The sequence below is a fragment of the Artemia sp. Qi Xiang Cuo genome, chromosome 19, assembly GCF_049724085.1.
Source record: "Artemia sp. Qi Xiang Cuo chromosome 19, ASM4972408v1, whole genome shotgun sequence".
Classification (NCBI taxonomy): domain Eukaryota; kingdom Metazoa; phylum Arthropoda; class Branchiopoda; order Anostraca; family Artemiidae; genus Artemia; species Artemia sp. Qi Xiang Cuo.
Window position 1 is genome coordinate 37,403,388 of NC_142812.1, and position 72,089 is coordinate 37,475,476.

The following is a 72,089-nucleotide window of genomic DNA, read 5'->3' on the forward strand; positions in this document are numbered from 1 at the left end:
CTTTCAAGTTAGGTTCGTTTAGGTTGACTTAGCATGGCGGTCCACGCCTAGAAAGTTTTGCCCAACCAACACTAGTTTTTCACTAAAAAAGACGAAAATCTGATAGCCTGACAGAAAAAGCTTAATAAAATGGACTTCCTCCCGTCGGAAGTGACAGATCAAACTGTTTGACATCAGGTAAATTTAGACCATGTAAGTTTTACAGGCTGAAAACATAGTGACATTCACTAGTCTGACGGAGCTTAATGCCACCTGTCCAGAAGCTTAATAAGTAGGGTTGACAATCTCACAGTTACGTTCAGGCCTCTATCACAAAAACTGATTTAAGTCTTAATATGATTATTTCCTATCATCAAGAAAATTGTTTGTTTGGTAGTGCGTAAATAAACTGATGAAATTGAATCTGCGAAATCATGTTTTCCTAGAATTAGGAAAATATGTTGAAAATTATATGTATGTTTTTATATTAATTTTGTGTCCTTATTAGTTGACACATAGATGGGAAATGAAATACAGTTCTTCTTTTGTTATCTTTTATGTTAAGCTAATGTCCCATTTCAATCAAATAACTCTTTTACAAACAAAAATTATTGTATGATGCCATTCTATTACATATTTATTTTTATAAGGAGATGGAAATAATTTCCCTGGAAACAACTAGTTTTGTCTGATATCGGAAATGGAAAGACCCAAAAGTGTTCTTTTCTAAAGACAGAATGACACAAATTAAGTGCCGAGACTTTTAAAGATCGACAATTTTATAGGAAACCACTTCTTTCTCATAAAAAAGAAACAAAGAAAGATGTCTATTCAGCAAAATAGTCAATAAAGAAGCAATTATGGCATGAAACAGGCAAGTTTGTCTGGTATATACTAGATACTTTAGTTCTAGAAAATAGTTCCTGAAAGGCAGATTTATTTTCCAGAGCTACTAGTGATTTCAATTGGCAGGAGCTGTAACAGTCTTCAAAAAAGCGGTTTCACTCTTTATTTTTACCCGTAAAGGGTTAAAATCTTGTAAAATAAACATAAGCTGCAGTGGCAACAGAACATAAATTTCTGGGAGATTCCAAATTAATTCTAGTCCATTTTTTTGAACTCTAGGCCTTAAAAATAAAATTTTAATAATTTGAAATGGATCTTAAGCTTGTTTTTCAAATTCTTAACATATTTTATAGATTCCTTTAGCACTTATAACTCAGGGCTTTGGAGAGATACGAGCTTAAAATTGAGCTTTTAGCAAAGAATGATGATAGGTTGTAAACTATTACTACTACTAGAAACTCATCACAACCTTATTTCACCTGAGACTTACACACTGACAAATATACCTTTGTAGACATTTCAAACATTTCTTCAAATTCATATTGATTATAACTTATGGTAGTTGCCTCAGCTGTCTAGAATTTTGGTTTAAAATGAAAAAATAATGGTAATCCCGATAAAAGCAAAGGTCATTTCCCCGGTTATTGTTTTAGAAAAGTAAATGATGACTTTTTTCATCAATATCCAGAATCAGTGATTTCCCTTCAGTATTGGAGAATTAATTGCCTAATATATTTGACATGTGATTTAATGGTTATAGCTATTGCTGTAAAAAACTGCTTTGTAATGATCATAAAAACTAGAAAAAAGTGATCATACGCATATACTCCAAATAGGATTGAAAAAAGTGCTAGTTTATAAACAATGTGTGACACAAGAAACCTTTCAGTTCAATTTTTTCGCAATGACAGGGCATGTCAGGAACTGGCTGTTCTTTTACTCTTGATTTCAACATATCTAAATAGGAGAATTGTTTCCTTCTCGTGACAATTTAGCTGCCATCTATGCCAATATTAAGTTGCTTCTTCCAACGATTGATAAATTTAAAAACTTGTTTCTTATCAGGCGACTAAACAAACTTTGACACTTCTTCTAAGCAATAACAACCATAAAAATATGAGAATAGTTTCGCAATTGAAAATACAATCATGGCATTAAAACTAGGGCCCATAAAATCCTTTGTGAATATAACGGCAGCTAAAATCACTCTGATGCAATAAATAAATATTGCCCATCGCAGCTATATTGGTTTGAGGAAACCTAAGACCATACAAAAATAGCATAGGTGTACGGGTAAGAATTAGTTAAAGCTAACATTTACAATATATCTATGGGCTGTTTTAACAATTTACGACTGTTTTAACAATTTATTGTATCTTAGAACAAGTGCAACACACTGAATCAAATGTTTTCAATGTCATGAGGTGGCTGGAAATGAACTTTCAAAACTGATTTCATTGCAATGCATTTTCACCAGGCATGGTTATTTTGCTCTCAGGTTAGCATTTCGAAAATAATTCTAGTTTTGCAAAATATCTATCATCCTGGCAAATAAAATCTTTGCTTCAGTAAAGATCTTTACTTCAATCAATGAAAATAGGAAGTTTTTGAGGATATACGATGGTAGAAATTACAATAGAAATTACCAGTGCCACTCACATAGCCCACAAGAAGTAGCTTCGTCATAGATGCAGCAAAAAGATAACCATAAGATTTTGATAGCCACTACTAGATCTTGTAAACAGTATCTTTCTTTGTAGAGATGAGATTGAAATTCCACTCATAAGAGTTTTCCAAACCCCTCCCTTTAAATGTAAAGAGAGGAAAAAAACAGTGAAGGCAAGCTCCGAGCTTAGTTAAAACGATTCGTTGGGAGCTAAATCTTTATATTTTTGCAGCGTGCTTTTCTGGTACAAAGGTGTTCAGGAGTGGTGTAGGGTATGATTACTTTGGAATTAAGTCTAAGGAATTAGGCTTTTCGAGGATATTCCCGATGGTCAATAAGAGAAACGAGGTAATGGGAAGTAGAAGTGGATTTTAGGTTCCCTAATTGTCTCAAGTCAGCAAGAGGTAGGATTTTTTTTCTTTAGCCCATCTGGAAGGAATTTCTCATAAAGTTTCGATAAAGTAAGAGCATTAGGATGAATGCCTTAAAAATCAGGCTTTCAGTTTTCTTTTGATTTGTTTTTACATTCATTTGCCTCACTACTACAACTAGCAGACGAGTTTCAACAACTGTTATATTTCCTCGGAAGAAATTATAAACGGAAAGGGTATGGAGGGATTAACCTGGCTCTCTTTGGCTAGAATAATCATTGGCTTAAGCAAATTGATTCACCTAAATAATGCAAATATCAGCTGAGCTTTAACAACTGTTAAATTTCCTCGGAAGTGGCGCCTACCTTGGAGACATCTAATTACTAGAAAAATAATTGAGAGAATTCTAGGGAGAAAGAGGCAAAATAGGCTCTATTTTGCCCCCAATCTAACCTGAACAGAAAAACAAACATGCAAAATCACAAACTTTCTATAACGAGCAAACTTTTCAGACTATTCCAACCTATTATATACCATAAATAAACAATTGCTCATAAGAAAATAAAAATATTCAAAGCACTCTATTGTACACTACAAACTTTTAAGCGAAATGGACTACCCCTTCGTGGATCACTCATTTTATTGTCTGGTGATTCTTGATAAGATTTGCCGGTTATACTACATTCAACAATGAAGAAGAAAATGTGTTTCGAATAATCAGTTCTATGGCAAAAACTTTAAGCTATCTTTATTTGAAAACCTAAAAGCCCCCCTACTGCCATTTATTTTTTCCAAACATGTTTTTCAAGGTCCTTTTTCAATTCTGTTTGATATTTACCTGGCTGTTTTTTTTTATTTGAATTTATGTTTGAATTTTACTTTTTAAACTTTACTATCATAGCATTCCACTCATTTCTTTTTTTCTTTTAAACTCGTATTCAAAAACCAGAAGTATATCGAAAAAAAATTCGTGTTATTCTTAAAACTTGGTTTGTTACTATATGTAGCTCTATTACTCCAAGTCACTGAAAATAAATGACAAAGTCAACAACAATTTCAAACTACAAATTGCTTAATTGTTTTATAGTGTAGCCCTAAATCTGCCGAAGATTTCCACACAAAATGACGAACAGAACGAAATCTGCACTCGGGGAAAGTAACTGGTCATTACAATATTACCGAACTCGATCTTCAACATTTTCATTGTTTAATGCACTGTTAGCTCTTCCGCCAGCTTGACTTTCAGTTGGAGATTGTTTAGGGAATGAACTCTCATCCTAGGAAGCTACGATGCCCGCCATACGTGGTGAGTCACACTAAGTGAGCCTAAGCGAACCTAACTTGAAATCAGTTAACTCAATGTAACCTAGCTTAAAATTCAGTTATGCTGTCATCTATAATTAAAGCCGAAAAGATGTCAGCACTTGTAGCGATAAAAGAAAAATGACTGAGGCAATTGTGGTCATAAATATTGACCGCGTCAAATCTAATATCGTACTTTAAAGCTGTGAACTTACACCTTATAAGTTCTTCGATAGCGCCACTTATAGCGCTTAAGACTGTGCCGTTTAAGGCGTTAAAGGTCGCACCGTTTCCGCCGAGTGAATTTTTCTTAGGTCGAGTGATACGCTAAGCAAACTATAAAAATGATAAGAGAATCTATGGTTCCGCCGGGTAATTTTACAATCGCATCGTTTGGTTTAAAATCAGATTCCTTCTGGGAACGTACCTTGGAGACTTACGAACTAATTACCTGTCGTGTGACTAGATACGGACATATAAAATAAAATAAACACATAATAGAAAAGCAATGGTTTTATTGAGACTTACATGTTTAGGTGTACAGCAATATGTCACTTCAAAGGACGGCAAATAATAACCAAGTCTCTACAATAACTGCATAATAACTTGAATCGCAATGTCTGAATGCCAATATAATTCTGTCGACAATAATGAGAGCACGAAAAACACTTTTCTTCGCTATATATCCTAAGTCCTGATCATGTGCTGTGGGAGCTACCCACGATTGGCCTAAGTCCTGAGGCGGGCCAAACCCTCCGTCCAATAATCTGTCTTAAATATTTCTGATGATTCAAACGTTCACACGGCTCTTATAATTTAAACTTCCTTAGAAATATTGTGTGTAGCATCTTTTTTATTGCCCACTATCTTAGCGAAATCCAAAGCTGGATAGCGCCGTTCTTTGTCTGAGGCTAACTGCAATTTTTCTCTTTGCTGATTAAGGACTTTTATTTTTTTTGAAACTAGATTTAAACTTAATTAGAGGAATTCGGAATTATATTTAAGAAGAAGGGACTTTATTCTTTTCATTTTAAATATATAATTTTACTCCCGTTACATATTACCCGTCCCATTATATTATGACGTCCCGTCATTAGGACTTGCTTGCCTTTGGGCTTTTGAAATGTTTGCAATTTATTAACTATTTATTCTACATAATTTTGTTTTATATTATATTATTTTATTTATTTTTTTTTATTTTGGCTTAATCAGGAGTGCTAAAAGTTCTCTTTATTATTTTTCTTATTTTATTCTACATCCCTATCTAAAATTCATCTACCGGACTAAGTTTATTCATGGTTCTAGCCTAGTTACTATACTAAAGAGATTTTTTTTTCTACATCTAACACTGATTACTTTTACATTTCCAACAAGGTTGGGGCTATTCTACCTTTACATAAGATTTTTTTTGAAGTCACTTTTTACAAGACTTTTTTTTTTATTTTGCTGTCTATAGGGCACACTAATTTCTATCTACGCTACATTAAATAAATATCACGACAACACTACACATAACTCTATCTGGAAATCTAACACTATATACAAGAACGATTTAAAATGCACAATATTGTGTTTACCATGTTCACTGGTAATATTAGAACACTTTCACTGGGGATGCTTGCTACGCAACGTTATTGATAGGATATTGGAAGTAACATAGTTGAAATAAAGTTATTAAGAAGTGACATATGTAAGTTCACATCTATTTCATCACCATTCGAGTCTCTTTAGCGTAATCAATCCTTCAGTTGTAAATTATTGTCCTTCACTCTTTTCGTCTTGGCAAACTTTTTAAAGCACTTACGTTATGGTTTCTTCATGGGAGAGTTCAAGCACGATTGTGTTCACACGACGAGTTTTCTCTAATTGTCAACTGGGAAATGATGCTTCCAATTACAGGTGTGGGAATATGCTATCAGAGTTCATTCTCACCTGCTTTTTGATAGTTTATATGGTGCCTTGTCATTAAGGGGTCGAACACTGGGAGTGCGTTCATTTTCTTCTCAGCATATAATTTTTTGGGATATTTTAAGGCACATAGAGAATGCATTTCTCGTATAAAATTGTTCATTTGTGCTCTTAGGGATCACAGTTCTCTTATAAAATTGTTAGTTCATGGCTTGCGTCTATTAACCTTTGTGGTGATTCCTAGGTTAATCACAGGGGAATTGAAGTTTGGATTTGGAACAGGTCGACATCAAACTATAGTGACTCCTTCAACATATTGTCTTTAACTTGTGGGAGGGGTTGGTCACTGGGGTTAATTTTGGTTTCCAGGTCCGTTTTTCAGAAATTATCTCGTAACATTTATGGGATAACAGAGATATGAACTTTCCACACAGAGGGGATAGGATGGATTCCGAGAGATGGTCGAAAGGGATCCGAGTTGTGAGTTTGTGACACATAAATAGTTTTTTGGGTCATCAAATATCATAACTATACGTTCATATGGTATATGGGTCCATAATGATTATCAAAGGCGATATTTATGTACTTATATCTTGTGCTGGTCGATGGGGTTCTCAGAATTTATGTGATTATATAGTTCAATAATGCACTGGATACTGAGATTCAAATATAATGTTACCTGGTACGTAATATGGTTCATGGTCGAGGAAACAACGATTAAAAGGTAACTGTAATTTTCGTAGACGTAGCTTGGATGAAAATCGGCTGGAGTCTATGGTGAGTACTCTTCGTTGGTTGAGGTATGATGAAAATAGATGCTACTAGGTTGTATCTGCACTGGACAACTCATTGTAATGATCGATTTCCAATATGTCGATCCACTTCCTGTAATAAAAATAAAGAGGCAGAATCACACGTTCTTTAAAATCAAGTAGTCTTAATACATAATAAACAATATAATTGGTTATTTTTTGTGTGAATTTTACACTGCACTACAATATTAAATAAATACATTGATACAAATAATTTGATTCGGAGTAAACAACGTCATTATCGTGTCAGTTTCAAATAAAACTATTTTCGCTGAGAAATCTAAAACAGAGATTTCTTCTAATTTGTTTTGGGTGAGGAAACGACAATACAAGGCTTATTTAACTCTTCAATACTTATTTAATTCTCCCTTAAATTTAAAACAATCCTTTAAACATAAGTTACTCTAAATTATCAAATTTGAGGTATAATTTTATAACATATATCATGCCTGCATTGTTTACGCACATTCGTGCTGTTTAAGAAACGCATATTGGAGCGTCGTAACTGTACGTTTTTATGTAAACGACTCTACAATGAGGGAACAGGACAGCAAGGACGAGTGGAGACCTCTATACCCACTCGTTTTCCAATGTCTTCCCTTTTTTCTTGGCTTAGACGTTTTCATGGGGTTCCGGGTTTAACCTCTGCATTTCAGCCGTTTCCCCGTGTTCTTCTCTCGGTTTTTGCCTTCTTAGTCTAAGGATTTTTCCGTAATTATAAGTCAGTAAGAATCTCATGGTCAGGGAAATCGCGAACACGAAACATACGGTCAGTAGTATGTTCCACCAGAAATTGGTTGAGAACAATCCGTATCTATTATTCACATACGTAAATCTCTGGTCTTCATTTGTAAATAGGGGTACTGGGAATCTAATGCTTCTCTTATTTTTGTAAGCTTTACTGTCTCTTTATTTTTTTCTATTTCGGACAATTTCGAGGAGTTTGTTTCCTCATTTTCTAAACTGGGAATAGTGTACGACAGGTTAATTGCCTTGAAATTGATTATTTTGGGACTTATTATCTTTGTGCTCGTGGTAATTAACGGCGTTCGAACAGTTGACTCTCTATTTACAAGTCGGCATCCTTGTTTTATGGTCATCGTACCCAGATCTTGTAACAGTAATTCTGTTTTGTAACTTGGGTCTATTTTTTCTGTATTATTGTAACAAGACATAGTTCCAACAGTTTCTCTTGGAACGGAAAATAACCAAAGATCATTTCTAAGGTGTATGAATATTTCTCGCTTAGTACTTCCTATCACGGCTTCTTTCAATTGGACTGGATACATCGTACTGGAATGGTACGGTTAGACTTTTTTTATATTAAAGAAAATTATTCGAATTAATTATATGCAATGTTACTTTTTAATTAGAATTTGTTTTCGGGAATTGATATATATTGGGCAAAATTTTTCTACAACATTTTTATGATTATATGATTTTTACTCGTAAATTAAAAGTTTTTAAATTATTATTCCTTTATGACACCTATCCATTAAAATCTTTTTTTTTGTATTTTTATGGGTATTTTAATCCGTCCGGTTTCTTAACCGTTCTACCTGACTGTGTCGTTACTTTTTCTTCTGTTTCTTGCGGTTTTTTCTTTTTAGTTTTTGCTAGCGACATGAGATCAAATTTTTCGTATTGTTTTTTCAAAAATTCTTGCCCTTTTAATACTGTTTCTTTTGCGTGCGCAGCTGCTGAAATCGGTTTTGATTTTCCTATTTCTTTAACTACTATATGGTCTGATTCGCCGTCCGACTCTTCGGAACTGGTTTCCGATGATTCCGCATTAGAACTTTTAGAGGTTGCACCTCACGTTTTTGAGGTATCACCTCCCCTTCTTTGGTAAATTTCTACTCCTCTGGAAGTAGAAGGTTTATTCCCTAAGTCCTCGCCTTTAGTTTTCAACTCCGGAGATTTGAAAGATTCTTGAGAGCTTTGGGTGGAATCAAGAGTTTTTGCGGGGTTCCTCCACTGTTTGAATGCCATGTCTTCAGGGGGATGGGGCATTTTTTTACTAGTGTTTCCCTCCATGAAGTCCACTGTTTAGGTTTGACCTTGGACACAGTTATATCATGATATTGTCCTTGCTGGTCATCGTTGGGAGTTTTATTCTTAGACAATGTACTTTGACTCGTTTTTATGGGAAAGTTTATTAAATCCATAGCTTCTCGCAGATTTGTTTTAGTTGAATCTTTGGGAGGAGTTTTCTTTACAGTAATACCGGGGGTTTCTAGAGCTCTGTTTAATTCCTCCCTTTAATTCCTTTCTATTGGTGTTGCTGGGGAAACCATATCGTCTGGAAATCTTTTGGGGGGACATGGCGTCGAAATTCTATCAGGGAAAATTAGGTTTTTGGAGATATTGTATAATCTAATTCTTCCGCACTCTCTGATGATGAACTTTTTGGGTCTTTTGGCGTTTTTACTCTGTCTGGTATTAGGGATTTTCTCTTGGGAATAACTAGATTTTTCATAGCTAAAAATTCTTCAAAGTTTTTCTCGTCACTCTCATCCTCGAAATAGTCTTGCTTGAAATTAAAGGGTTTTAGCTCTGTCAATCTTGATTTAAGGGGCTCATTTTCGGCATCTGACGAATCAGTAGAGGAGGGATGTGATACCCACCTCTCTGGAAATTTGGATCTTTTTATTCGGCTAACATGTGCCTTGTAAGTTCTTCCGCTATCGGGGTTCGCCGTTTTAAAAGTATATTCGTTATCGTACTTTTTGACTATTCTGTATGGTCCAGAATATTTGTTGGAAAGTTTTTTGCCTTCCGTTTTTGCCTCATTCTTTAGGTAGACGCAGTCTCCTATTTTGAAATCTATGCTCCCCTTGACTTTGGGTTGGTTTCTTAGCTCTTGGTTTATTTTACATTTTTCCAACTCTTCCTTAACTATTTTATAAGTTTTTCTCATCCTATTTATGAATTCTTGTTTGTAATCCTCCGAGTTATTATAATACTGCCGAGATTCAAGAATCTCATTATATGGGATTCTAAAATCACGACCAAAAAGTAAATAAAATGGATTATCTTTGGTTGTTTCTGAATAAGCAGTATTGATCACGTTAGTTAAATAAGGTAAGAATTGATCCCAATCGTTCCTGTCGTCTTTTGTATAAATGCTTAATACTTTCGAAAATATTTTATACCTATTTTCTATTTTACCATTAGCTTGTGGGTGGTACGGAGATGTCACTATTTTCTCTATGTTAAGAAAACTCATTAAATCTTTTGTTACTTTTGAAACAAAATTGCTTCCATTGTCACTTAAAACCTTATTTGGAATGCCAAATTTTAAAAATAATTTTGCTAACGCCTTACTTGTGGCGTAAGCGCCTTGATTCTTTAATGCTTTTGCAAAAGTAAATCCAGGAAAATGGTCTATAACTGAAAGAATACAAGTATGGCCTCTGTTGGAAACAGGCAAGCCTCCGATTGTTCCATATAAGTCAAATGAGACAACATCGAAGGGGAATCTCGCTACCGGGACTCTTCCCATTGGAGAATTAGGATAAGCTTGGGGTTTTTTCTTAAGTTACACGCTTCGCATGTACTTACAAATTCTTTAAGTTTTGTTATTCTCTACGGCACGTAAAAACATTGTTTTAATTTATGGAAAGTTTTTGTTACTCCTAAGTGTCCACCTATATCTGAATGAAAATATTCAAATGCAGGTATTATTAAGTTTTGTGGTAATACAGGTATTATTGAGGTTTGGTTTCTATTTGTCTCAGCAGTCACGATTCAACATTGTATTTCTTCATCAAGATCATAGTAAAAATTATCTATCTCTTTTCTAAGAGTTTCGAATTTATCCGGTAACGCATCGTCATTCACAAAATAATTAATAAGTGCTGAACACATCTCGTCCTTTTTTTGCTTTCTTTTTATATTTTCTAAAGACAGTTTACAATGGTTAATCTTATTTTCCTTTACTGTGTCTTTGACGTTTTTTTCTTACATTTATGTTTACTCTTAGCACTGATAGTGTTAACTTCATTTTCCTCAGCTTCCGAAGGAATATTTTCTGGGCATCTACTCAAAAAGTCACAAGCTCCATTTTGTTTACCTTTTAAATATTCAAGTTCGTAATCTAGGTCTTGGATTTTCATAATCCATCTAGCTAGAATTCCCGTGGGGTTTTTAAATGTGCGCAGGTACTGCAAGCTTATATGGTCTGATCGTAGTATAAATTTTCTACCAATTAAATAGTGTCTAAATTTGTCCAAGTGGTGGATTATAGATAATAATTCTAAGTTTGTGGCGGGATAACTACTTTCGCCTTTTGATAAGGTTCTACTCGAATAGCATATAACTTTTTTTTATTTGTTTTTGTTTAGGCGTTCCCTCTAGAGGATTAGGGTTTTCTATGGGACTTATTTGCGAAAAAATAGCCCCAATGCCTTTTGAAACGGCATCGGTTGTGACCACAAATTGTCCGGTTTCGAAATCAGGAAGTGATAATATTGGTTCAGAAGTGAGTGCCTTTTTGAGACGGTCTAGTGAAGTTTGAGCTTCCTGGGACCAGGTAACATTTTGGGAGTTCCCTTTAGTTAATTCCCTGAGGGGTTTCGCAATCTGGGCGTAATTGCGCACAAATTTTCTGAAGTAACCAGTAAGACCTAAAATTCCTCTTTATTCTTTCATAGTTCTTGGGGGTTTGAGGTTTTCAACACATTTTATTTTATCAGGGTCTGGGGATATCTCTCCTTGCGTTACTACTTCTCCTAAAAATTTAATTTTAGGTTGAAATAAATTTACTTTTTCAGGCCGGCATTTTAAATTGCCTTGTCTGAACTTCTCGAACACCTTAGCTAGTGTTGCTAAGTGTTTTTCAGCGTTTTCTCCCACGCATATGACGTCATCAACAAAATGAATGATATTCTTTAATCCTCTTAACAGATGCAATAAAGGTCTACATAGTGCGCTTGAACTTGTCTTAAGTCCAAAAGGTACTCTTAAATATTCATATGAACCACATTCAGCCGTCGAAAATGCAGTATTGTGGACATCTTTTTCGGCTATTTTCACTTGGTGGTAGCCCTCTGTAAGGTCCAAAGAAGTAAAGATTTTATTTTTGCTTGAAATAGAGTCAAGAATTTCATCTATTCTAGGTAGAGGAAATTTATTACTAACTGTTTGTTTTTTAAGGGCTCAATTATATACTGCGAGTCTAAGATGACCATTCTTTTTTGATACTAAGATCACTGGTGCACTAAATGGACTTATGCTGGGGCGTATAGTTTAATTTTTTTCTAATTCGGGGATTTTATTTTTTAACCACTCTTTGTGCTTATACGGCACGCGATATGGCTGTTTCGCTACAAGATTACCAGTCGTTAAAACTGAATGTTCATAAAATGGTATCAGTCCGATGTCATCTTCAGATGCGGAAAATACATCTTTAAAATTCCATAATAATTCGCATAATTTTTTCTTAAGTTCCAAGTCCGTAATATGATTCATATTAAATTTGTTTAAAAATTGCGATTTAGTTAGAGGGTACTTGTTATTTGAGGTTTTAATGCCGTTAACTAGGTTTCCTTTGAAGTTCTCCTACCTATCTAAATTCCTCTCCGATAAAAGTGGGATTTGAACTTAACACGCCCCCTTTTTTATTGTAACTGTATCATTTTCGTAGTTATTAGTTACCCAAATAAAACCTTCTCCTTTGTCGTAAGATATAATCTGTTCCTCGCATAGCAGATTTTCAGGAATTTCATTTGATGGGGTCGCAAACCATATTTCGGATTTGTTAACCACTGGTTCAATCATCTGTGATATTTGAATTTTTTGCTTCGTTTTTGGAGGGACTTTTGTTTTCCTTATCGCGAATCCGTAATATTTCTCTTTATTTTCATTGTTTATTAGATTCATACTGGCACTATGCTGCGCTATTGCGGCATCTTGCGGCGTAACGTTTGGTTTTACTATGATTTTCCATAATTCCGCTATCTTTTTAATTTCGCTTGATCTATTACTTTTACATATCTCCTATTTTTATTTTTGCAGATTTAATCCATTTATCATTTAAATTTACATCTTCTCTACAATGTCTTCCATAATAATTGGACAAGTTCCTGATTATTCCTTTTCCTCCTTGCGGGACATGAGGTTCAAAAGATTTTGACATTATACCGTCAGAAATTTTATTTACTGTTACGTTGTCTTCGTAACCTCTGTTACGATTTCTTAAGGTAGAAATTTCTTCCCCTACCTTAGCCGGGTAGACAAGCCTTTCGTTCGCTACGTCTAATAGTACTCTATTAGACCTTATAAAATTTGCGCCTATAATGGCTTCGTACGGAAAGTTATCGCATATTATAAAATTTGTCGGAAAAATTCTATTGTCCCTTTTTACGTCCAGGCGAATTGAACCTCTTGCGTTCAATTTATGCCCTGTCACACTATTTCAATTAGGATTATTAAAATTTCTTTGTTGCCTAATGTGCAGAGGCAACATATTAAATACACCTGAGCTTATGATATTAACTGTAGCTCCACTGTCAACTAAAGCCTTAAAGTAAACGTTTGCTACACAAAAATCATTAAATATAGGTAACTTGTTAATACTATCACTACAAGATGGAACTACTAAGAGTTTGGACCTATTAAATATTCTTGGCACCCTTTGGGTCCAATTTATATTTCGGAGGTGTCTGAAACGTTTCCCTGAGGATTTTTTTCATGCGTCGGTGCCTGCAATAGATATTCAAACATGAGAATCTGTAGCCATATCTGACTGATTTACATTTATCTACCATTACCATGTATTATTATTGTACATTGGATGTCGTGGATCGGTTCTACTTGCTGGAACTGACTTCTAATGTCAATGACTTGCAAAATTTTTATTTGTCGTTGCTACATTTTTGTGATTTCTACATGCTTTTCCCGCATTATATTGTCTTTGGCGAGTATTTGGGTTTTCAAATCGGTAACTAATTTGTCTATCTGGGGGAGGGATATACAAAATTGGTTGGTACGCGTTGTAAGGTACTGATTGGCGCAATCTTCCCTGGCTATAGCCTAGTGCACCACCGGCGCTATAATTTGTTCTTCCGAACAAATGGTTGCCATAATTTTGCCTACTGCCGACAGCAGTTCTTGGTGTGTTATTGAGGACATAACGGCAATTCCTCGCGCTGTGTCCAGGTCGATTACAAATATAGCATCTTATTATTGTATGGTTATTTTCATAATTAGATTGTTTGACAGGCTGAAAACGTACTGTTTTCTGCCTAGCGAGTTCTTGCGTTTTATTTCTTTGTGGCACTGGGGAGCTATCCCCTGAAAAGAAATTGGGAGACGCCTGATCGCCCTTGAAGGTCATTTTTGCGTTTGATTGACCTAGGCTATTTATTTTTCCTTTACTGTGATTAGCTACCATCGTATCAACTTCGATCAATCGCTCTACCTCCTGAACTGCAAGATCCAACGTCTGAATATTTTTGGATATTACCATTCTATATAGTTTTGGGGGTACCCTTGCAAAAAGGTATTTAGTATGACTTTTTCATACAGTTGTCCTGAACCTCTGTATTTTGCCTCTACTGAAATGCGTATATTATCGAAATATTCTCTTATATTTTGTAAATAGTCAAAGCACACCATTCCGTGTTTTACTTTATTTATGGAACTGGTTTCGATAAATCTGTCTTTAAATGCTTTTAACAATTTGTCCACCGTATTCATTGGCAAGTTGGCGTCATCGTCTATAGTATGTTCAATCTGCTTTAGAAAGGTTAAGGTCTGACCTTTTAATCGTAATAGAAGCATGTCGACTAACGTTTCTAGCTCTGTTTTTGTTAGTTCTACAAACTTGGCCAATTGGATATTAAATTCGTCAATATCTAATTGACCATTGTACTGCGGGATAGACTTTGCTATTTCTATATTTTTCGCGACCAAATTTTGCGCCTTTAATTGTTCTTCTAAATCCTCTGACATTTTTTTTTGCGTTTGAATAACTCGAAATAAATTTATTTTTTCACTTAACCTATTTTGGGGGAGGCCATTATCTCCTATGAGATATTTTAAAGGGTTTCCTGTAGTAGCTTAGCGGTTATAGGCCTAATCGCTTTATTTATGTGTCTGTATCGTTCTAATGATGAAATTTAAATTGCAAGGTTTATAGCGTCCTTAGTTCGCATGATTTTCTCCAATTTCCGACGCGCCATTTGTAGCGATAAAAGAAAATGACTGAGGCAATTGTGGTCATAAATATTGACCGCGTCAAATCTAATATCGTAGTTTAAAGCTGTGAACTTACACCTTATAAGTTCTTCGATAGCGCCAGTTATAGCGCTTAAGACTGTGCCGTTTAAGGCGTTAAAGTCGCACCGTTTCCGCCGAGTGAATTTTTCTTAGGTCGAGTGATAGGCTAAGCAAACTATAAAAATGATAAGAAAATCTATGGTTCCACCGGGTAATTTTACAATCGCATCGTTTGGTTTGAAATCAGATTCCTTCTGGGAACGTACCTTGGAGACATACGAACTAATTACCTGTCGTGTGACTAGATAAGGATATATAAAATAAAATAAACACAAAATAGAAAAGCAATGGTTTTATTGAGACTTACATGTTTAGGTGTACAGCAATGGGTCACTTCAAATGACGGCAAATAATAACCAAGTCTCTACAATGACTGCATAATAACTTGAATCGCAATGTCTGAATGCCAAAATAATTCTGTCAACAATAATTAGAGCACGAAAAACACTTTTATTCACTATATATCCTAAGTCCTGATCATGTGCCGTGGGAGCTACCCACGATTGGCCTAAGTTCTGAGGCGGACTAAACCCTCCGTCCAATAATCTGTCTTAAATATTTCTGATGATTCAAACGTTCACACGGCTCCTATAATTTAAACTTCCTTAGAAATATTGTGTGTAGCATCTTTTTTATTGCCCACTATCTTAGCGAAATCCAAAGCTGGATAGTGCTGTTCTTTGTCTGATGCTAACTGAAATTTTTCTTTTTGCTGATTAAGAACTTTTCTTTTTTTTTGAAACTAGATTTAAACATAATTTAAGGAAGTCGGATTTATCTTTAGAAAGAAGGAAATTTATTCTTTGTATTTTAAATATATCATTTTACTCACGGTACAAACTGAGGTAGCTAAAACTTGTAGCCGTCTTGACTTTTAAATGTAAACATCACTGAAAATATCAAGTTCTCTGAATTTTTGACAAGATTTTTTTAATCTCGATAGTAGCAGATACAGTTTTGATAGCAATATCTTAAATTTTGTTAATAGTGGAAATGGTTTTAATAGCACCATATTGGATTTTGGTAATAGCACACATGTTTTGATTGTGGTTAAAAATATTTTGTTGGTGTCAGGTAATATTTTGATAATACAATACAAAATTTTTTTAATAACTTGCAAAAATTCAATAATATTATTTAAGGTTCTTATAATACCATTCTGAATTCTCATTGTGCCAGTCAATATTTTGATATTTAGTGCATGATGTTCAATAATATCAGACAGGATTTTGATAGTACCACATAGCATTTTGATAGTACTTGGCCAAATCTTGATAATCTTGTTTATATCAGACAAAATTTCATAGTGCTATGTTAAATTTTGGTAATAGTAGACATGATTTTGATGATATCATTTTAGGTTTTGAGAATATTAGACACGTTTTGACAGTGCCAGAAAATATTTTGTTATTGCATGATGAGATTTTGATAATACCATGTAAGATTTTGGTATTATCATAGGGGATTTTCATTATACCAGTCGAGATTTTGATAATGTAGTGCAATGTGTTTCATAATATCAGACAAGATTTTGAAAATATCATATAAGAGTTTGGTAAAACTTGGTAAGATTTTGATAAGCATGATCAACACATACACAATTTGATCGCATTATATTAAATTTGATAATAGCAGACATGATTTGGATAACATCATGTCAGATTTGACGATATAAGACCAGTTTTGATATTACAGGAAAAATATTTTTGTTAATATTAGGTAAAATTTTCACAATATTATACAAGATTTCGGTAAAGACATGAAATATTTTGATAATAATATGTAAAAACGTGATAGTACTATAGATGGCTCTCATTATATCATGTGCCACTTTGATAATGTAGTGAAAGATATTTGATAATTTCAGGTAAGATTTGATGATGTCATACAAGAGTTTGGTAATGTTTGATAATATTTTGATAGTATCAGACACGATTTTGCTAGCATTTTTCTAGATTTTAATAATAACTTGCAAGATTTAGATAATGCCTGAAATGATTCTCATAATATCTCAGAAGACTTTGAAAATGTAAGATAGGATTTTGTAATATTTAACAGGATTGGATAATGCCATGCAAAACTTTGATAATACCCTATAAGGTATCGATAATATTTGACCAGATTTTTGATAATCTTGATAATAGCAGACACGATTTTGATATCTACGTTAAGTTTCGTTAAAAGGTAACATGATTTTGATAGCACCATATTAGATTCGGGTAATAACGGACACATTTTGATTGTAGCTGAAAATATTATGTTAATAACTCGCAAGATTAAATTATAATACCATGCAAGATCTTCTTAATACCCTGCATGATTTTGAAAATACCATGTGTGGTTTTGATTCTGTCATAGAGGATTCTTATTATATCTGTTGGGAGTTTGATAATGTAGTGGGAGATATGTCAAAATATCAGACAAGATCTTGATACTAACATTCAAGAGTATGGTAATACTAGGCAAGGGTTTGGAAACATTTTGAAACATTTCGATAACTTTGATAATGACAGACACGATTTGATTGCACTACATTAAATTTGGTAACAGTAGAAACGATTTAAATAACATTATGTCAGGTTTGACAGTATCAGACATGTTTTGATTGTACCAGAAAAATATTTTTCTTAATATCAGGTAAGATCTTCATAATATATAATGTAATTCATAATGTAAAGGTTTGAGAATAAATAGAGGACTCTCATTATACCATGTAGGAATTTGATAATGTAGTGCAAGTTGCTTGATAATTTCAGACATGATTTTTATAACACCATTTCAGATTTTGATAATATCAGGCACGTTTTGATAGTATCAGGAAATGTTTTTGTTAATGCCAGATGGAAAATTCTTATGGTGTCTTATAAGATTTGCTAAAAAATGACGAGATTTTGATAATGTTGGACAAGATTAAGATAATACTTGTTTTAACTTTGATATTAACAGCCTCGTAAATGATATAATCATCCTAGATTTAGATAATATCAGATAGTAACAGAAAAATTTTTGTTAATATCGGGTAAGATTTTGATAATACCACGTATAATTTTGTTAATATCTTTCAAGACTTAGGTAATACCAGAAAGGACACTCATAATATCTGGCAAGATTTTAATAATGCAAGACAAGATTTTGTAATACCTAGCAAAATTTGGTAATATCATGGAAGACATTAATACTGCAAGTAAGATTTTTGATAATATCAGAGGAATTTTGAAAATATTTGACAAGATTTTGATAATCTTGCTGATAACAGGCACGCTTTAGATAGCACTCAGTTATTTTTTTTTAACAGTGGAATTATTTTGATAGCACTATATTAGATTTTGGTACAAATTTTGACTGTAGCTGAAAATATTTTGTTAAAGTCATTTAAAATTGTGTTATACCATGTAAGATTTTGTCAATAACTTGCAAGATTTTGATATTATTACGTGTGGTTTTGATAGTATCATAGAGAATTCTCATTAAATTGGTCGAGATTTTGATATTGTTCTGCAAGATGTTTGATAATATCATACAGGATTTTGATAGTACTACACAACATTTTGGTAGTACTTGGCATTATTTGAATAATCTTGATAATAGCAGAGACGATTTTGTATTAGTACGTTAAATTTGGGTAATAGCAGATATGACTTAGACAACATCATTTTAAATTTTGTTAATGGTAGACACGTTTTGATTGTAGATGAAAATATTTTGTTAATCTCATTTAAGATTTTTATAGTACCATCAAAATTGTACTAATAGCTTGTGAGATTTTGATGTTTATAACGTATGGTTTTGATTGTACCATAGAGAATATGATTTTGGCTATATATTTGCACAATGGGGAGGTTGGGGGTAAAGTATAAGAGAACTGCGTGTTTTTAAACGGGGTATTTTGACTAAGTGGATGGTCATTTGTACCTGATGCTGTCCCCACTGTTTTAAGTTGAATGGAAAAAAATCCAAGGAAAGTTTCCATTGAAAAGAAAGAACCCAAAAGCGAGATTGATATTGTCAAAGCCTGGAGGTTTGTCCCTTTTGTTTGTTTAAGGAACACAGATACATAATTGAAGCTTTGTTCATTTCTATCTTAAGGGTGCCCTACATATGTGACCTTATGTTTGATGGGTGAAAAAAGGTACTTTTCTTTATTTATTTCTCTTGTTTGTTTTCTACAAGAGTTTTTTTTATTTTTAAATTTATACACTTTTTTTTACAAATAACTCATTCATATCAGAGGTTCATTTACAAAGTGATGACCCACTTTAGAGTCACTGGTCACAAAATAACATTTGAATTTGTTGATGCTAGGAGGCAAAGATCTTCTGTCTGTTTAAATAAAATGGATAAACATAAGTAAATTTTATTGCACTAGCGCCCTAGGGCCATCGCAATAAAAAGCAAAGAAAGAAAAATAACTTTTAATTACTTTACATTGCATAAACATAAAAGAAACAAAGAATAAAATGGAAAAAAATTATTCTTCTCTACTCCATTGCCAACCTGAGCAATTGCCCGAAGTTTTAAATCTTGCAAAACATTCATCCCTAAATACATTCACAAGCCATCTCCCATCAAACATCTTCTTTCACTACACTTCATTTCTCAATTCACTCAATTATACATACACATCCATCACATGACTCTATAGTTCCATGGATCAGACTAAGGTAAGGACCATCTTACTTACAATTCAATCTTACGTTTAATGGGTGTAATAGAAGGCTTCTGTGGCTTAAGTCAGTGCTTAAATGTTTTGTTTAATCTTTGAGCAGCCTAAAGGTGGTAAAATAGGGACGCCTGAGATTAAGGAGCCAAGCTTATTAGGCTTAGGCCATTTGTACCCCTGTAAGTCCAAACAAATTCTGTCCAGCATTTTTCTTACAAGTCCAGTAGATATTGTTTGTCTTGAGTCATCCTAAAAATCTTGATCATCCCTTAGTTCTATGACTTTTTACTTTAGTTCTGCCCTAGGACGGGTGGATGAATGATAGGATATCTGTCAGTAACGGGAAATGACATCATTTGGATAAAATCCTGAAAAATGATCATGTCAGATTTGACCTCTAATTAGCTATGATGTGACGACAACTTTATTTTGATTCAAGTTGGTATTTGAGTATCTGAAAAATCATTTTTTAACAGCAATATTCCCATGGTTGGCTTATACTCATTCTAAAATGCTTTAAAATAATAAAGATTTTATAAATAAGTTCACGGAATCAGCATTAACAAAATTTACATAGTTTTCTAAAACTTAGCACTGTTTAAAGGCAAATTTTCAGCAAATGTGATGCTTATTTTTTTTCTGTGTTAGCTCCAAGAAATTCCCCAGTAGCAAGTGCAAAACATAGCTGTGAGGTTCCTAATATGACACGGTCTGCTACAGTTTCTAGCTAGATTTCACTTTCAGAATCCCTTTTTTCCTCTGGCAACTCTAATGCTTGTCTTGCTGCGTCCAGTACTGTCCCTTTCATTTTCGTTGCGGTTGAAATGCTATCTGGCTGATTGAAATACTATCTGTGGTTTAAAATTTAATCTGGCTAAGGAAACTTGCTATTCACAGAGAGCACGGATCTGCTGAAAACCGCTGCGGATCGCTTTTTGCGGAGGAACACATGCGTCTCTAATCGCTTATTCTCGTGGTGTCCGTAAAATGCATGCGTTGAAAAAAACAATGCAGGCACTGAAAATATCCAACGTATGCGATTAAAAAACTTGCGGATTGTGGAAGAAAACAACATGGAGGCAGTTGAAAGGGAAATTTCAGCTTTTAAATTTCATCAAATATTAAGCATGAAATATGCAATTTAACTCAGAAGGCTTGGGTGAACAGTATACTGGACTGCTTTAGAAGCAAGCTATCCCCCAAAGGGAGAACAAAGCTCACAATTCACCAAAAAAATTCGGAAGATATCTCTTTTATTATTTTGTGCTCCCACTCTTTACTTAAAAATTCAAATGTTGATTTGGTAATTTCACTCTAATAGCCTTAGGCTGTGAAGATCTGAACTATGAATTTTAGCTGGGTGACAGTCATGAGGAAAATGCAATATCCTATGTCAGGAATCACGCAGGGATAAATGGTTTAAAAAATTGAATTTTATTGACTCAGATGCAGAAAAAGTGACCAACTCCAAAGATCTTGGTAAATTTGGAATACAAGACCTATTGAGATGGCTAGGAAGTGCAACTTTTGAAGTGAACAGAGTCTCCTGTTTCACCGCTGTGGCGATGCGGTGCAGAAAACCCACAGTATCGCGTTTTTCGCAACGCCCCTGTCTGTCTGAACAGTAGTAAAGCTTATAAAAGCCAGTCTCCATTTGGCAGATTCTGCCATTCTACCATATTGCAGAAAAAGCAACGTCAAAGGCTGCAGTATCTGTAAACTGCCAATACGGAGCCGGAAAAGAAGTCTCCATTGAAATAAAATTTACAAATTGGCGGTAAAGATTTGCAGAATCTGCCAAATGGAGTTTGGCTTTAAGCCATTGTTTTCAGCTAGAACGATGTTTTTAGAACGGCAAAATAAAACGCCCTATAAACAACTTCTTGGAACTACAACGACGAACAGCGAAAATGAGCGCAGTACTTAAGGGCTGGGCACACGTAGATGATTTCGGAAACCAATTTCAGCATCAGTGGAAAAACGATAGCGGTAAGAAAAATTGGCTGAAAGAAAAATTTATTGCACAAGATTTTCAAAACAAAAAATCATGGACATAAATAGTCGGCTGGAGTTTATTAATAGTTGCATAATTTATCTCAGCTTAATTATCAGTTTAGTTCTCAGCACAGTAGCGGGGTCTTTCACCACAGACATCTCTGGCTGACTCTTTATTTGTATACCTATAGGCCCGTTTTTTAGCACTATGATCTTACATCTAAGATCTTACATCTTTCTGCAAAGATTATCGTTTTTTAACTCATCTTTCTTCTAAGATCTTACAGCTCACAAATGTTAGCAAAAAGTGTGAAGACCGCCACTGTTTTACCAAATAGAATAATGATGAGAGAACTTTGATGATCTACTCATCATTGTTCTCAGACCGCTGATCAGAGCAGACTGATGAAAGACGTTTGCACAAAAACGGCCAAAGATGTAAGATCTTTGTTCAAAGATTTCACTTTTAAACGTTTTCTGACAAAAGATGTAAGATCTTAGCACATTGATGAGTGAAAAAACAGGCCTTATTTTTAATGTGATGATCATGATGAATCGGCACTGTAAATCGGCGCCGAAAACTAGAAAATTTTTCAAGCTCAAATCGGCGCTGATTTGGAAATCAGTTCCCGAAATCAGCTACGTGTGCCCAGCCCTTTATAGAAGAAAGAAGTAAAAATATTATAGCCTAGTTTAGCCAAAATTGTGTTCCAAGATGACAAGCACAAAAAAGCAAGTTGAAGTTAAGGACAAAATAGAAGGAGGCATGATGGACCTTAGTTTTTTACAGCTAACTGAAGTTCCAATGAAAGATACGGTAGGTTATACATCAGAGATAGGATGAAAGTGAATAGGCCTACATCACTTTAGGCTAGGCCTGTCTTTTTTTATGATCTTTCATAATTCAATTATTACTTTTGGAGGAAATTAGGGGAATTTCTAGGTGGCACTATGATTTAGCTAAGATGAAAGACAAATGGCATTTGATGCCTTTTGTATGCTCTTTTGTAGCCTAAGTCAATAATTGCTGCTGGGGCTAGCTGTATCTTGAGCCCTTAAAGGGGCCCCAAAGGTATTTCATTTTTATAACCACACAAAGAAGTTATCAACACTACCCTAGTTAAGTTAGACCTACTGAAAAGTGGTTAAAAACATAAACCTATCCCTAGTTTATAAATAGGGCTAAGTTTTTGAATAGGTGTAGGCCTAGAAATATATTCCAAAAATAGCCTAATTATTTATAACAATTCAAACCTCATTTATTAGGCAACTCAAATATAAACCATTTTCCTATTGTTTCAAGTTCAAATGATGTTGACAAAAATAATGCTGGATTTTGTGATTCAAAACTTTGCTGTCAACAATGCAGGCTATATTAAAATTCTGGGTATATATTTGCAGGTACTTGTGCATTTTATGGTGCACAATGCTATATACTTTACAAGGAACTACTAATGGAAACCCATCAAACAGGTATTTGCAAGAGATAAATGGATGGCAATGAGTGGTTTGTCTTTGCATTCACAATATTTAAAACACTCTTACACCTTTACCTACCTAGCTGAATATTTGACTGCCTATGCAATATACAGAATAGCCTATCTACCTAGTTAGATAATAATGTAGCTTAGTGTTTTGGTATATATCTAAATAGGCAGATAAGAAGATTCTCTAAGCAGTTTTAGGTTAATGTCCAACTAGCCAGATAAATTGTTTCTCTTAGGCACAGCAAGAATATCTACCTTGTTGGATAATAATGTAGCTTAGTGTTTCTGATATATATCCAACTAGGCATATAAGAAGATTCTCTAACCAGTTTGAGGTTAATATCCAACTAGCCAGATAATTTGTTTTTCTTAGGCACAGAGAGAATTTCTACCTAGTTGGATAATAATGTAGCTTAGTGTTTCTGATATATATCCAACTAGGCAGATAAGAAGATTCTCTAAGCAGCTTTGGGTTAATATCCAACTAGCCAGATAAATTGTTTCTCTTAGGCATAACAAGAATATCTACCTAGTTGGATAATAATGTAGCTTAGTGTTTTGGATATATATCCAAATGTGCAGATAAGAAGATTCTCTAAGCAGTTTGGGGTTTATTTCTAACAAGCCAGATAAATTGTTTCTCTTAGGCACAGCAAGAATATCTACCTAGTTGGATAATAATGTAGCTTAGCAGTAAAATGCTATTTTAGCTTTCCTTTTGCTATCTTGGAAAGGGGTTCAGTTAAGAAATTGAAACTTTCAGAGACAGGTCTACATACTAAAGTATGTCCCGGGATGGCATTTTGAAGTAACTACTTCTACTCCTCCCTCTAGAGGGAAGTGACCTTTGATGACCTTTAAAAATCTTTGTGGTATAAAAGTGAATCCTGCAAATTAGATCTTCTGCTTCAATGAAGTAAAAGAAAAAACATTTTCAGCTTCACAACTTTGGTCAATCCCAATTTATGAGGTTTCAAAGATCAAAAAATGACATACTTGACTTGACTTACTGACTTAAGTCCCATCCATCCTAGAAGGTTGTTTTGGGGCCTCTTTATTCACTTTGTTATTGATGTGGTGTCTGTATGAGCATCCATCTTCAGACAGGGATAGAAGTTGCAGCAGGTTGAGTGTAGAGAAATTTTCTTTCCATCTCTTTGGGGGCTGAACTCTGGGGCAAGAACCATGCACGCAACCATGGAAGGACTATTTTTGGAAGACAGGAATTTTCCATATGCTGGATGTGGCCTAGCCACCTAAGTTTTGGCAGTTTTATTCTGTCAAGTATGGTGTGTTTGATCTCAAGGTTTTCAAAGAGCCTAATATTAGAGACCCTGTCCAGGTATGTAATGCCTGCAATATGACAAAGTGACTTTGTTTCAAATGCAGCTAGGCAACATTGGTCATCTGTTTTGAGGGTCCATGATTTACAAGCATAAATGGCAATGGGGATAATCAGTGTATTGAAGAGTCTTGTTTTAAGCAGTGTTGACAAATTTTTGTTCCTCCAGATTGGCATCAAGGCCTTAAAGCTAGAGTTGGCAAGCACAAGGCACTATAAAAAGTCTTAAAAAATGAAAAGATTTAAAGTGTTATTTTCTTTTTCCCTGAAAAGACTATGTCAATATAAAACAAACAGAAATGTATTAAAAAAACTTTTTCCACAAAATACATTTTTCAAAGAAAAGTAAAGAAAAGTCATTTCAAAGAAAAGTCATTAAACAAAAATTAGCAAAAATAAAATCAAATAATCTACCAAGCTCAAAACTACCACAAATCAGCATCAATAAATAAATGAAACCCAAAACAAACAGAAATTACAATAATTAGCTGAGTCAAACTCAAAACAAGCAGAAATTAACATAAGTTGGGCATAAAACTCCTATGCCTTCCCAAGGCCAGAACAAAATTTGCACTTTACTGAAAAAATACAGATGAATGTGCATTGTCAGTTTAATATACATATACTGATATTTAGTAATTAAAATGTTAAAATTATTTGATTTATTAAAGTTATTAAAACTTTTTTATTTTTTTCAGTAAAGTGCAAATTTTGTTCAGGCCTTGGGAAGGCATAGGGGTTTTGCGCCCAACTTATGTTAATTTCTGCTTGTTTTGAGTTTTACTTGGTTATTTATTGAAATTTCTGTTCATTTTGGGTTTCATTTATTTATTGATGCTGATTTTTGGTAGTTTCAAGCTTGGTAGATTATTTGATTTTATTTTTGCTCATTTATTGTTTAATGGAGTTCTTTACTTTTCTTTGAAAAACTTATTTTGTGGAAAAAGTTTTTTTAATTAATAACTTACAACACCGTCCCTGGGCCCTGGGAGGTTGTGTTGACCCTGGAGTTTTAATTTCTGATGATTGAACTATTTTTAACAAAATGATCACCTTAAATTTTTATCGGATGGGTTTGTCAATCTAATACACCTTAAGGTATTGAGGGTGGGTGACGTTAGCTGCCCTCCGATCTTTTTCACTCTGTGATGAAATGAACTACAGCTTTTAATTTCCATTCAAATGAAACCCGTCTAAAGTTTATACGAGCATACCTTCCATAATAATCATATAAGCCCCCAGAGCAATATTTACAACGCCTGCCCTGGGGGGGGGGGGTGTCAACACAGGAGTTTTTCTTATCTGACCTTTGAACTATTTTTAACGAAATGACCATACGTAAAGGATTTTTGTTATAAGATCTTTTAACTATTTTTAAAAAAATGGCTACCTACGTTTTTTATCACATATATTTTAGAAGAAAATGCTTGGGGGCCAGCTACCCTCTGATTCCTTTTGACCCTTAAAAAAAGCCTTATTTCAATATCCAATCAAATGAGCTCTCTCAGTAGCTTATGCAAGCATTCCTTCCATACGATTCATATATTCCCTAGAATACAACTTACAATAGTTTCCCCCGTGCCCTGGGACGTTATAACGACACCTTAATTTTTGTTATCTGACCTTTGAGAAATTTTAAACATAATAGTTATCTAAATATTTTTATTCGATACATTTGGGGAAAAGGGGCGTGGGGGGCTAGTTGCCCTCCAATATGTCTCCCTTTGCTTAATTAGAACTTTCAATTTCCAATCAAATGAGCCATATCTGAATTTTTTAACAGCACCCCTTCAATAAGAACCATATATTCCTCAAGGGCATAACTTACAACACCTGCCCTTGGGCCCTGGGGGGCTGTGTTGATCCCTGAGTTTTTGTTATATGGTCTTTGAACCATTTTAAAAAAAGCTATCTCAAAGTTCTTATCAGATGTGTTTGAGGAAAAAGGGCATGGAGGGGGGGCTAGGTGCCCTCCAATCTCTTTTGACTCTTAAAAAGTGAACTAGAACTTTCAATTTCCAATCAAATGAGCCCTCTCTGAAGTTTATATAACAATGTTGTCTATACAAAACCTTATATGCCCCCAGGGCATAACTTACAACCCTTGCCCTGAGGGCTGTGGGGGAGTTGTCATCCTCAAAGACCTAATTTCCAGAACTTAAAACTTTGTTTAATAAAATGGCTGTCTCAAAATTTGATTGGATGTGTGTAGGGAAAAGGTGGGTGTGAGAGGGGGGCTAGTTGCCCTCAAATCACTTTCAACTATTAAAAAGGGACTAGCCCTTTGAATTTCCAATCAAATGAGCCTTTTTGAAGTTTCTGCAATATGGCCTTAAATAAAAACCTTATATGCCCCCAGGGTATAAGTTAAAACCCTTGCCTTGAGGGTTGTGGGGGAGTGTTATCCTCAAAAACATATTTTCTATTTGAAAATCAACTGTGCTGAACAAAATGGCTATCTCAAAATTTTGATTGGATGTGTTTGGGGGAAAGATGGGCGTGGGGAGGGGGCTAGTTGTCCTCTGATCCCTTTTGACTATTAAAAAGGGCACTAGCCCTATGAATTTCCAATCGAATGAGCCTTTTTTGAAGTTTCTACAACAATGCCTTCTATAAAAAAACCTTATATGCCCCCAGGACATAAATTAAAACCCTTGACCTAAGGGTTGTGGTGGAGTATTATCCTCAAAAAGATATTTTATATCTGGAAATCAACTTTGCTGAACAAAATGACTTTCTCAAAATTTTGATTGGTTGTCTTTGGGGGAATGATGGGCAGGGGAGGGGCGCTAGTTGCCCTCCAATCACTTTTGACTATTAAAAGGGGCACTAGCCCTTTGAATTTCTAATCAAAGTTTCTGAAGTTTCCTTTTTAAAGTTTTCTACAACAACACCTTCTATAAAAACCTTATATGCCCCCAGGGCATAACTTAAAACCCTTGCCCTGAGGGTTATGGGGGAGTGTCCTCCTCAAGAACATATTTTTTCTCTGGAAATCAACTATGCTCAACAAAATGGTTATCTCAAAATTTTGATTGGATGTGTTTGGGGGAATGCGGGGCGTGGGGGAGGGGGCTAGTTGCCCTCCAATCACTTTCGACTATGAAAAGGGGCACTATCCCTTTGAATTTCCAATCAAATAAGCCTTTTTTGAAGTTTCTACAACAATGCCTTCTATAAAAATCTTATATGCCCCCAGGGCATAACTTGAAACTCTTGCCCTGGGGGTTGTGGGGGAGTGTCCTCCTCAAAAATATATTTTCTATCTGCAAATCAATTACGCTGAACAAAATGGCTGTCTCGAAATTTTGATTGGATCTGTTTGGGGGAATGATGGGTGCGGGGGGGGGGCTATTTGCCCTCCAATCATTTTGACTATTAAAAAGGGCACTAGAACTCTCAATTTCCAATCGAATGAGCCCCCTTTGAAGTTTCTATGACGACCCCTTCTGTATGAAGTGCCTCTGTGAAAAAAAATAATAAATAATAAAACATTGGAGCTGTATGGCCTTTACTATAGGCAACGCTACAGCGTTGCCTCTGATAAACATCATAGATTTTTGTACTACAGTAACATGATACAGTTTCTCATCATGATAATTGAAGTCAGCAAGAATATCCTTAAGGTCAGTATATAGCTTTTAAACTAAGCATTCAAGCATCTGATGTGGCCTTTACTGGTCTCACGTTTGGCAAATAGCAAGCAGTATTTATAGAATGCACCTTTTTTTGAAGACCTGAACATCAATACATCAATGAACATCAATGGTATAGTTTTGTCACTATACCATTAATATTTCAGTTAACTATTTTAGGAAATTCATAGTCCTTTCCTGGTTTCCATTGCCTACATATTAAGTCCAACTTTCTAGCATCAGAAATCTGGTCAAGGTTATTAAAGGACTCCAACCCGATTTCAAGCAAGGTGATTATGGGTGCAGTGACTGAGGTTTCTTCTGAATGTTGGTCTATTTCATAAAAGGGATTATTAATGCTTTGGCTTAGAAGTTATTCTAAGGTCTTAAGCAAATTAATTTGAAAAGTTGGTTTAATTCACAAATTTTGAACTAAAGCATTTACATATTTTTCAAGACTGAAAATTGAAATAGAAGATTTTTCAGTCTAATGACCAATACGTGCTTTGCGTGGGTTTGTTAATCCACATAATCCTTATTTTGTTCTAAGTGGCCACAGGCCTTCCTCCTAAGTCCTCTTCCCTTTTTGCTTATTTGACTCTTTTCGTTTGTTTTTCTAACACAGGAGTTCTGGCACCTTTTTCCTTAGACCATGGCCAAAAAAACGAGTTAATTCATATTCTTTCGTTTTATTAAAATTTAACTGTATTTCAAAACCTTAAATTCCAAAATGGATTTTCAATTCTTATAGTCTTCTTGGCTGCATAATTTTCCACCATGTTTCATATTTTATTAGATTCTTATGCTAATTCCAAGAGGAGATAGGAGAACTTACCTCAGAGTCGCTGTTCTCCTTTCTTTGCAGCCCTTGGGAGAAAGGGCTGGGTTTAAAAAATGGGAAGGAAGGAAGGTTATGGGGAAGGTAAACAGTAAGGGTGTGCGAAAGCACATGATCGCTGGCCCTTAACCTTCCCCCCCCTCATTGCACTTCCTGACTGAAGGCCAAGAAACAGAGATCAGCACTGCTGGTGGGGACTGTAAAGTCCAATGCCATATTCTTTACCTTTTGTTTTTTTTTACCTTATAGAAAACTGATCAGGAGGATTAGCATTAATGCAATGCTTTTATAGGGCTAATCTGTTTAATTCTTAATATTCTATCTTTCTCCAGCATTCAAATACATGAAAAAAGGAGATTGTTGCATAAAGCTGCAATTAAAAAGGGCCATTCATTAGTAATCCCTTTAACCTGGATGGTTTTGCCAGGAATAGGATTAGCCAAGTATCTTCTACCCATGCATCAACAACTGGAACAGTAGGAATCAAAGCACCATTTTCATTAACCACATGCAATGTCAGAGGCAACGCTATAGCGTTTTGTATAGTAAAGGCCATTCAATTCCAATGTTTTATTATTTGTTTATTTTTTCTTTTTTTCCCAGAAGCACTTCATATGGAAAGAATCGTCATATAAACTTGAAAGGGGGCTCATTCAATTGGAATCGAGAGTTCTAATGCCCTTTTTAAGGGTCAAATGTGATTGGAAGGCAACTAACACCCCTTCCCCACCCACCATTTCCCCAAACACATCCAATCAAAATTTTGAGATAGCCATTTTGATATACGTAGTTGATTTCCAAATAGAAATTATGTTTTTATGGAGGACAATCTCCCCACAGCCCTCAGGACACAGGTTGTAAGTTATGCCCTGGGGTGTATAAGGTTTTTATAGAAAGTTTGGTCATAGAAACTTCAAAAAGGACTCATTTGATTGAAAATTCAAAGGGTTTTGTCCTTTTTAATAGTCAAAAGTGGTTGGAGGGCAACTAACCCCCCTCTCACGCCCACCTTTTCCCCACACGTCCAATCAAAATTTTGAGATAGCCATTTTGTTCAACGTAGTTGAAAATTTGGGAAATTATGTCTTTGAGGATAACAACCCCCTCCCAGCCCTCAGGACACAGGTTGTAAGTTATGCCCTGGGGGTATAAGGTTTTTATAGAAAGCGTTGTCATAGAAACTTCAAAAAGGGCTCATTTGATTGGAAATTTAAATGGCTAGTGCCCTTTTTAATAGTTGAAAGTGATTGGAAGGCAACTAATACCCATTCTACACCCACCATTTCCCCAAACACTTCCAATCAAAATTTTGAGGTAGGCATTTCAACGTAGTTGAAAGTTCTGGAAATTATGTCTTTGAGCAGGACACTCCCTTCACAGTATTCAGGGCAAGGGTTATAAGTTATGCCCTGGGGGCATATATGGTTTCTATGGAAGGAATGCTTGTATAAACTTCACAGAGGGCTCATTTGATTGGAAATTGAAAGCTCTAGTTCACTTTTCAGGCTCAAAAGATTTTAGAGGGTAACACCCCCCCCCCCCACGCCGTTTTTCCCAAATGCATTCGATAAAATTTTTTGACATTGCTATTTTGTTGAAAATAGTTCAAAGATCATATAACAAAAATTCTGATGTTGACACAACACCCCAGGGCCCGGGTTCAGGTGTTGTAAGTTATGCCCTGGGGGCATATATGGTTTTATTGAAGGGATGCTTGTATAAACTTCAAAGAGGGCTCATTTGATTGGAAATTGAAAGTTCTAGTTCACTTTTTAAGAGTCAAAAGAGATTGGAGGGCACCTAGCCCCCCCCTCCACGCCTTTTCCTCAAACCCATCCCATAGGAACTTTGAGTTAGCCATTTTTTTTTTAATAGCTCAAAGACCATGTAGCAAAAACTCCAGGGTGAATACAGCCCCCGAGGCCCAGGGCAGGCATTGTAAATTATGTTCTGGGAGAATATATGGTTCTTATGGAAGGGATGTTTGTAAAAACTTCAGAGAGGGCTCATTTGATTGGAAATTGAAAGTTCTAGTTCAGTTTTTGAGAGTCATTAGAGATTGGAGGGCAACTAGACCTCCCCCATGCCTCTTTTTCCCCAAATGCATCCGGTAAAAATTTTGAGATAGCCATTAACTTAAAAATTGTTCAAAAGTCAGATAACAAAACTCAGGTGTCAACAAAACCCCCCAGGGGCCGGGGGCATGCGTTGCAAGTTATGCCCTGGGGCATATATGGTTTTAAAAAAAGAATGCTCGTATAAACTTCAGAGAGGGGCCATTTGATTGGAAATTGAAATTTCGAGCTCACTTTATAATAGTCAAAAGAGATCTTAGGGCAACTGCCCCCCGCCATGCCTTCTTTTTCCAAAGCCATCTGACGAAAATTTTGAGATAGACATTTTGTTAAAAATAGTTCAAAGGTTGGATAAGGAAAACTCTGGTGTCAACACAACCCCCCTGGGCCCGGCGGAAGGCGTTCTAGGTTATGCCCTTAAGGCATGTATGGTTCTTATAAAAGGGATGCTTGTATAAACTTCATACAGGGCTCATTTGATCAGAAATTTAAAGTTCTAGCTCACTTTTTAAGAGTCTAGAGATTTAAGGGCAACTAGCCCCCCCCACGCCCTTTTTCCCCAAACCCATCTGCTACAAATTTTTAGATAGCCAGTTTTTTGAAAATTGTTCAAAAATTAGATAGCAAAGATTTGGGTGTCAACAGAACCCCCCAGGGACCAGGGGGTAGGCGTTGTAAGTGTTGTCCTGGGGGTGTATATATTTTTAAATTTTCTATCATTGCTCTGTTTTTATTTTTAAAATTGTTTTCCTTTATTTCCTAGCTTTTCTTAGTTATTTTCTTCTTTATAAGTCTTGATTGTCTTCCAAATTTAGCTTCTTTTTGTGTGTGTTGAATTCTTCCTTGCTTACAATAAGCACACCTTGCTGTTTTCACTGATTAAAGTATCCACATTTTCCTAATTTTCTATTTTTTGGCTGTTGTTTCCTTCTCTCATTTTTTGAAGTTTAAAAACATTCATTATTAAAAGTACTTTTATATTTATAATACTCATAAAGTGTTAACTTTTTTTTCTTTTCAGGCTTCATACAAAAAAGTGAGGGAACTTGACATTTCTACCAACAGATTAGTTCGTCTACCAGTAAGTTCTTTTTCTTGGTTGTCAACAATATCTTGTGAAATCCATCAGTATTATACATTTCTTTACCAATTTTCTTCTTTTATTTCAAATACACGTTTTTGTATTTAAATAAATGAAAGTTATGAGATTTTTTTTTTTTTTTTTTTTTTTTTTTTAAGAAATAAAAGTTGTATGCCATCCTGTCTTAAAATTATGTCATGGTTGTCTTGGAAATAAATAGCCTTTTAAGGAGTAGCCCAGTATTATATAGTGAGAGGCGACTGAACCTAAAACTTAAGGAATTTAAGTGGATGCTTGGCTATTCACTTTTCTGAACATATTTGAAAAGGGTAATTTTAAAGTTATGAATTGGAGCTATGAATACTTGCTATTCTGAGAAGGTAGAATTATTCTAAAATTTGGTTGATGAAAGTTGATCTAAAACCACCCCAAGGGTTGAATTGTGAAATAGTTCCTTTTTAAGCTACTGTTTGTTACCATCTTAATTTCAAAGAAACGTGAAATTTCTAATAACAGATGATATTAATCATTAACATCAGACTACTGATTCTACCTCAGGGGCGAATCTAAAGCGAAATCTTTGGGGGGGGGGCAATGTGAAAAATGTGCCAATAATTGACCAAATTGACAAATTTATTCTAAAAAAAGAGTGAAAAAAGAAAGAAAAACCAGGGAAAGAGCGCGCCAGAAAAAATGTTTGGTGGGGGAGGCCCCCTCCTGGATCCACCGGTGTTCTGCCTTGTTTAACTTGTAAAATATCTTGTAGTTTGACATTCTTAGTTGAAGTTTGCCTGAAAGGTGTCAGCAATGAATGCAATTACTATTTTATTTGATTAGGAATCCCATTTTTGACAACGTTAAATGAGAAAACATTGACCTGCATTTGCTTAGAGGTATGGAACCTTATCAGCTTCTTTATATGTTCATAGATGTGAAAAATAGGCTTAGATAATGGAAGGATGGCCAAGATTAAATTGATGATGTTTAAATTATAGCTTAAACATTCAATTCAACACAGCTGTTGCAAGCAGCAACTGCTGAATGGTGTGTATTGTCAAATTGGCAATTAAAAAGATTAAAATATAAAAACAAATAAGGAAAAATTAGGTAATAGAGCAAAAATTGATAAACATTGAATAGATGAAAATAAAAAAAAAGTTGTTCAATTTGTACAAAAAAAAAACCTAAAGGTTTAAAAGATAATACAATCTAATATATAATAAGATAAAAATACAAAACAATAATAATATCAAAAGAAATGAAAAACCAATCAGACAAACGAAAAATCAAACCAATTTAGATTTATCAAATTTAAAAACTAGATAAAAATGTTAAAAATTAAAAATGACTTAATTATATATTGGTTTGAAAACCATTAATTAAATGAAATCCTGAATATACCTGTCAGCAGGTATGCAAAAAGTTCCAAAGCGGCCAGTAGTAGAACTTGACAAAATTCCAAAAGCCGCCAAGAAATTCGGGGATAGTGGAAGCCATAGCATATTCTGACAAAATCTGCCGACAAATTTCACTAGGCCATGAAAACAGCCAAGTAGTATGGCTACCATGCTACCCCATGTTTTGCACACCAGCCTGTCAGATGGGTAGTTTACTGGGTTAAATTTGGAGATGGATCTTGTTCATTTGGAGGGCATCTTTTTGTTTCGTTGTAAGGGATGAAAAGATTCCTGGGATTTGGTGATTAATTAAAGCATAACCCTGCCCCATCACAAAACAATTGTGACCTAAAAATTGTCTTGATAATCTTTTTATATGTTTATCTTTTTAGCTTGTACTGCAGAGTAATTCTTTAACAAGACAATTGAAAATTTTCAGCAAAATTTTGAAAAAGGTTCTTTTCTGTACCAAAGCACTTTTTGAAACTGTTATTGAATCTAAGGGTTCCTTGGAGATCATAATAAGCTAATTGGTTGGGTAGAAGATTTAGTTCTTCCTATTACTATAAACTCCTTTTGGGATCAAGTTGCTTCAGACCAATGCTGTACAAAGGTTCCTCCTCTAAGCCATCTTTTGCAAAAGTACTTTGGCCACCTCCCTATAAATCCTTTGATTTAAGGCACTTTCTGTTTTGTCCTGTGGTGGCACAGTGGGTTTGATATCAGCTTGGTAATATGGAACCCAGCGGTAGCAACACACTGCAGGGCCGACACAAGTAGCTAAGGAGCGTTGTTAATTCGATATAATACAATACTTTACGTATTTTTTCCTGGACTACTCTTGGGTGTCTAACTAGCCTGTCTTAAGGGCTCTTTAAAAAAATTATTCTAGTGACGGGTCATCTGTTATCCTGACCATGTCTCAGCTCTCTTCTTTTCTATGCTTTACCTCGCTCCTCTAGGATCAGATACTCATAATCCTTTACAATGATTGTAGCCTATCTGTAATGAAGAGAAAAAAGACATTTGTGGAGTATGACAATATAGCAGTGTAAATGTAATTAAAATTATGTACATTATATCCTAAATTGGTCACGTGCATTATTGGGAAACTATTTTGTAGCATGAATGAGCTAAATAGCATTGGAGCATCAATGTAAATTTCTCTGCTAGAAAATTCAAAACAACTTTTAATTTGTGTCAAGAGTAAGTTGTTCCTTCATTAAGGTTATGGAAAAACTACCTTTAGTTGTGTTTTAAGGAGGCCCTAGACAGTGAATCATTTTGATCAAAAGTTTCCGTCAATCGATTGACGTGTGCTTTAATCAGCCTTTAATATTGACTAAAGCTAATCTAACAGACTGCTTTTGATCAAAATGATCAAGTCATTCAAAATTTCTATCAATCACCATCAACGCTTGACTCAAACGTCAAACAGGTTCATAGACGGTCAATCATGCTTGAGCCAATTGATTGACGGAAGCTTTTGACCAAAATGATTGACCGTCTAGGGCCTCCTTTATAAAGACCAACCACTCTTTTGTAAACCCCTAGAAAAATGGCATCAATGCTGGATCAAGACTAAAGTCCATAGGCTAATAACATTTTGAGGTTTTGAATAAACTTTACTAATGACAAATTATTGTATTAAAAAGAAATATGAGTTGATCTCTCAAGCCTAGGTTTTCCTAGATTACAGTCTTACTCATCATTGAAATCTTGACTTACTGCAGGACCAGGTGTTTTCTACCTCGCGTTTCTGTAAGAATTGACAGAAGAAAATTTTTTCAGAGTAAAGCATATGAAGTTAATTTTTCTATATAAAAAAAAAACAGATAAGAGCTATGCTAGCAGGATTTAATAGTTATGTAAAACTGAATTTCAGTTGTCTCTTATTTTTAAAAGCAAGAAGGAAACATGGGCAGGATAGCCTAATAAATAATCAGTGTCAAAGACAAGGATAAGATTTCTTTAGTGTTTTTTTTTTTTTCAGTCTAAAAATAGAATTGACAATTATTTTTCCTTTTAATCGTATTTTGGTGACCTACTTCTTGAACTGGAGTTTTTTTGTATACAAAGCCAGTTTTGAGGGTCAGCCCCCTATCCCTTTCCTGTGGTGGGATATTTTAATGATAATATGCTTTGTTGTTGTATAACAGCCATAAAATTGTCATTTCCTTAGTTGGCCCCCCTCTCTTCGTTGAATTGATTTTGGGATATCTTCATAAATTTGAGGATGTCATCTGATTGACGCCAAACATTAACTTAACCAAACTGTAATTAAACATTTATTTTTATTTTCACATTACTTTTTTTTTTCTCCGATAGTTTATTTGAATAAAGCCTTCTTGACTTCTTCTTAAGATAAGATTTATTGCTGAAAAATGGCATCACAAGCCCAAAAGGGCCGAATTCGCACTTTAGCGTCAAATACAGCAAAAAAAGAACAACAAAAACAAACAATCAAACAACAACAGAAAATTATAAAAGGGTCAATGTCAAATACGTAAAGACGTTAATAACAAAAACAAATTAAACTCATAAAATTAGAAGGCCAATGTCAAGTCAGCAAAAATGCCCCCCCCCCCAAAAAAAAAAAATAATTGTAAAATTAAAAAGGGGATAAAGTAAAATTAAAACAAAAACATAATTTATTTGGTGACTAAAAAACATAAAAATAAAACCTCCAAATTTGCAAAATGGGCATTAAAATTAATAACTATGAGGTAAAGAGTGAGTGAGGGGGGGTGGCAGCGGAGATTCAGTGGTTGAAAATGTCAACTATGTAAGGGATAATAGTTCTTCTATATCTTTTAGTGCAAACTCTTATTGGGGCAAGAAGGGAGATTTTTGTTGACACAGAACGTTGGAGGCGGGGTCAAAGGGGTGAATATTGACCAAGGAAAATTGGAGTTGTTCGAGAGTTATGAAGGACAGTTTTGGCAAAACACAAGGTAATTTATGCTCTCCTTTTCTTAAGGGTGACAAGATTAGCTCTCCTAAGAAGGGAAATATAAGGTACTTTACCCTTATTGAAGATAATTCTTAGGCACCTTTTTTGGACTGCCTCTATTCTGTCCGACAATTCAATGGAAATGCCAAGATGCCAAACAGGACAGGCGTACTCAAGGGTTGGGCGTAAAAATGACCGGAAAAATCCTCAAACAGTGCGCTTTAGGGCATTTAAATTTTTTAAGGAGGGAAAATGTGGCATTTGCACGTTTTAAGATGTCATTAATATGGCAATCCCATTTTAAGTCGCTTGAGATAGTAACACCCAGTAATTTCATAGTGGTTACCGACATTTCAGGGGGGATAGGACAGGAGAAAGAAGGAGGAGTTTTAAGGAAATTAATAGTAAGAACAGTTGACTTTCATATCATCAGTAAGAACTTCGGCTGATATCGATTCCAAGATGTACATTGGGTTGCTTTTGGAATTTTTGGAACATGTCTCTAAGACAGTTAGATCATCAACGAATTTCCATCAACACCAAGGTTGTTTATCATTGTAAGAAATAAAATTGGACCTAAGAGGGTTCCTTGGGGTACACCATTATAAATTGGGAGGGGATCAGAATATACATTCAGGTATTTCACGACTTGCGTTCTGTTAGAGAGGAAATACGCAATTATTCTAATTAAATAAGGGTCAACTTGAAAGTCATTAGATAGCTTTTCTAATAGTATATTGTGGTTGATTAAATCAAAAGCTTTTTGCAAGTCAACAGCAATAACATTGAGCTAGGTATTGGGTTTTTCGAGTTTGTTACATATTATGTCCATAAGGTGAACAAGATAGTGGGTAGTAGATGTAGAGTGTAGGTTTCCGAATTTTCTTTCGTCAACATTTGTTATTATCTGTACTTTTAACACCTTAGCTAAAATGCTTTCATATAACTTGGAAAAAACCGGCTTAAGAACAATGCGACGGATACCATTAACATCGGGCTTATTAACTTCCTTTTTTACTGGAGTAATAAAACCTTATTTACAACAATTTAGAAATTTACCAGTAGGCTAGAGGTAATTTAATTAAAAAGTAAGGACAGAGGCTCTGAGAGATTGTCGGCAAAGGCTTTAATTAGTACAATCGGAATGTCTAATGGACATGTACTACACTTTTTAATGTTCTTAATTTTTGCCTCCACATCCGAGGGCGAAATAACGGGAAAATTGAGAGAGCACAAATCATAAGGAGTGTCAAAGAAAGGGGAGGGAGATTCTGAACTATGGAACAAAGAAACCTGTTCAGATCATTGGCTGTAACTGAAGGGTCTTTTTGGAAATGGAAATCTATATTATTTTATGTTTTCCCACAAATTTTCTTTATTCTATTATACCATTGTTTTGGCTTTGTAGAAAATAAATCCTGGACTTTGCATTTGTAATATGAAGAAGCAGATTTACGTATTTCTTTTTTTATATGTTTACGCAGTGAGTTCGCTTCGGATGTTTTACCACTTTTTAGTAGATTCAATTTAATTCTAATTAGTTTTTTAAATTGGCTAGTAATGTATGCTATGTCATTAGAACATGTTTTTACTTTTTTCACAGGGAAGGAATTTATGTATTTCGTTTTAATCAGATTTTGGAATTCGGAGACTTTAAAATTAATGTAATTTTTTCCTTTGAAGGCCAGCCAGTTTTCATTGGTAATCCAAGATCCAAATGTGTAATGGCCATCATTGGAAATTGGGCGATAAGAGAACTCAGTAACAGAAAAAGTATGATTAAAGCTATTGAGAGGCTTCGTTAATAAACAAAAATGGTAAATTCCTCCTAACGGGGGCAAGGGGACAGGAGGGGCATAGAAAGCCTGCATATTGGTGCAAATCAAATCAAGGGTGGAATTTCCTTTTGTTGTTGGTATTTTTACTATTTGTTTTAAGTTTAGGGAACTACAAAGGTGATTTAACTTTAGATCATTAGCATCACCTACTAAGAAAATACCGGTGTTCGGGAATTTGCATAGGACAAAGTCGGCACTACTATGCAGTTGTTGGTAGAAACGCTGTCTTTGTACAGCGTTTTGATTTGGGGAATAATAGAAGCAGCAAAACACAATCAAATAAAAGGGGCGTGGTAAAACTTTGGGTCTTACACTTAACCAAATGATTTCATCGTAATCTGAAAGGTTGGGAGTATGAATTAATTTAGGAAAGAGATAATTATTTACAAATAATAGTATTCCACCTCCCTTTTTACCTAGGGGGTGATCATGGGGACGAAGTTTTATGAATTGGGAGTAGTTATTAATTTTCAATAAATCAGGGTTCTGTGCTTGTACCTCAGTTATGGCATTTACATCAATTTTGTGTTCGTGACAGAGGCCTTCTAGCTTGATCAATTTTTTGAAATTCAGGCTTTCAGCGTTTGTAACTAACTACTTTGGGAAGGTTAATTGATTACTAAAGAGGGCAATTTTTTGTTTGTTAATTATGGGAGACAGGGGGGGGGGGGAGGAACGTGGATCTGGGAGAGGAGAGGTATCTTTTTCGGGATGAAGGCTGGGATTTGTTTGAGAAGCAGGATTAAAAGGCGGGGCTGGACCGGGCTTGAGAGAAAAAGAGGACAGCGGAAAAATTATGGGGATATTATTAAGTAGGGATTTGGGGGGACATAAGTTAGAACTAAAACACTGGTTTACACTCGAGTCACGTAATTCGATGCTTCCATAACCCGAATGGATAGAAGTAGTGTCTTCTTCGTGGTTATAGATTACAATGAGGGTCTTAAGTTCCACGGACTTAGCTTGAGGTGGTGTTTCAATGGACCCTGGTGTGTTACATGGCCGGCTTGGTGACTCTAGTTTTTTGACAGAGTTTTCTTGGCACTGTTGGAGGGGGGAGAATTTGTTTTCGTTGAGCTGAACTGCTTGCGGTATCTCACTGACCTTTGATGTAGGCTAATGGTGGGAAGGTTTGATGTAAATCGTTTTTTGACAGGTCCAAACTGATGAGAGAAGGAATTGGAGGGGGTGCTGACTGTGGGTTTAAAATTTTTTCGGCACTATTTAAGGGCTTTTTAAAATATTTGTATCCATATTTCAAATGGAATTGACTACATTCACTAAAGCAAAGCCCACTTCTAAAGCTGTCTCACACCCTGTAATAAAAGAGTTTGCACCCTGGGCCACTACATTTATCATTTCAATATAATTCAGGCACAAATGACGGTATTTACACGATTCTTCATTCTTGCTAACCCCTCTCCAGGCATATACCTTTATTAGCATTAACTTGTTTCCTGGATAGTTCATCACTAGTATTGAACTCACACCTAGTTTTACATGCATAATTAAGGTCAATTTCAGAATGAACTTGACATTGAACACTTGTGCCTGAGAGGGGATTAAAACCAAGACATTTTAATCCCTGAAATACATAAAGTTTTCTTTTTATCTTGGCTGAACGGGAAACCACTAGATTAGTGTGTAGAATTTTGTTGTTGGCCTTCTCAGCCGTTAAATTTTAATTTTTGATGATGTTATCAGGAGCCACATTAGCGTCAATAAGTCTTGTTTTAATATTGGTTTTAACAGAAATTGGGATTTCTCCTTTTCCTGGATTGGAAAAGACTGGGAGTTACCAACTCTAACACTTTTCGAAGTGGTTAGGGTGGACATTTCTATAATAACTTTTTCAAGTTCACTCATAAATGATAATAACCGCTGCATTGGAGGGAGGAGGTTTCTTGTTTTAGGTGCAGTAGGGACGTTGTTTAACAAGTTGGACTGGCAGGAAACACAGGTCTTAAATACTGTAGCCTGGTCAGGGGTTGGGCAATTGAAATCAGTTGTTTTTGAAACGAAATTGGTTTGGCAGGAAGTATCGAATATGGTTGAGGGGAGACTTTCCTGGGGCATGAAATTAGTTTGGCCAGAAATTGATTAGAGAGACGATAAGGGTGATTACCTCACTTCTTTCATATTGTTGACTATTACATTTCCTAATGGGTGACGTGGAGGCGTCATAAGGATAGACGGGGTCTGGGCGGGACAACGCAAAGAGTCATCAAAGGGTACTACCTTTTCATTAGTATCTTTCTTTTGTAGTACAATCTAGGCAAAGCCAATGTTTTGACCACTTAGAACGTTCTATACCGGAGCAATGTTCATGGAAGTAAAACTCACTGCTACTGCACTGAGTTTCTTCTTTTCTAGCACTGCAACTAAAATTGTTCCATTCCACTGTTAAGAATCCATATGCCTGTCTCAATAATCTTTTTGATTTTTAGCCTGCAATGATGACTTTGACCCACCTTGTGAAAATTGATCTGAGTAAAAATCAGTTGAAAGAGCTGCCCGAAAATTTTGGTGATCTGAAAAAACTGAAACATTTGGATTTATTTAGCAATCAGGTACTTATTTCCTTACCTAGGTTTGATTTGAATCACTCTTCATTATAACAAATCATACTTGCTACTTTAATTATCATCTATTTGCGCTTGGCAACTTCTTGTGCAGTAATGAAGATCTCTTCCAATGTTTGATATGCTCTTTTACAACAAATGTTTGGTAGCTAGTCTTAAAAAGCAGATTCTAGACATAAGAAGATATAAACATTACCCCAAACGAACATGAGCTACTGACAAGTCAAGTCAAGTTTTCGTTTTTAGATATAGTGTCAAAGCACCACTTGCAGTCTTAACCTTGTGCCTTTATAACAAAAAATAATAATTCTAATGATCAGAAAAGGGAAATGGCCATAAAATACTAAATATTTCTTTTAGATGCTAGTTGACTATCTTCAGTGTGCTTAAGCACTTTGTCCATAGTTGAGTGCGAAAAAACTGTTCAATGAAGATCAAACAAATATCCTTCCAGGTTGCTGGTGTTTTAAGAACAAACCAAGGGATCTTTCTGCATTTTCTTCTTGTTTCTCTCAGCTTGGCAGCATGGACGCTCGTATTTTAGAAGAATAAAGTTTTTAGCATGTATTATTCCAAGCTGACTAGTAACTACTTCTTTATAAAGATAATGCGGTTTTTGTAGACATTACTAATGTTAGCCTGTGGGAACAAATGATTTGCCAAGTAAAAATATAAGTTAAATTGAAAATGCTATAAATACTTTCGTAAATATCTACCATTTTCAATAAATTATTAGATTCCGAGGTAGGACGTTTCTTATGCTTAATTCTTGTGGGAGATCTGGATCTAAACTAAGTATAACACATTTAAAATATGTTGTTTGTCATCACGTTTTGTTTTTGTTGGGCTCATCCCTTCCAATCCAAATAGGTTCCTCCAAATTAAGGGATATTATGTGGTAAGGTTTCCCCTCTCGATATGACCTGAAGGCCCTCTTCAGAAAAGATAGAAAATCTAGGTCTAAAAACGCACTTTTTTGGTGCTTAAGCCAACCCCGTCTTAAAAGTATGGGCAACTATCTAACACCGTGAAAAAATAATGAAGCCTCGCCATCATCAACTGTGTCAAAAAAAAGTTGAAACAATTTTCTGTACTGACAGTCCATTTTTTAATGGACTGCTTATACAGTTAAGGACAGATGCGCCACTGTGCGGCAGTATCATGTTGTTTTTTAATAACCAATTTTATCCCTTTATGGTATACCAGACAAATGCATTAAAGTGATTAGTGCTATATACGAGAATAACACTGCTGCGGTTAAGGAAGGAATTGAGGTTAGCAGCTGGTTTTGTATTAAATCAGGGTTAAGCAGGGCTGTGTTCTATCCCCCTTTTTATTCTCATTAAAAATGAGAATCTGTAAACAATGTCTTACTATATCGTGTTGTCCTAATTAGGCCAAAACTGTTGTTTTGGAGCCCAAAAGGGCAGAAATCCGTGATTTGCTTTAGCAAGATATCTAATCTTTCTTAATAAGAGCAGTACCACTTCAATTTTTGTTCAAATACTCATTCAATGTTTATCATTATCAGAAAAAATACGGAATTTCGTAAGAGGCTAAAACCCTTGCTCAAGACTTTTCAGACATATTGAATTTAGTCATATAATTCTCATCAAATACCTTCCGTTTTTATAGTGTATGTTGCCATTGCCATAGGTTGCTCTTTAATTATTATTCATTGCCTTGAACCGCCTGATAATCTCATGCTCTTAAATTTGAAGGAATCAAGTATTGGAGCTGAAAAGCTACAAAATACCATGTAACATAGCCTAAGAGCTTAATTTTTTCAGCCTGAGTGATAAAACACAAGATAATTTTTTTTATTTGCAAAATAGCATGTGCAGCTCAATTTTTGTATCATAATTACACTGAAAGAAACTAATCTTTTTCGTATTACTTATCTCTCTATGTAGTATGGATGATTGGTTATTGCTCTTAAACCAAAAAAAATATGCACAAAAACTTTTTAAAGTTTTTATTACCGTGGAACCACTGAGGACTGACGAGAAAGTGTTGTTTGTCAAATAGCAGAATTGTTTCATATACCGTCAATATGACTTTCTTTTCTGTCTGCAACTAGTTATAGAAGCCAGAACATGCTCATTAGACTCAATTGGCTCGTCAGCATCACTGGTTTTACAACTGATTTCGGTTAATCTGTAACAAGAGATAATTTTGAAATCAATAAAACAGGATTTTTATGTCCATCTTTTGCCATGAGTTGCAAAATTGGGGTTCTAAAACCTTGCAATTACTGATGTCTGTAAATAAATAGTCCAAGCTAATCTGCAAGTGGTGCTTATTTCATCTGGGGTCAATAAGCTGAATCAAAATGGTATGTGCTAGAAGCCTCTTTCGCAATTGTTACGAAAAAATTACATTTCGGCATTAGAAAAAAAATCGACATTTTCGTAAATCAGTGTCTTACAATATCAAATCAATACCGCAGCGTGTGCTCAATAATCGAAAGATAAAAAACATTGGATAGGATATCAAACGACAAACAGATTGTGAAAGTGAATCGAAACTTAACAATACAAAAATTGTGAATAATATTCACAAACTCAAGAGGTAAGTCTTAAATTCAATCAGAAAATAAGAAAAAAAGACAAAAACTACGAAATATCTAAAAAACTCAAGAAATTTAAGAGGTCAGTCAAATAAAAGCAATTCTCAAAAATAAGAACAACTTCCTCCTCTTGTTCCCTCCTCTATTTGATTTATGGTTTTAATCCATTCTGACAGACTCATGTCTTTCTTTTGAAGATGTATATCTAATTTGAGATACCATTTCAGTTGAAGCAGTTACCCCTGTCCTTTTGTGAACTGCGCGAACTGAAGTTTTTGGACTTGAAAGATAATCCTCTTGTGCCAGTACTGGAAGAAGCTGCTGGGGATTGCGTGGATGCCAAGTCCTGTCAAATAGCGGCTAAGAGGGTTGTAAATCTGATGTCGACACTGAAAGAAGAAGTAGAGAAGCGATTGAGAAAGGAAAAGGAAAAACTGGAAAGTAAGTTTAAATTATCGTCGGTATACTTGTAGGCCTAAGAAAAATTTAACAGGCCCAGTGCTATATAATGAGAGCTATTTTGACTGTCCACATATCGAAGACGTCATGCACGTTCTACCAATTTTAAGTTTTGATCTAATCCCTTCCATTCTGATAGATCAATGCCCCCCCCCCTCTAACTTGTCATTTTTTTCATTGGAATTTATATACTGACCAACATTCTCCAAATACCCAAGTAACGTGAGGCTGCGTTGCTCATACCCCTCTTTTTTTCTTTAATGAATTTGTTTTGAGTTTAGCTAAGATTTGTGGTTAGGTTATGTTAAATAAAAAATTCTTTGGGTTGTCCCAGCATGGAAATGCTATTATTTAGGCCAACTTTCAATTGGTAGGACTGGAAATTACGTAACGCTCCTCTTCAATTAGCTTTCTTTCAAAACTTCAATCTTTTGGTTAAAAATTACATTTGATGCTTGAATAGTAACATGCATTGAGTAATGGAAAAGGCTAGGATGACATAGAAATTTTACATAATTTATAAGTTCTGAAGTCTATTTAGACTTCTGAACTAATTTACTAAAATTAACCACAAACATTATATTCGTTTTTGGGAGGAAGGGGTGTGGATTCGCTACACGTCATTTAAGGATCAACTTATAATAATGAGACGTGGATTCCCGTCAGAAGAACTAAATCGTTTCTGGATTTCTCGAATGCAACTATATTAGTTGTTATAGCTTGGTTCCAAATCAAACTTTAATTTTCCGTAAAGCAAGCAGTTCATGGTAACGAATTGTAAGCAAGGAGCAACTCATGCTAATAGTAACCAAAACTTAAAGAAATAGGATTTTTGATAAAAATTTATAAATCAAAGGATCAGCTTTTCAATGTAACTCTAAATATGTAAAATCCAGAATTTAAAGTTAGGTACCAAAAGCTAAGAGTGAGAAAGTTAGCCGAATTTTCAAAAAAAGAGGAAAATGCACTCAAAAGAGGAAATGATCTTGATGATTACGCCGTCAAATTCAGAATTTCGGGGAGCCCTGTTACAGACCTTTCAAGCCTTTATCTACAAATGTGAAATTTGCTTTTTTTTTTGTTTTTTTTTTTTTCTTTTTTTTTTTTTTTTTTTTTATTTTTTTATTTTTTTTGAAAGGATGATCACAGTAGTGTTTATTTGTTTGCCTTTTGTCAGAAGTGATCATGTCGAATCAGTGGTCCTAGAAAGTCGGAAGACAGATCCTTGGAACGGGAATTAAATGTTCTAGTGGCTTTTTCAGGTAGCAAAAGAGATTTTGCCAGAGAAAAGTAATATTTTCGGTCATTTTATGGCACGAAACAACAGTTTTGGCCCACAGAGGGCAAAAAAGCTATCGACAAAAAATCCTGAGATAACCAATCACTTTAAAACTATCGAAAAACTATGTTGTTTTAGAGGCAGTAATATTGCGTGGTTGTGCATTGGCTCCTAAATATGCACATAGTACATACGAAATTACCGGTTAATATGATATAGCAATAATATAAATAGCTATAAGAGCTAGCTATAGCTATAATATGGTGTAGTTTTACAATATGTATATTGTAAAGATACATTTAACTAAGTTGATTCACTTGATACTTGGTAAAATTATAATAATAATAATAATATATTGCGAAAACAGGCTTGCGCCTCTATCATAATATAAAATTATGTACGGTGGTGTGTAATTGCGCATCAGCTATTATGGAGGAGGGCTGGTGGATTTCTGTGTAGTTGGGGGGAGGGCCGAAGCCCAAAAAAAAATTTACTATGTCTTCTTGTTTCCCGGTGGGTATTGCCCCCTGGCCCCCTTGCCGGTGTCCAGGGAAAAAAGGTTTCTTAGAAGAAATAGCCTTGAAAACTGTGATAACCGTGTAATTCATTTTTGAGTAGGGGTGATATTTGAAGGGGTGAACTTTTTCAGAAATGATTATAATTATCAGAGCATTATTTTACGAATATTATACTTGATCGTAGGAAGCAAGGGTTGACAGAGGGAGTGGTAACCTCTAGTATTTTTGCAGGCGTTTGACCAAACAATTCGTAGCGACAAACTGCAAGTAAAGAGCGACCGTACAGGCTGTTGTTCACTCTTTACTAGGTTGCAGCTAGCTATCTAGCTGCAAACTGCTGCTTCCTATTACATCAATTGCAGCAACAAAATCTACTATTCATCCTGATTTTAAATATGCAGAATTTATCCATTTTTAAAGTTGCAGATGAAAAACCATTATCAAATAAAAACATAATTTTAGTAATAGGGGTTAAACTTCCACAAAAAAAGGGGTACAATCGTGATGAAAATTACACGATGAGATTCAACATTTATGAGACTCCTATGAAACCACTATGAAACCTCTATCGAAAAAACGAAAAATTTCTTATTTTCCCAGAGAAGAATAGTCAAGGAAGGATGCATGTTTGTTTTTCCCCAGGGGTGGTCATATTGAACCGATAGTCGCAGACTACTGAGAGAAGTTTCAATTGAATAAACATTTAAAGATATGGTGCCCTTTTTAGGTAGCAAAAAACATCACACCACAGGAAATTGTCGCATTCTAATTATTTTGGCCCGATTAGGGCCAAATGATTTCGAGCAAAAACCTCAAAACTAATGGATGGGCAATTATGTAGCCTCTTTGTATCAGAGGCCACACTGGTGTGTGGCATATCACTGGTCCCTAAACATATATATAATCCATAAGAAATGAAATGTTGTTATAGACCGTTCATCCGGCTTTAAAGTATTGTTAAGTTGCTCACCATCTATCATTACTTTAGACTTTAGATCCGCCTATACCTCCAGAGGCACCTAGGGCATCAAGAAGAAGCTGTCAATCCGTGCAAGTTTGCTGATTCCAGTATACCCTCCCACTGAGGCTAATTGAGATGTTTAGGTTTCGCTGATCAGTCTGTTACGTTCGGTACATGGTGTTTTTGGGTCTGCCTCTGTGGTGTGTACCTGATGGCTACCAGTGGAGCGCTGCATTCGCTAGTCGGGGATTGCCCATACGTAGTACGTGGCCAAGGCATCTTCATCTGCGAACTTTTATTACATCTGTCATAAGTGGCTGGCCTGTTTTATCATGGATTGATTGGTTGGTTATCCTCTGCTACCAGTGGATGTTCAGAATTCTTCTGAGATATATGTTCTCGAAAACGAGAATTCTCCTCTTGTTCCTGGTTTAAGTGCTAGGTTTTGGCAGCGTAAAGCAGAACTGGCATAACTTTGCTATCAAACAGTCGCAACTTCAGCCGTAGAGAGAAGCTCTGAGGCTGCCAAACTTCCCGTAGTCTATTGAAGGTTCCATTGTCTTGACCATTGCTTGTGAGCTCTTTTTTTGTGATAGATCGGGTATTTTCAATTATGCTTCCTAGGTATTTGAAATGGACAACTTGGTCTAACTTTTGGTCTCCGCAAGTGATGCTCAGGGGTGAGTCTGTTGTGATAATGAATTTTGTTTTTTCAACATTTATTTTTGGACTGACCTGGCAGTCTCTTTCCATCACTTGGTATAAGTGTTCCTGAAGTCGTTACTTACAAGATTCTAGTACGACGATGTGGTCAGCGAAGTCTATATCGCTCAGGCGTTTTTTCAGGATTCAGCATGATTCGTCAGTGCTGGTGCTTTGCATTATACAATCAATTTCAAAGAGTAGCGGCGACAAGACACAGCCTCGTTAACGCCTGCCAGGATGCAGAAATAACAGGTTTGGCCACTTAGTGTCTTTACACAGCACTCATTGTCTTCATAGAGAGCAATAATAAGCAAAGCTGTCTTTTTGGTGATCCCTTAATACAGTAAGATCTATCACAGACTCTGGCGGTCCACTGTGTCAAATGCCTTCTCCAAATCGTTGAATATTGTATAGATCTTTGATCGCCACTCTCTGCTTTTTTACGTCAGTAGTAGTTGTAAAGTAAATATCAGGTCTGTGCAAAAACGGTTCGGTCTGAATCCGCAAACAAAGCTGTCCAGAAAGTCAGGCATGTGAGAACGATGGCTTCTATCATTTCCTCAGAAATTGGGTCTTCGCTGGGTGATTTCTTATTTTTCAGCCTTTTTGCTATTGCTGTAATTTCAGTGGATGATGGTGGATCCGTGTTAAAATTTAAGGAGAACCAAGCTGTTGCTGGAATCTCTGGGGGATTGCCCTGGTGTAGGTCAGTCGACAGCTTCTTAAAGTGGATAGGCCAGACTTTGTTCACCACAGACTGCTCGGCTATCAGGAGGCCCGAGGGATCCTTTACCAATCCAATGTTGAATATAGTAATTCTTGCCAATTATCCCATTGGTGATTTTATAGACAGCTCTTGAATCACCTCTCCTCGCTGCTTTTTCTGCCTGTGCTACTCAGACAGCCATTGGGGTTCGACGCAATCACCCGGGGGAAATCAAAGAAAAAAATAAACATATCACTGCTACCCATATGCAAAAATGTGATTTTCCTTGCTGTTCTAGGCTGGGGATTTTAAACCTACGGGTTTTGACAATGATGTTGCCAAGGGGGTACTTTTTATTTCAAGTTGAATCTGGGGATATAATACCGTTTTCAAAATAGTGTGACATGGGAAATATTTTTCACATTACAGTTTCTGTAAAAAACAGTTTTTTTAATTTCAGCTATTGCCTGCAATGGCTCGTTCTTTACTAGATTATAGCTATTGCTCCAGCCATGAGTTCTTCAAAGGATCAAATCATAACTTTAGCTTCAGCGGATTCTCTTAATTTTTTTTTCCTGTGATAATTTCTGAGCGTATTCTAGAAAAAATCTTCATGTAAAGTAGAAAAATATAATCGATTTCCTTGTTAACAGTTAACTAAAGACCAAACGAACAGTTATTAAGTTAATAATAAACAACTTAGAAACTCGTTTTTGATTCTGATTTTACAGCATCAATTATCTGAAAAATAAAAAAAATGTCTATTGATCTTTGATATTTTTGCTTACATCCTCGAGTATGGAAAAATAGAGATTCTACGTAAGGACCCCAGCCGTAACCAAATGGGTTTTGCCAGTTGTTAGAAAAATTATCCGTATTGAAATGTTGCTTTCTGAAGTGTCATGATTTTACGGTAGTCTTACCAATATAACAGAAATGGTCGATCTTGGTCGGTAAAAATGTCACTAACAATGACCGTCCCATTGGCAAATTTTTTTCCCCCCCCCAGCTCTGCATTTTGTTGAAGGGGGATGTTCTCAAGTAAATTTATACCTGACCCTCGTCAAATTTTTGTTCCTTACAAAAATATTTAGTTTTTAATGATGAAAGTTGTTTGTGGGTTTTTTCTATTAATCTTTATTTATTTATTTATTTTTTTTACAATTCCCTGTACAACTACAAATCTAAGAGTCAATCAAGCACTTTGATCGTAAAATCTAGTAAATTGAAAAGCAATCTTAGTCAGATTGGCTTTTCAAAGGCATTTTGTCAGGGGTAGGTACTCCAAATAATGGCTATAGTAGTTAGACTATATATTAAAAAGAAAATCATTTGGGGAAATTTCAGTTACAGCCCTTAGCCTAAGACAGTACGGATATGGTGGTCACTTAAGCAAAAGTAATGATTTAATTTTTTTGAAAATAAAACGTGTGTTTAATAATTTTTATTTTCAAGGACAGGAAAGAGAGGATCAGGAAGCAGAAATGCGGCTGTTAGAGGAAAAACGCCGAGAGAAAAAAGCTGAAAAAGAACGTCGACGAAATCAAGCCAAATGGAGCAGACCTAATGAACCTACTTCTTCAGGCTTTGAAGATTCAGGATTTCAGGAACCTCCTGTCACTGATAATTCGGAATCACTAAATAGGGTACAACCTAGAACTCCTACAATTCTGAGCAGATTTACTCCATCTATATATCGAATAGTAGCTACTGCATTAGTTATTTTTACTGCAGTCACAATAGCAAGGTGGAACGGGCCAATGACCACTGAAAACGCTCTAAAGAATGTTGAAAAAAATTATGTAGCAGTAAGAGATGTTTTAGTCACTTTAAAGGGCTATAGTGATGGTTTATATGCTTTTATGTCAAAAATGGTCATGGATCTTGCCAAAAAATGGGAATTGGATGGTGCTATTTCAAAGGCGCAAAGTGTTTGGGGAGTGGTCTCTGGTAAGATGTATGACCTTTTGAACAGTGGATATCAGGCAACGCTACAGGGGTTTAATCTGTGTTTGAAACAAGGAAGTGAAATCCTTATACGTGCCATAGAATATTGCAGAAATTAGGTTCGTTATATAAGCGTGACTTAATTTTTTTGACAGATATATTGTTGAAAATTCTAATTTATTTTTGGGGTGTGTGGTGGTAGGGGGGAGGGGTACAAAGTGATATGTGTGGTGCGAAGAAAGAAATCTTTGGTTTGTCTTGTGTTTTGGTTTTATAAATTTGCAACTTGATTTTTTCTATATTTATTTCAAATGTTTGTACCTTCATTAAATTGCCTTGCTTGAACTCTCATTAGATCTTGGTAGTAACAGCAGTATGTAGTAATTTATTAGTAGTCTTGTTAATACTCCTTAGTGTTAGAAGAAATTGCCAAGAAAATTTATTCGTAAGAAATATTTTGACTAGAAATCTTTTTGTTCTATTTACTGTCTCAATATTTTTTTAAATGAGAATTAATCAGGTTTGAAAAGACCGAAATACTTTCTCTCCACAAATTGTCTTTCCTTTTCTGTCTAGAAAAAGAAAATAATTCTTTAAATCTTTTTGTTTTTTTTAAGACTTTATAGTTTGGCCTACTATTTGTATGCTGGAGACAAATTTTCAGCACTTTTAACAACATACGGGATTCTGACTAATGGACAATTCTTCTGGGATTGGTATGTTTTGATGGGCGTCTTTGGGCTGAAAAACCTCTTCCTAGCTAATTTATCTATTACGGGTTGCCTCCCCGTAGTAGCATAATATTTGTAGGCATGAATATATAATGAGTCGGAGGTAATAGGCTTGAGATTGTATGTGCAGGATTTCAACTCTTGTTGACAGAAGAGCATCGCCAAGCGCTGAAAACCATGTTGTGACAAAGATGGGCCCAGGATTGTACAAAGCCTCAATTCATTGAGTTCCCAGGGACTTCTTGCTGTCCGGTTGCAAGCCGGCTTAAGCACTGCGGTGTAGACTTGAGAAGATATGTGATCCCCGTCCTGCACTGGTATCCGGGATCATTGCTTTTCCTGAGGCGAAAAAAATTTCAATGATTTAAAGAACATGAAAATTAGAACTTGGAGTGTCACGACGTTAAAAAATGAATATTATTTCCACATTTTGACTGAAAAATTCAGACGATTTGAGCTGGATTTATTAGGAGTCTCAGAAACTTATATCCCAGTGGTAAGAAGCATGAAATTAAATTACAAAAAATATTTTTACTCGAGCAGCAAGGATGGGGTACACGGACAGGGAGTAGGGCTTATGATAAATAAGGAATTTGCTAAGTCTTGTTTAGGCTGGGAAGGTATTAATAATAGAATGCTAATTCCCCATTTTATGACTAGAAAGCTCAGGGTATCAGTTATAGTAGTATACGCCCCTGTAGAACCGACTGATGGAGATACTAGTGACTCAGATGAATTTTACCTACAGTTACAGGAGCAAATAGACAAGGTCCCAGGTAGAAATATGATTTTATTACAGGGAGATTTTAACGCCCAGGTTGGTAGAAATAAGGATAGATGGTATCCCAGCTTAGGTAAATTTGGTGTAGGAAAAGAAAACAGTAATGGATACAGACTTTTACAATTTTGTAGGTATAACAATCTAGTTATAACCAATACGGTGTTTGGTCATAAAATGGCTCATAAGCTAACATTTTATTCACGTGATGGTAAGACAGCAAACCTTATTGATTGTGTTATAGTAAACCGAAGACTGGCAGGATCAATACAAGATGCTAGGGTATATAGGAGTGCTGTTATTGATGTTAAAAGTAAAGATCACCATCTAGTAGTGTCAAGGGTTAATTTAAAGCTGAAATATCGGAAGGGTAATTACCTCCCGAGAAGTTATGATGTTAGTAGACTCCAGGATGAGAATTTGAGAGAAACTTTCCAGAAACAGTTGAATACTAAACTTGAGAGTTTAAAATTTGATAATGTGGAAGATGGTTGGAATAATTTTAGAAAAATAATTTGTGAAGTTGCTGAAGGTGTTTTGGGGAAGAAAGCTAGAACTGCAGCTAAGAATATTAGTGAAAAAGCTTTATGTTTAATAGAAAGTAGAAAGGACTTGTACAAGAATTATCCGAGTGATAGATTGTATGAAAACAAAAGAAATGTAAAGAAAGTGGAGAAAGCATTGAAATATGAACTAAGGGGGTGTGAAGTGGAGGCCATGGATAAAATTGCCGAGGATTTAGAAGATGCAGCTAGACGGCATAATAGCAAAATATTGTACTGGCACGTTAACAAATTGAGAGGTAGTAGTCAATCCGGACTTGTCCCAGTTAAAGATAGGAATGGGGTGGCAATTAGCGATAAGGAAAAAACTAAAGCGAGATGGTCCGAACATTTTGAGAACTTGCTTAACCGAGATAGAGTTGCATGAAAAAATATAGAGGAAAATGAAAAAGTTTGTGATACCTTGGATGTGAAGGAAGATTTGTTTTGTGAGGAGGAATTAGCAACAGTACTAAAAGAATTAAAGAATAATAAGGCTCCAGGTACTGATAGGGTAGTAAATGAGGTTCTTAAATATGGTGGCTCTGAGGTTATAAATAGGTTACTGGAGATTATGAACATGATTTTTGAAATAGGGGAAATACCTAACGATTTTAGGAAAACCTTAATTAAGCCACTTTATCAGAAAGGTGATAAAAATGAATATGGTAATTATCGAGGCATTAGTCTGGTCTCTGTAGGTAGCAAATTGCTTAGTAATATGATACTTTTTAAACTGAGAGATGCTGTAGACAAAGTTTTAAGAGAAGAGCAGTGTGGTTTTAGAAAAGGTAGAGGATGGGTTGACCAAATTTTCACTCTTAGGTTAATAATTCAGAATTGCCTAAGTTTTCAAACACCTTTGGTCCTCAGTTTTATAGATTATGAGCAAGCGTTCGATTCTGTTGATAGAGGAGCTTTAGTAAAGGTTTTATCCTTGTATGGTATACCAGACAAATACATTAAAGTGATTAGTGTTATGTACGAGAGTAACACTGCTGCGGTTAAGGTGGGAAATGAGGTTAGCAGCTGGTTTTGTATTAAATCAGGAGTTAAGCAGGGTTGTGTTCTATCCCCCTTTATATGGATTATTTTGATGGACTTTGTTTTAAGGAGCACAGGAAAGGCAATGGGAGACCAAGGAATCAAATGGTGAGGAAAAAGTCTCCTAGACTTGGATTATGCTGATTATTTAAGCATCCTAGATGAAAGTGTGAGCAAAATGAATGAAGTTTTAGAGGTTTTGCGAGTTCAGGGTGCTAGTATTGGTTTGAAAATTAATGTTAGGAAGACTAAGTCACTAAGGCTAGGAATAAGTGAAGATGAAAAGGTGACGCTGGGTAATGAAAAGATTGATCAGGTGGGAAGCTTCACTTACCTTGGTAGTATTATTAGTAAAGATGGTGGCAGCAGTGAAGATGTTAAAAATAGAATAGCCAAGGCTCAGTGTGATTTTTCACAGTTAAAAAAAGTCTGGAAGAATAGGAAGATAAGTCTGCAAACCAAGATTAGAATCTTAGAAGCTACAGTGATGACAGTGGTCAAATATGGCTCTGAAGCATGGACGCTCCGAAAAGCGGATGAAGATTTGCTAGATGTTTTCCAGAGAAATTGCTTAAGGATTGTTCTGGGTACCCGGCTGACTGACCGTATTTCAAACAATAGGCTATACGAAAAATGTGGTTCAATACCGCTTTCTAGGTCTATAATGAAAGAAAGGTTGAGGTGGTTAGGGCATGTTGTGCGGATGAAGGATGACAGATTGCCAAAGATTGTTCTTTTAGGCCAACCATGTAGGGCTAAACGGAAAGCAGGTCGTCCCCGTCTGGGGTGGGAGGATGTCATAAAGAAAGATTTAAAGGAAATTGGAACTTCCTGGGAGGGTGTAAAAAGGGAGGCTTTGAATAGATTGGGATGGAGGAGGAGCGTGCATAGCTTTTTTGGCCTCAGGCGGCCTGGTGCTGCAATGAGTTGTTAGTAGTGTTAGTAGTTAACAACATACACCCTTTTAAAAATTTGGACACAAACAGTAGTGTTTGATTTAGTTTCATACCTCCTCTAGTTCACCTGAAATAGAAAACTTCACCTTGAAATAGAAAACTAGTTCACCTGATAGCTTTGATATACTTACGCTATTTTGATTTTGTTAAATTTTAAGAACAGAAGTAGTCCCGTAAGTTTGAACATAATACCCTCAGTTGTTCTTGGGATACTGCTGAGATGCCTTATTGGGGATAAGCATTAACACAGTGCATTTTAATTTAATCTTAAGGCAACATTTAGTTTTTAAACATAAAAGGCAAATGGGAGGGTGGGCGTGGGGGGGGGATTAGTTGCCCTCAAATCACTTTTGACTATTAGCCCTTTTTTAGCCCTTTCTATCTTCAATCGAATGAGTCCTCTTCAAAGTTCCTAAGACAACTCCTTTGATACGAAGTGCCCTGTTCTAAACAAAAAAAAAGAAAAAAACAATAATACATTGTACCCACATCGATGTTTACTATAAAAATGACAAGCCTTCCAGTTATATTCTAATAACTTTCGACTATTAAAAAGCGCACTAGGCCTTTCAATTTCCAATCAATTGAGCTTGTTTTGAAATTCTGCATCAACCCGTTCCATTTGACTTTGTTATGCCGCAAGGATAAAACGTAAAACCTTCGCCTCAAGAGCTTTGAGGGGATTGGAATCCTCAAGGATACGATTTACAGGACTTTTAACTACTCTAAGCAAAATGTCTGTCTCTCATTTATTACTGGATACGTTTGGGGAAATGGTGGGCGTGGGACGGGTGTTAGTTATCCTCCAATCACTTTCAACTATTAAAAAGGGCACAGCCCTTCTAATTTCCAATCGAATGAGCCCTTTTTTAAGTTTCTACAACATGACTATATAAAAAACCTTATATGCCCCCAGGGCATAACTAACAACCCTTACCCTGAGGGCACTAGGCCTTTCAATTTCCAATCGAATAAGCCCTTTTTGAGTTTCTACGACAACCCTTTCTATAAACACCTTATTTGCCCCAAGGGCATAAATTATAACCCCTGCCCTGAGGGCTCTGATGGAGGTTATTATCCTCACATACCCAATGTGTAAAGCTTTTAAATACGTTGAACACAATGGCTATCTAAAAATGTTGATTCTGTGTGTTTGGGGAAAAAGTGGGCTTGAGAGGGGGTTGATTTGCCCCCAAATTCCTTTTAACGATTTATAATGGCCCTAGTCCTTTGAATTTCCAATCGAATGAGCCCTTTTTCAAGTTTCTATGACAAGGCATTCAATAAAAAGCCTTATATGCCCCCAGGGCATAACTTACAACCCTTACCCGGAGGGAGTGTCATCCTCAAAGATATAATTTCCGGACCTTTCAACTACTTTGAATAAAATGTCTATCTCAAAATTTTGGATTGGATGTGTTTGGATAAATGTTGGGCATGGAAGGGGTGTTAGTTGCCTTCCAATCACTTTCGACTATTAAAAAGGGCACTAGCCATTTCAATTTCTAATGAAATGAGCCCTTTTTAAAGTTTTTACGACAACGCTATCTATAAAACCTTATATGCCCCCAGGGCATAACTTGCAACCCTGACCCTGCGGGCTGCGGGGGGGGGGTGTCATCCTCAAAGACCTAATTTCCAGGACTTTCAACTACTTTGAACAAAATGACTATCTCGAAAGTGCGATTAGATGTGTTTGGGGAAAAGGTGGGCGTGAGAGGGGGGTTAGTTGCCCTCCAATCACTTTCAACCATTAAAAAGAGCTCTAGCCCTTTGAATTTCCAATCGAACGAGCCTTTTTTTTAAGTTCCTACGACAACGCTTTCTATAAAAACCTTATATGTCCCCAGGGCATAACTTACAACCCTTGCCCTGAAGGCTGTGGGGGAGTGTCCTCCTCAAAAGAAAAATTTCTATTTGGAAATCATCTACGCTGAACAAAATGGCTATCGCAAAATTTTGATTGGATTTGTTTAGGGAAATTGTGGGTGTGGAAGGGGTGTTAGTTGCCTTCCAATCACTCGACTATTAAAAAGGACACAAGCCACTCCCATTTCCAATCGAATGAGCCATTTGCGAAGTTTCTACGACAACTCCTTCGATACGAAGTGCCCTGGTCTAAGTCCGAGAACCAAAAATAAATAATACATTGTGCCCACATCGTTCTTTACTTAGGCAGCGCTATTGCGCTGCCTATGATTGTAAGAGCAGAAGTACTAATAATAGTAGCCCCAAAAGTTTCAACTTAATGCCCTCAGTCGTTCTAATATATTGCTGAAGTTTCTTATTTGCAACCATAAACACAATGCCTTTTGATTTAGTTTAAAGCAACATTTAGTTTTAAAGCATAATGGTCGTTACGCATATACATTTTGCCATTTGATCAACTGAACATCCCACTCATGATGCCCCTGAACTTTCCTTTTGATATGATAAGGCGTTCCAAAAATGTTGCTGATACCTCCGTATAAGCAATCTGTATACACATAGTATGTTTTGATTTAGTTCAACTTTCCTCTCAACGTTTCCTCATATATTTTTTCAATATCCTCAGCTTTAGTAGTACTCGCTACAGATGTTGTAGTTTTAGTGATAGTAGTATGCAAATATTGCTTTTTTGGTCAATAGATCATCTCCCATATCATTTCCTGAAATTTCCAAATTAATATACTGAGTCAATTCCTGAGTTACACCCCTTTGACAACCCATATACACATAACATGTTTTTACTTAGTTCAACAATTCCCTCGACATTCCCTGAAAGCCTGATCTTAATGCCCTTCGTATTGGGAAAGTAGAAGTTAAACATGCTTACCTCTTCTCAATAACATATACTATATGTAAACAATGAACAAATTGTACAACTTACTGTCCTTGCCCTGAGACCTCGGGGGGGGGGAGGGGGTGACATCCCCAAATGCATTATTACTTAACCTTTCAACAATGCTAAAATAAATTGGTGTCTCAAAACTTTGTTTGGATGATTGTTTTTTCGGAAATTATGGGAGTGGAGGGGGGGGGGGGTCGACTGCTCTCAAATCACTTTGACTCTTAAAAAAGGCACTATAACTTACAATGTAAAATCAAATGAGACACATCTGAAGGGCATAACTTAAAGCCATTGCTCTGGGGGGTTGTTTCAATCTTGGATGCATTGATATATGTTCTATGAACTATTTTAAATAAAATTGCCATCGCATAATTTCAATCAGATACGTGTGGTGAAAAGAGGGGTAGCTCCGGGGGGGGGCAGTTGACCTCCATTACTTTTGACTCTAAAGAGGGAACTAGAACTTCTAATTTCAATCAAATGAGCCACCTCTAAAGTTTATGCAACCATCCCTTCCATAAGAACCTTAAATGCCCCCGGGGCATAAATTACAACCCTCGCCCTCAGGCTCTGGTGGTTTGTATCAACCCCAAAAGCCTTTTTATATGATCTTTGGACTATTTTGAATAAAAGGACTGTCTCAAAATTTCTATTGGATACATCACGGCAAAACATGACGTGTTTGTGTCTGTGGGGGGTGGGGGTTGCGCTCTGATCACTTTGACTCTTATAAAGGGTACTAGAACTTATGATTAACAATCCAATTATCCCCCTTCAAAGCATATACGACCACACTTTCTATAAAAACCATATATGCCTCCAGGGTATAACTTACAACCCTTGCCCTGAGAGCTGTAGGAGGAGGGGGGGGTCGTCTTCCTCAAATACATAATTTCCGAACCTTCAACTACGATTACAAAATTGCTATATTTAAATTTTGATTGGAGATGTTAAGGGAAATGATGAGCGTGGAGGGGGGTGTCTGGTTCCTATCAAATCACTTTGACTCTAAAAAGGGCACAATAACTTTCAATTTCAAATCAAATTAGCCCCATCAGAAGTTTATACAACCGTCCATTCCATAAAAACCTTATATGTCCTCATGGTATAACTTACAACCCTATCCCACGGGTACTGGGGGGTTGTGTCAACCCTAGAGGCATTATTGTGTGTTCTTTGGACTATTTTTAACAAAATCACTATCGCATAATTTCAGTCAGATGAGTTTGGTGAAAAGAAGGGTTGTCGTCCTACATGCCTTCGATTACTTTTGACTCTTAAAAAGGAATTAGAACTTCCAATTTTCAACCAAATGAGCCTCTTTTAAAGTTAAACAACCACTTCTTCCATAAAAACCTTAAATGCCCCCGCGGTGTAAATTACAACCCTCGCCCCAGGCTCTGTTGGTTTGTTTCAACCCCAAAAGTCTTGTTATATGATCTTTGGACTATTTTGAATAAAAAAAACTCAAAATTTCTATTGGATGTATTTCTGGAAAACACGGCGTGTAGAGAGGGGGAGGTTAGCTACCCTCTGATCACTTTGATTCTTAAAAATAACACTATAAATTCTGATTACCAATCTATTGAGTCCCCTCGAAGTATATACGACCATATTTTTTTTATAAAAACCTTATATGCCCCCAGGGCATAACTTACAACCCTTGCCCTGAAAGCTGTGGGGGCGGGGTGTCTTCTTCAAAGACAAAACTTCCGGACTCTTCAACTACAATGAACAAAATGCTACTTTCAAATTTTGATTGGATGTCTTTGGGGAAATGATGAGTGGGTGGGGGGGGGGGTGGCTGGTTACTTTCAAACCGCTTTTGACTCTTAAAAAGTATACTATAATTTCAAATCAAATGACCCCCATTTGAAATTTATACAACCACTCATTCCATAAAAGTCTTATATACACCCAGGGCATGACTTACAACCCTATCCCCAGGGCACGGGGGGGGGGTCAACCCTAGAGGCATGGTTATGTTATATGTTCTTTTAACTATTTTGAGCAAAATTGGTATCTCACAATTTCAATCAGATTCGTTTGGTGAAAAGAGGGCTAGCTGCCCTCCATCACTCTTTACTCTTCATAGGGAACTAGAACTTCCAGTTTTCAACCAAGTGAGCCTCCTCCAAAGTTTTCACAACCATCCCTTCCATAAAACCTTAAATGTCTGCCGGGCATAACTCACAACCCTTGCCCCTGGCTCTGGGGGATATTTTCAACCCCAAAAGCCTAGTTATACGATATTTGGCCTATTTTAAATAAAAAGGTTATCTAAAAATTTCCATTAGACACATTTCGGGACAATACGAATACGACGTGTGTGCGTATGTGTGGGGGGTAGCTAAAATCCGATAACTTTGACTCTTAAAAAGGGCGCTAGAACTTCTAATTACCAATCCCCTGAGCCCCCTCCGAAGTTTATATGACCACGCTTTCTATAAAAAAAAACCTTATATGCCCCCAGGGTATAGCTTACAACCCTTGCCATGGGGGCTGTGGGGGGTTGTCATCCTCAAAGACATAATTTCCCGGACCTTTCAACTACGTTCAAAAAACTGACTATATCGAAATTTTTATTGGGAGTGTTTGGGGGAAATGATGAGCGTGGAGGAGGGGGGGGGGGGGTTGCCCTCCGATCACTTTCGACTATTAAAAAAGGCACTAGCCATCCCAATTTCCAATCGAATGAGCACTTTTTGAAGATACAGTACTTGCTAAGAATCCAGTAGTCACGCAAAGTACCACATCTAGAATTTAATGAAATCCTAATGAAAAACAGGTTTCCGCTGCCTTGTGAGGTATGGCTCACTCCGTGAAAAATGTTTAAACTTTAATTTTGGGGTTAAAGGGACTAAAAAAGGTACCTAGGTTAGGTTACGCATTTAATATATACTATACATTACCCCCACCCCATAATATACAAATATATAGCCCAAATTTGTTCATAAACTATTATATTTTCATCCTTTTTTGTTTTATTGCATTAGCATTAACGAAACTTCACTTCTCGTGTGACTACCGGATTCTTAACAAGCACCGAAGTTTCTACGACAGTATTTTCTATAAAAAGCTTATATGCCCCCAGAGCATAAGTTACAAAACTTGCCCTGAGGGCTGTGGGAGGGAAGGGGGTTATCCTCAAAGACATAATTCCTGGACCTTTTAAATACGCTCAACAAAATGCCTATCTCAAAATTTTGATTGGATGTGTTTGTGGAATTGATGGACGTGAGAGGGGGATTAGTTACCCTCCAATCAGTTTTGACTATTAAAAAGGGCACTAGCCCTGTCAATTTCCAATCGAATGAGCCATTTTCAAAGTTTTCACAACAACTCCTTCAATACGAAGTGCCCTGGTCTAAGACCAAACAAATAATAATAATAAATAAATAATACATTGGGCCCATATCGCTATTGCGCTGCCTATGATTTCTGCAAGATGAGAGGAGGATTCTCCGAATTTTGGGAATCTGAAAGACTGTCCCAGAATATTGAAAAATTTTTCAAAAATATAATGCCCTTCTGCCGTCATTTGTACCTGTAGAACATTTCTTTCCACTATCAAGGACACGTTGACTTTAGAAAAAAAACTGGTAAGAACATGAAAAGGAAAAGAAGCTTTTGCTCCAAAAAGTAAATGAACTTGTCTTGAGCCCTCATTAAACTAAGGGTTTCATTTTTCCGTACCTTTATTGAAAATTTACACTAGGGTAATTTAAATTATGCCCAGGCCACATTACAGTCACACTTGTCGATAAAAATCAAAATTACTTACGACTACAGTGCCAAATATGTTTGATGTTCGTAATTTATCGATTTCAACATTGTCCAACTTTCAAGCATAAAATTCTTGACTGACCAATCAGAGTCAAAATTTGAGATATATTATCTAAAACAAGAAAAGATGGAAGCTTAGAGCACCAGTTCTTCTATCTTTGACAGGAATTCGATAGAAGTTAAGAAGACGTAATATTGGCAGAGAACAGGTGGGTACAAATTAGTATTGGTACAAACTACGTATTTAAACTAATTTTTTGCAATCATAATTTCCTCTTCATGAATATAAGCGCTAAAATTAAGAGAATACTGTGTCATTCATATTTTTTTTTTTTTTTCATCGACATATGTGACTATGATGTAGCTCAGGCATTAGTATAAGTGATAGTTCCAGAAGAATATTTTCATCCTGGTTTGTTTATCTAAAAAAATCTTATATGGCTGAAGCTGAGCAGTAGCGTACACTGCAAAAAGGAATTTGCTTTTCCTTTTCCATTGAAGTAGTTGAACAACTAACATCAGTTTTTTTTAGATGATATGTAAGGCGTAAAATTTATTTAGATTTTCTTACCCTTCGTAAAAGGTCTTGAAGCCACGTACTTCTGTAATTAAGTAGATACAAGCTCTTAAGTACAATTTTTGGAGTATTAGTAATGAAAATTATATATAATTTATGCTGAGTACTTGGTATTTAATCTACACGAAAATATTTTCCCGATATACTTGACCTAACACTGTTTTTTACCCTGGAATTGGTATTTGAAGCTTAAGATTCCCTTTTGTTTGTGAACATTTCTTGAAGGCCATCTTGTATCAAGATTTGTATACATTCTCCGTTAGAAAATATGTCCAGTCGAGGCTGGGGGAGCGTAGGATGTAAATTTCGGTTGGACCAAGGGAACCTGACTGGGTAGATCATTACCTTGAAAAAGTATCAGCAAACAAAATAATTAAAAGTATGATTTCGAACTAGAGTTATAGTAACGTACCATAAAATGATCACATTGCAAATTGAAACTGCAATAATAGTTTTCGCTCGCCTACTTTTCTTATCAAGATAATAGTTATTTTAATTTGATTTCGGCAAAATTAACCACTGAAGTGGCAGTTCAAATTTTTAACACATGGCACATCTTGAATTAGGCCTAACTGCTAACAATTTAGAATTATCAATTCCCTATACTGAAAAAGGCGAAAAATTCTGCGTTCATGTAATCAAGGTAGCATCTAACTGATCGAAAATTCCTTAAGATTTTAAACTCCCGATTATGTTGGGTGTCCAGGACTGGAGCCTAGTGAAATTAGCCTAATTGATGCACTAGGCTAGACCTTTGTTTAAGCAGAGTAAGCAGTTGCTTTTCAGGCAAGGTTTTTGGTAACAGGCTTGTCTGTGCACTCTTTGAAGGAAACACTAGGCTATCCTGAGAGAAAAAAGAGCTTGTAGTCAACACTTTCCAAATGTAATGGCTACTACCATGAAAAAATTATGCCCAATAACATCCTATTTTGGCAGCTTTAAAAAAAAAAATCTTAGTAAAATGAAAGTAGTACTATTTGATACATTATTTTATTCTGTTTCCAAATATCATATTTACATTTATAACAATGCATTCCTCTCCCCCTGTCTGATGACCCATATATAACCTTGATTAGGGACATCATGTATAGGGGGAGGGGCATACCCCTAGTATTGTCAGACAGTTGGTACAACAGTAGCACAAAGCACAACTATCTTTGGCCTACAAGCTCAAAGATTTTTTTACCAGGTAGCCTAAATGGGCTGATGAAAATATACCACATAAAATCAATAAAAAACAATCAGTCTCTGTTAATAAAAAGAAATGAAGTAGTTATATTATTGGGGCTAGTCTAGGCCTATACATAAGACCATTTGGGGGGGAGGGATGGAGTAGGGTGCAGTTTCTAAAATTCAAATCAGGTATTTAAAAAGAACATAAAATAAGGAATCTGATGGCACTACTTTTATCTTATTATGGTGTTTCCTTCTGTGAAGCTGCCAAGCTAAGATATTGCCATATTCCTTCCCCACTCATAGGGCTAGACATAACATAACCCCAAATAAATATATCTTTGATATAGTATTGCTTGTGTCTATAGGCTATTTTAGAGGGAATATAATAATGAAATTCTTACTTTGAAATATGTGATTTGAAATTTGAGATTTTTGCTATATATTTTTCTGGGTTCCTTCCACTTTAGCTTACATTTTGTCCACTAAATATTGTATGATATTCAATATCATTGTTATATATTTTACATAGGCCTGCATTTGTATTTGAAATATTTTTACATTGACATACCCTGACAAACCTAACAAATAATTAGATTCAACAAAAAAATCTTGGGGAAGCGGGGACTTTGCTACTGTTTTTTTTTCAGTAAAAATTTCAGTAAAAGGACAATGATCAGTGTAGGGGCTAATGTCACTATAAATGATGATAATGGGTTTCAAGAGGTCCTTTCTAGAAGCTCTAAAAAAAGGAAAAAAATCTCCCCAATCAAAAGCATTTCCCCCCGCCCTGCCCAAGATCCTCCCTCCCAAAACTTAGGAATTTACCTTAAAATTACTCCAACTACCCCCATTGAAATAAAAAAGATTACTGCAATAAGAGTCGCAATTTTAAAATTGATAAAATCAATGTTCTCTCTTAATATTCACCATGATGGATCTCTGCTAATAGCTGTCCAAGATCAGAAATCAACAGACACAATAATTAACCTAAAATCCCTTCTGAATACCCCAATTAATGCATCTAAATGGAACCCAAAACAATCACCAACAAAAAAAGTAGTTTATAATGTTCCCCCAGAAATATCCATTCAGGAGTTAAAAGAAGGGCTCTCAGATAGGGCTGGCAACACAATACCAGTTGAAGATGTTACCCAACTTGGTAAACCTAACTCTAATGGCCTAAAAACAAGTAGATCCTTCTTATTTACACTGAAGGAAAAAATTAATATCCCAGAAAAGTTATTCCTATTTGGGCAAATCAAACCACACTAGGAATACAAACCTAAGCCTATCCAGTGTCAGAAGTGTCTCAAACTGGGACACACAACAAACAAATGCAATGAAATTCTCCTAGAGTGCAGTAATTGTAAAGCTTACCATCCTAAAGAGTTGACAACTTGCAACAACACTCAGCCTACATGTATCAATTGCATAGGCCCACATGAATCTACAAATAAATCACTATGCCCTGCATATAAGAAAAGAGCTCTAACACTCCAAATAGCAACAGAGAAGGCCATCCCATACCCCTTTGCAGCAATGAAAGCAAATGCTGCCCAACAATACCAAATAAAGCCCGTAATGAAGCCAACCAAAACCCCCAAGTCAAACGCCCCCAATGCATCAAGTACCCAGTATAAAACATCATCTTCTAAGCCCCCTAGATCACATCCCTATCAGAAGGAATCACCAAGTCAACAACCCTCCTTGTCCGGGGAGATGAGGTCAGCCTGCCCCCACCCCTCCCAAGAAGAAACACTACCAGGAATTATTCCCTTAACCGACAAACAGGATGCACAACCAAAAATACAATTCCCAAATATATGCTTATTCATTCTAAACTGTAATGCAGTTCAGGCCATGAACATACATCAACTACAGAAAACAAAAATCATTGCAGAATTGGCAAAAATCTACATCCCTGGTGATATGCTCATTCAAGCAAAAAAAGATCTTGCTTTACTTTTAACAAAGCTGAACATTGATACACAGTCATATGAAAAACAAATCAACAACACAACACATATCAATACTCCTGTGGAACATAAGATCACTCACAGAAAATAAGCTAAATGAACTAATATCTTTTATGAATAATAATTCCATCAATATTGCTTGCCTCCAGGAAACTCATTTAACACAAAATCAACAAATTAAGTCTCTGGGATATACTATCCTGAGAAAGGATAGATCATCAGAGAGAAAAGGAAGGCGGAGTAGCTCTATTAGTTAAAAATAATATAAATTCTGTGGCATCAATTTTCCAGATTTTGCAAATGATGTTGATGCAATTGGTATCAGTGTTTGGCTGAATAATACAGAAACCTATACAATAAGCTTTTATAACCCTAATGGCCAAACTACAGATGCCATGGATTTCTTTAATTATATAAATAATTCTAGTATGTTAAAAAATACCATTATTTGTGGAGATTTCAATGCCCACAGCCTTTTGTGGGGGAATAAGCCAGCAAATATACTGGTAAATTGATTGAGTATATGACTTCAAATAATAATGAATTAGCTGCTGCTACCCCTCCAAACCTGAATACTTATTTCAACCCCAAAAGTGGCAGATTCTCCACAATTGACCTACAAATTGTGTCATTAAATATTTTGAATAAAATTTATATGAAGAAAATTGATAGTCTGTGTACTGACCACTTTGCTGTAGTGTGTTCCCTAAATGAACCTGCTGAAACTCTACCTCATACCTCCAAATATATCAACACTAAAGCAAATTGGTCTATGTTCCAAAATAAGCTAAATGGTGAAATCACAAGTTTCACCCAAAGTTCATACATTTCAGACACAACAGTTGACACACATGCTCAAGTATTGACATCTTTACTAATAAATACAGCTAATCATGCTATCCCCAGGACAACACCTAAGAAAACCTACCCTAAACACATTCCTAAAGCATGGTGGACAAATGAGTGCCAAAATAAATGGAGAATAAAAAAGGCAGCTAGGACAGAATTCATAAAAAAAACCATCACCTACTACATATTTAAAAAAATTACAAGCAGAATCTAATCTAAAAAGGACTATAATAGATGCTAAATATAATTACTGGAATAATTTTGCAAATAATTTCTCCAGAGAAACACATGAGCCAATTATACATAAAGTCATAAGCCACATCTGTGGGAAAAAGATTTCCCCCAACCCACTCCTGTATGAGTGTATACATAATAATACCCATTATGACAATGATAATGAAAAAGCTAAACTATTTGCAACTCTTTTTTAATAAGATAGCATCGAATAATCAAAGCAAAATGTCCCCAATTCCTATGAACCCAAGTTACCAACCACACCCAGGATCCGAGTATATAAGTAGTCCATTTTCAATCCAGGAAATGAATAATGCAATACATCATACTAGGACCAATACTAGCAGCAGCTATGGCAATATACACCCATCATGGATAAAGAATCTCACACCTTCATACAAGCTGGAACTGCTAAATTGCTATAATAATGCTTGGGCATCTACTATGTTCCTCAATATATAGAAATGTTTGTCCCTCCTACCAATCCTAAAGAAAAATATACCCAAAGAGAACTCTGAGTCCTATAGGCCCGTAATGATTATCCCTGTGATGGGGAATATAATGCAGAAAATAATCTATCACTGACTCCTCTGTCTTGTTGAAAAAAGACAATATGATCCCTCACACACAAACTAGATTCAGGAAAAACAACTCCTCAACAGATGCTTTCCTTCTGCTAACAAATGCAATAAATGAATCATTCTCAAAAAATAATGTCCTAGTTGCAGCTTTCCTAGATTTTGAAGGGGCATATGACAATGTGAACCACCAAATCCTTTTAAACAAACTTGCAAACCTTGGACTACCCCCCAAGCTAGTATCTTTTATAAAATCTTTCATAGAGGTGCGAAGTTTCATTGTTTCTGTTGGTTCAGCCTCTTCACCCCAAAAGACAGTAACCAAAGGCCTACCTCAGGGAGCAGTTCTCAGTTGCCTCCTGTTTGCCCTATATCTCTGGGACATGAACCTACCCCACATGAATCTAAAATATGCTGATGATCTGGTGCTATGGTTATCTGGTAACACCTTTGAGAGAGCACAGTCAAATCTGCAAAAGTCTCTTTTCCAATTTGAAAAATTCTCTCAACATTCAGATTTACCCATTGCACCTACCAAGTAAAATATAATCCAATTTCACCGGAAGCGAAACTATGTTTTTGCAAAACTAACTCTAAATAAAACAACTATTCCAGAAGATAATCATATTAATTACCTAGGTCTCATGCTTGACCAAAAACTTAATTTCCACCTCCACATTTCAAACACAATAAAAAAATGCTATAGAAAAACAAATATACTAAAAAGACTTCTTTCCACGCCCTGGGGCTGTAAGGAGAAAACCTTACTCCAGTTTTATAAATCACATATAAGACCCCATATTGACTATGGGCTCATCTTATATGTTGCATGTGCAAAGACCCAGATGTAAAAAATTGAAACAACACAAAATGATATAATACGTCTCATATTTGGTCTTAGGAAACCCACAAGCACCAAGTTTCTGCTTATGGAGAGTGGATCAACAACAATAAGGGGGAGACGTAGCTTTCTTTTGACAAAACATCTTACAAAAATTGAATCAAATAGCTCACACACCCTACATAATTGGTTAAGAAATCCAGCCATGTATAGAGGCATTGCAAATGAGTATGCCAACATTCAGAAGAAGTTCCCCTAACCAGCAAAGTCTATTGCACCCATTTTCCCCCAATCCCCTCCATGGAATTGGTCAAGTCCCATAATAAATACTGATTTCTCAAAGTGGACTAAAGATTTAACCCCCATCGCTTTTGTCCAGAAAAATTTGCTGAATTTAATACAATTACCTATAAAAATCACTTCCAAATATTTGTTGATGGGTCAAAAATGAATTAGAAGATAGCAAGTGATGCTTTCCTTCCTCACCTGAAAATTGCAATGGGCGAGAGATTATATAATAATTTATCTCTAATGTCTGCTGAGTTAAATGCCATAATCATGGCATTAGAACACATTAAGGAAAACCAACCTTTGATTGCAAATTCAAATAATATTATTATATATTCCGACTCTTTATCCAGCCTTGAGTTGCTGGCATCAGCTCCTCAGTATAAGTTGGACATTGACACTTATCATTGTCTCAGTATTATAGATAATCTTGCTTCAAGTGGCATAAAAACTCATTTTCAGTATATTCCTAGCCACTCTGGCATAAGTGGTAATCATCAGGTTGATGAAATAGCAAAAATGCTATAAATATTGACCAGCCAAGTGGGAGACCAATCCCGATTAGAGATATTTACCAATGGAGGCTATCAGATATTAATTTTATTAAGATCAATCCTATCCTTTCCCCCTTTCCCAATAAGTATCTTTCTAAAATTTATCATAGAATTCGTTCTGGAACAAATGGACTAAATTTTCTTGCATTCTCGTATAAGTTTTCTAATTCAAGTGGTTCAATTCCCCTGTCCCCTCTTTGCAGGCATTGTAATATGAATAATTAAACAATTGACCATTGCCTATTTGAATGTAATATGCTGACGTCTGCACAACATACTTTGCTTTGCAAACTGTTAAAATGCTTCAAACACCACAAAATCTCACTATCAGCCAAGAGCCTAGCCAACTATACCTGCACACAAAGCATTGAAATCAAAATCTATCAACTCATATTTGAACTCCTAGAGTTCAAAGATCTACTGAAAGATATCTGAAAACATCTTATAATCATGAGGCAATCAAGCCAGTAGCTCTGTAGCCCACAGAGTGAAGCAAAAGGAAAAGGGCTAAATAGTATCACTGAAAAGCCCGCCTGCTGTTAAATAGAACAAGAAATTATGCATATTGCTAAGTAAAAATTTATTATTATAGTGTTTTCTAATGAAGTTTTGTATATCTTTAGGTGATATATTTGCCCCATTAGGGGAGGTATGGTGTGCAAATATCATGGTAGGAAACATTAAGTTTCAAGAGAGTGCTTAACTGGGAATTGGACAGTAATACCATGGGCGTACAGAGGGAGGGGGGAGGGCTGCTGGCCCCCCTTGAACTTCAAATTTACACTAGATATGGCTGAATGGTTTAAAAAGTAGAAGGTTAAAAATAGGTAGATGGCTAAAAAGCAGTTGATAAAAGGTAGATGGTTGAAAAACTTGGAAATAAACAGCCAAAATGACAGAATAAAAGTCAAACAAGAAGCAATTATCCATAATGTCTTGGAAAGATTTAGCTCTAATCTAGATTAATGCTGAAGCTTATTGATGATTTTTGGTGATTACTTATTAATAAAGATTTCATAGGTATGATAGAACTTGCTGGCAATGTAATTATCTCAGGAACAGCTTGGGTGGATCAAGCAGAAATTTTCAGGGGGTGTTAAGTGTACTTTAATTTTATATGTGAGTAGAGAGAGAGCAAGAGAGAGTGAAACTGAAAGAAATTGTATGCCAGGCTATCAAAATGGCATATCTGCAATATCTTGGGAACAACAGGTGAGGATTGAGTTGAAGCTTTCAGAGTGTTGAGGGAGCAAAGTAGGCAGGGGCTTTATATATTATATTTAGGAGAAATGGACATAGGGACCAGAAAATGGGTGTTTCTGTTCTGCCTAAAAATTATGATGCTATTAACCCAAGAGAAACTTCAAATCTGGTTACAGGGAAGTAGTGAGGCAAATCAAAGGAAAGTATATTTAGCCTACCTGAACAACCAAAATAATCTATCTGTAATATCTTGGGAAAAAATTAGGGGGATTGAGGAAAGAGTTTCAGGGAATGCTTGGGGAGATTAAGAGAAATTCAAATTATGCTCAGAGAAAGAAATAAGAGTGATAAAATTGGACAAAGCATTTTTCTTGGAATATTGAAGCTTTTATTTGTAGGCTGTTTTGTCAAGGGAACGCTTTTGCACTGAAAAAATTGGTTTCCCTAAAAATGGGATTGAAACTTTTTTTTTCCAATTAACAAGGACTTGTAACACTATTGTTCAGCCAGTTACTTGACTATGAGTTTTTTTTGTCATTCCAGACAAAAGACTAAAAGATTTGAGATGCTAAAAAATAGGGCTTTATAATTAGTCTCTTGAATCAGCTTGAAAATGACCTTCATAAGGTTCTTAGTCAGGCAAACCCCCAATGACGAAAACACATTTGAAACTAGCTTTGACTGCATTAGTTTGTGACATCAGAAAATGGGCCTTAATTTTTTTTTTTCCTGATTGGTGTATAACTTACTGAGCTTGGTAGACCTTAATGTAAGCAAAACATTTTGAAGATTGGTTGTATCTAAATGTGACAAGTGAAAATGGGCCAACAAATTTGGTCATCTGATTGGCTTAGACTCATAGGGCATGTAGACATTGACAAGGTGACATCAATTATGACAAAAGCCATGGAAACAAAACGTTTCATTGATTTGTAATGCTCAAAATAGGCCCAAATATGTCTTGCCTCTGATTGGTTAGCAACTTATTGGGCCAAACAAACATAAGATTGACACTTTTACAGTAAGTAGAGTGGACCAAGGGGATCTTAACATGGAGGATACATATTAGAAGAAAAATGTGGCTACATTAATTCTTGGCCTGACAAATTTTAGTTTCTTTGAATGTGTGTCTGCTTTAAAGTTGCAGTCCATGTACAGGTATGCACCTCAATTAAGTTTAAGGTGCAAAGGAACCCCAATTAAGAAAAAAGGTGAAGGAAATAAACCTGAAAAGGTGAAGGAAATAAACCTGTATTAATCATAATAATAATATAATGCAAAACAAATAGGCCACAGGCATGGGCGTAGGCAGCATATTGTCTAGGGGGGAGTCGATAGTGTAATGGAGGGCCTTTTATCAACTGTTTTAACCTCTGCTTTTTCAGCCATATCTAATGTAAATTTGAAGGTCTAGGGGGGGGCAGCTGCCCCCCCCCTACGCCCATGGCCACAGGGCCTCTACAAAAATCTTAATTGATTCTTTATGTCTTATCCTTTGTTTCCAAACAACAAAATAGAATGCTTTTTAATAGATGACCTTGACACGATTTTATGCAAAAAAAAACCACTAAAAAACAAGAAACAAACAAACGATGAAAAATGAAATCAACATAAAAAGATTCTTTTAATAAAACATTATTCAACAAATGTGAATATTCAAAGGCGTTTACTGGACTCAAGTCAGGATATGGATAATAATCCTCCTCCTCATCTATCCTAAATTCTAAGTAAAAATGTTGCCAATATTCATTGCCCAAAAGTACTATTATTAAAAAATATGACTGAATACTCAAATTTTGATCAAAAATTAAATTACAATCCAACATTTTAATTTTTAAATGGAACAACCAAAAAAATCTTCAGGAATATTCGTAATATTAACCAATAATAAAACTATCAATTAAAAACAAGCAGAAAAAAAAATTGTTTTTCCAAAAAAAGTAGTTTTTCAAAGAAATATAAAGAGCAATATTAAACCTAAGATAAGCAGAAATAAAGTCATGTAATAATTTAAACTTAAAGTGAATAACCACATCAAATGAAAAGATAACAGATGAAAAATAGATAATAAAACGAGCAGAAATTAGAATGAATAATCAATCCAAACTTAGAACAGCCACATGTTACTGCAAACAGGAGGAGAGATAGGGCTGCTACCCCTTAAATATTTAAAAGCCGGAGCATAATTTGTGCTTTACTGAAAACGAAATCAATTTTGAGCATTTCCTCGAGTTTTTTTTCAGGGGGGGGTTTACAAAAAACTTTAAAAATCGCATTAAAAATTTGTTTTATATTCATTTTTGTTACGTTTTTACGAGTCAGACAAACATTTCGAGGGGGTTCAAGCCCCCTACAACTGCCCTCCCCACTCCTGGATACAACCTTGCTCCTGTTTTAGGCAATTTGTTTCTTTTAAGTTAGCTTTGATTGTTCATTTTGATTTCTGTTTGTTTAGGATTCATTGATTAGTCTATAACAGTATTTATTATCTCTATAATTGATTATTAATCTTGATTACTCTTTGTTTTAGTTTTCATTTATTAATTCATAGTAATGTATGTTCGTTTTAAGTTGAGTTATTGTATTACTTTATTTCTGATTGTCCTAGGTTTTAATATGGCTCTTCACTTCTCTTTAAGATTAAATAAAAAGACAAGTTTTTTCAACTGAAAGTAAGGAGCAACATTAAAACTTAAAACGAACGGAAATTATTACGTTTATGAAAGGGGCTGCCCCCTCCTCAACACCTTACTCTTTACGCTAAAGTTTTTGAATCATTGGCAGTGCAATCGCGCTGCCTAAGTAAAGAACAATGTTGACACAATGTATTATTATTATTATTTTTTATTTTTTTTTTTGGTTTCTTGGTCTTAGACCAGGGCACTTCGTATCGAAAGAGTTGTATTAGAAACTTCAAAAAGGCCTCATTCGATTGGAAATTGGAGGGGCTTG

The 72,089-nt window shown here is 35.6% G+C and overlaps 1 protein-coding gene across 1 annotated transcript; it reads left to right on the forward strand.

Annotated features, from left to right (window-relative positions):
• The first annotated feature begins 22,420 nt into the window (after positions 1-22,420).
• Positions 22,421-50,539, forward strand: LOC148940801 (uncharacterized). Its single transcript, XM_089105404.1, has 5 exons — positions 22,421-22,639; positions 32,221-32,280; positions 40,916-41,038; positions 43,847-44,060; positions 49,703-50,539. Exons 1-5 carry the CDS (start codon positions 22,538-22,540, stop codon positions 50,311-50,313), a joined length of 1,110 nt encoding a protein of 369 aa, XP_088961530.1. The 5' UTR covers positions 22,421-22,537; the 3' UTR covers positions 50,314-50,539.
• Positions 50,540-72,089: the final 21,550 nt, after the last annotated feature.

Coding starts and splice junctions, on each gene's coding strand:
- LOC148940801 (XM_089105404.1), top strand. CDS start 22,538: ATGACAAGCACAAAAAAGCAAGTTGAAGTTAAGGACAAAATAGAAGGA. Junction 41,039..43,846: donor TGGATTTATTTAGCAATCAG/GTACTTATTTCC, acceptor ATACCATTTCAG/TTGAAGCAGTTACCCCTGTC. Junction 44,061..49,702: donor GGAAAAGGAAAAACTGGAAA/GTAAGTTTAAAT, acceptor TTTATTTTCAAG/GACAGGAAAGAGAGGATCAG.